This window comes from Crocuta crocuta, unplaced genomic scaffold, assembly GCF_008692635.1.
Source record: "Crocuta crocuta isolate KB4526 unplaced genomic scaffold, BGI_CrCroc_1.0 scaffold1, whole genome shotgun sequence".
Classification (NCBI taxonomy): Eukaryota; Metazoa; Chordata; class Mammalia; order Carnivora; family Hyaenidae; genus Crocuta; species Crocuta crocuta.
The window spans coordinates 5280124-5347776 of record NW_027527930.1 but is presented as its reverse complement, the minus strand read 5'-3'; the positions used below and the strand labels follow the sequence as shown (position 1 = coordinate 5347776).

General features: G+C 36.5%; 1 protein-coding gene, 1 non-coding gene and 1 pseudogene across 2 annotated transcripts; 1 reads left to right on the top strand and 2 right to left on the bottom strand.

Annotated features, from left to right (window-relative positions):
• Positions 1-6952: 6952 nt before the first annotated feature.
• ALB (albumin) lies at positions 6953-24828 on the bottom strand. Its single transcript, XM_077750281.1, has 15 exons — positions 24709-24828; positions 23906-23963; positions 22922-23054; positions 20960-21171; positions 20260-20392; positions 19113-19210; positions 17382-17511; positions 16108-16322; positions 14596-14728; positions 13197-13294; positions 12010-12148; positions 10843-11066; positions 9244-9376; positions 8558-8624; positions 6953-7107 (listed from the first exon to the last, which is right to left on the bottom strand). Exons 1-14 carry the CDS (start codon positions 24785-24787, stop codon positions 8583-8585), a joined length of 1827 nt encoding a protein of 608 aa, XP_077606407.1. The 5' UTR covers positions 24788-24828; the 3' UTR covers positions 6953-7107; positions 8558-8582.
• LOC144221020 (U6 spliceosomal RNA) lies at positions 16709-16815 on the top strand. The gene has a single exon (XR_013331926.1). It is a non-coding gene; the product is annotated as a U6 spliceosomal RNA (small nuclear RNA).
• On the bottom strand, positions 16748-16900 carry LOC144221071 (U2 spliceosomal RNA; annotated as a pseudogene).
• Positions 24829-67653: the final 42825 nt, after the last annotated feature.

Genomic DNA, 67653 nt, shown 5'->3' with positions numbered 1-67653 from the left:
TTCCAGCCTCCAGAACAATGGGAAGATAAATTTCTATTTAAGCCACCAAAGTTAAGTTTTGTATGGTATTTTGAATGTCAGCCAGGGTAGACTAAGACAGACAGACAGACAGACAGACAGACACACACACACACACACACACACACACANTTCCAGCCTCCAGAACAATGGGAAGATAAATTTCTATTTAAGCCACCAAAGTTAAGTTTTGTATGGTATTTTGAATGTCAGCCAGGGTAGACTAAGACAGACAGACAGACAGACAGACAGACACACACACACACACACACACACACACACACACACACCTGTAAATATACATTCTTCTCATGGAAAATACATGGAATAAAAAAAACTAGAATTATTATCTATTGTTCTTAAGCAAATCACACTGCTTTTCAGAACATAGACTTTATATTTCTAAGCAAGTCCTCTTTATTAAGGAAAATGCTTCTTGCTTTAGATGTTCCTAAAAAAGAATAAGAACACACGTGATTCTAGTATTGTGTGGGAGATAAGAAGTTTAGAAGTGGATTGAACTGTGGTCCCCACAATTTCTATTGTGAGAAAAGTAATAAAATGGGCCAGAGCATAACTCCATTTCTATCCTAAATACCTCACAATCATTCTTGCATTGAATCAATTTTGTCTCAAACAATGAATCTGTGGTCCACACCACCAAATTAGAAAGGCTAGCTCTCTTATGTAGGATTGTTCTGAATATAGAAGAGCCAATTTTTCAGCACTGAAAAAAATCAGTGGATCAAATATCTGGATTTTTTTGTGGTGGTCTACATTTTTTTCCTTATTGCAATTCAAAACAAGAAATGAAGGGATCCTCTTTCCAATAATGCAGTCTTCTTAATTTTGCCACATACTCTGCTTGATAGCCACGGGAACTTACTCTGAACTCTGCTCTCTCAGAGTCTCTGCTCTTGTGCCCAAGGGCTAAGCCCCAAGTCATGGCCTAGCCGTGTCTGAAACTTTAGAGTGTTCCTTGTTGATGTCTCCTTCCATCACTGGAAGTGTTTGTGACTCCTGATACTCAGCTGTGTGGCCCCCTCACATCACCAGTCAGTTACTTTATCTGAAATGAGTGAGAGACTTCACCTATTCAGACAGGATGGACTTCCTCTTTCTGTTACTTACTACACCCCCCAGTGATACTGGCTCTTAGTTTCCAGTGACACTGTCTTTAATTCATTTCTTCGCTGGAGATTCTTAAGACCAGCTGTGTAAGGAACCAGCCCTTAGGGTGCAGGTATCAATGGATAAGCAAATAAATGAAGAAATATGCAACAGACTGAGCTGAGTAAGACCTAAGTGGAAACGAAAAGTAAATATGGAAAAATGACCTGTTCATTTGCATACAGTATTTTTCAGCTGTTGTCCTGGTAACTGCGTATAGTCTAGTGCTAAAGACTCTACACAAGTTTCACATGAATTAAGTGGACAAAATGCTGTTCACCTATATGTCAACCGTCATATGTAACATTTTTTAAACAAAAATTTTTCATTAGAAAAAGAGCCTACTTTTCCTAAAAGATATATCACAAAATGCTAACACAGTTTCTTTGGTGTCATACAAGTATTCATGTACTTATTTGTCAATTATGCACAATGAAAAATAATTTGGGTAATTTTAGATCAATTGAGCAATTTTAGATCAGCAACTGAGCTGATGCAAAAGTGACACCATAAATGGAATGATAGCTGAAGAGCTTTAAACATTCAGTTCTTGAGGTATTTTAATTTGGAGTAATTTCCATTATTTGACATTTTAAAATATAATATATCATTATTATTATCTTAAAGCACAAATTTGTATCATTCAAATTTGCATAAAATTCACTTTACTATATTTACTATTTCTGAAGTTCAAGAAATTGTTGTAAGCCAGGATTCTGTGATTTATAGTTTAGAATATTTATAGCCCATAGCATAAATCAGTTTATTCCTCTAATTTTTATTGAATATGCATTATGTACTAGGTTATATTAAATGCCAAGAGAGATACATAGACTTCTAATTCATGCCTTGTCTGGGGAGAAACACTATCTAGTTGAGGAGAGAGATATATAAATGAACTGATAACCATTAAATGGGCCTGCTCTCATGAGTCAGAACTCTCATGAGTGTATTCAAATTGCAGGCCTAAGACTCAGATTTTACATGTTTTAAATGGATATAAAATCTCCCATAATTAGGGATGCCTGGGTCATGATCTTGCGGTCCATGGGTTGGAGCCCCGCATTGAGCTCTGTGCTGACAGCTCAGAGCCTGGAGCCTACTTTTGAGTCAGTGTCTCCCTCTCTCTCTGCCCTTACCCTGCTCATGCTCTGTCTCTCCCTGTCTCTCAAAAATAAATAAACGTTTAAAAAAATTCTAAATAAATAAATAAGTAAATAAAATCTACCACAATTATAACAAAATGTGAATGCTATAATAATTTAAGTTCAAAGAGTAAAGGGGCATCAGGGAAGGAAGTGACTAACTTAATGCAAGGAAGTTTCCACAAAGAAGGTGATCCTGGAGTTGAATTAAACAGATAAAGAAGAGAGAGAAAGACATCCCCAGTAGAAGGAAAAAGCATGCATAAAAAAGTATGGTGTGTTAAGGAATTATGAATTTCAAACAGATTAGAATCTTGAAGGGAGGGGAGAGTTGGTAGCTCAGTTGGTTAAGCATCTGACTTTTGATCTTGGCTCAGGTCGTGATCTCATGGTTCATGGGATTGAGCTCTGCAACGGGCTCAGCGCTGATAGTATGGAACCTGCTTAAGATTCTCTCTCTCCGTCTCTCTCTGCCCCTCCCTGCTATCTCTAAATAAATAATTAAACTTTAAAAAAAATAAAAAGAACCTTGAAGGGAACATGAAAAAGAGTTGGGAAAGCAAAAAAAGATGTAGGTGAGAAGGATGGGTAGAAATTGTGTGATTCCAGGTGTAATGTCCATATATACCATACAACCGGTATAACACAATGGTCATTACACTGTCAGCCACCCCTTCGGAAACCAAATTCCTAAAATGTTAACAATAGTGATAAATAAAATAAAATAAAAATAACTAGGCCCATGCTGTTCAACTCCAGGTGAATCCCTTCATATTATATTCCATATTAATGATGTCCTCTGGGTTTACGCAACACCAGCACTGGCCCATGTGAAGTTTGCTAATTTATCACTTAAGATTTAGAGTAATGAATAGAGAAGTGATACTTACATATATGTTTACTGTCCAGTCGGTGCACATGAAATTTCTTCCTAATGTCCAGACAGCCTATCTTCCTGTTCAGATCCAGATACCATCTCTTTATTGGCACTATCTTCTTTAAAGTCAAATACATCTCATTCCTCACTAATTTTATATCTGCCACCTCAAGAAAAAAGTAGCAATGTTGTTATTTTTCATAATGTGATGGCTCCTTGGAGCCCATTTGTATTGAAACCAATAAATCTTCTTGCCTCTATAGTTCTCAATTGCCATTTATTTAATGTGATGTTGGTTACATCGTTATTCATGGTGATGCATCATTCATCATGTCACCGTCAATTCTGGTTTCCAATGATTCTCTTAAATGTTATTATTGTACTTCATTGATGATAACCACAAATGCAAGTGTCTGGTCATCATAAATTGGTCATTATGACTTTCTTAACATAAACATAGATCAGCACATCTTCCACCCATTTTTTCTATGGAACTCTTACTGGGTCATAATCACTGCATATCAGGAATGCGATCTCTTTCTATGTTAACCACACTCCTGGTGTCCACACACGCCCACCAACAGGAACAATAGGCGAGGGCCCTGTGGCGAAGCAAAGAGAGTGATTCCATTTCTGCAAGGGACATTTGGCAGGATGTGAAACCAACCCCAGGGAGCATGATATAACCAGATTGACAGAGACAAGAGAGGACTTCAGCTGGAAGGGCCCAGTGACATTGCAGAGCAATTGTCTCCAAAATCCTTGGAATAGATAGACCAGTCCACCTCTGAAGACAACATGACTTGATGTGGAATGTTTGAAGGGATTAGAGTGACCACCCTGGGTGCCAGTGGAAGGGAATACATAAAGGACAGCTGTCCCCACCCACCACCTTTGTGTACTGCAGACAGAAGCTGTCCTGTTGGAACACAGACAGGAAAAAGCTACTGGATGGGCCCACACATGCAGTTCAGGCCAAAAGTCAGTCAACCTCACAACCCTAAATTCATCTTGTGTCCAATCTGAGTGAGTCACCCAAAACTCATCAGTCTCAATCTCACTGAAGAGGGTAGGAGAAAAATGGAGCTGACTAAATAACTTTGAAAACTGAAGTTTTTGGGGCACCTGGCTAGCTCGGTTGGTTAAGTGTTTGACTTCAGCTCCGGTCACGATCTCACAGTTCATGGGTTCCAGCCCTGCACTGGGCTCTGTGCTAACAGATTGGAGCCTGGAACCTGCTTCAGACTCTGTGTCTCCCTCTCTCTCTCTGCCCCTCCCCAACTCATGCTCTGACTCTCTGTCTCTCAAAAATAAATAAATGTTTTTAAAAATTTAAAAAAATACTCAAGTTTTGACTGTAGATTACAAGTTTTATATACACTGTACTCTAGTTGGTAAATTTATTTCATTCAGAGATACGGGTCAATAAATTTGAAACTGCTTGATACCTATCCTGGAGTTGAACATTTACTTATTTGTTCAGTGGGAACCAAGTTTCTCCCTATCGAAGAGGGAAGTAATAAATATGAGGAAGAGAAAGACATGAATGAATTTTGAAGTTCTGGAGTAGTCAGGGACATCAGTATGAACTCATATGTACATAGATAGGTGACAGATGATTGATAGATACAGATAGATAGATAGATAGACAGATAGATAGAAAGATGACAGATGATACAGAAATAATTACAGGTATGTGTGTATACATAGGTTAGTATACACACCCACATTTCTTAGCTCTGTTTCCTGAGTCTAGAAGCAGTGATACCTCCTTAACAACAATTGCGACCAGTACTCAGATCATTGTTTAAATACGATTATCTGTCAAATAGAACCAGGGCTCCTTGAAGAAATGGCTGTTTTCCAGATCTGAGGAAGGGAAAATAATAAGATGAGCCTGGAGTGTCTCAAAGTGCCAGAAAGTAAAGAAGTGTTCAAAAAGCAAAGTATGAGGGCATGTCAAAGGGATCCGGAAGCCAGAAAGAACTCACAAAAGGCAAAGCTGAAATAATTTGAGCAACAATATAAATAATGTAGCATTGAATTACAACCCAAAGTACAAAGTAAATATACATGAATTCATACTAATATAAAGTGAATAAATAAATTAATAGAGTGAAGTGACAAATCTTTCTTACAGAAGAATTCTAAATAATACATGTCAATACTCCCACTTCCAGGAGCTTCATCCTCTGCCTCCCTCATTTTAAGTGTAAGCTGGATTTAGTGGCTGGCTTCCAAAAAGAGAGTATGGAAAGGGAAAATAACTTTACAGTGGAGAAACTTGGCAAACACTACCTTAACCAAGTGCTTGATCTTAACATCTCTGACAATAAAGCATATGGATATCATGTGTTCCCTGATATGATATGAAGAGTACTTCACACACACACACGCACACACACACACACACACACACGCACGCACAAATATACATCACTGCGTCTGCACCATTAGTGAACCAATCTTCTGCACCGTGCAGCAAAGAGCCCACTGCAGCAACTATCCAACCTGAATGATGTGCTTGACAGGCTACCCTCTCAGAAGCAGAGCTGGCCTTGGGCTCCTGGACCACTCAGACTCCTTGGAAAACAGGGAAGCCAAACTCTGTGAGTTCCACGTTTCGTAGCATCTTTCCCTAAAAGTCTTAAGTCCCCCTTCAGTGTCCAGGTGGCATTGCCATCCAGACAGGCACCCAGCCCTCATCCTGTGTGGGTCCCATTCTGTGGAAACATCTTATTCAAAATTTTCTAGATCTATCTCCTGCGCCTTTGACAGGCCAGTGTCTACCAACTCCATGTCTCCCTCTGGGCTTTCTCCCACCTTTGTGATGATTACATCCAGTGTGGAAAAGTATTGGATACAGTCAGTGGTGAGGCCAAAGTAAGTGGTGGGTGAGAATGGGTAGGGATAGGGAGGTGGACTGTGGAATGCAACATTCCAGAAATGGAAGGACCCTTTTTTTTAACTTGGTACCAAAATCTTTTGTAAACATCACACTTATAATGAAGCTATAAAGTACCATTATTAGGGACACAATAAGCAAGTTGTGGATGGCATGCACATATGAAACCAATTCTATAAAAATTTCTAAAGTACAATAAAACTAATAGGGTTATAAATGACTTCAGGGATGTAAATTCATTTCTAAAAAGCATATAAATTCACAGACAGTTTCTGACGGACAAGAGGCTCAGGATTGAGTATAACATCTCGATCTTTACAAGAACATTTTACCTTCCAACACCTGCACTTCCTTAGTCCTATTTATCTGGCTCACTCTCTATTGCACTTTATCCAGATTTCCTGTCCCCTCCCCCAACAGTGCTTCTCCAAACTGGTTAAACTTCTTATACTGTTCATGTACTGCCATCCTAAACTGCCTTACATTTCTTTCTAGCCTGTTTTTTTTCTAATTCAATTAGCCATCTTTACAATTACCTCTAAACTCCTTGTCCTTCACATTTCTTAGTCCTAGGAGTACAGAAAAGCCGTTTTCTATGCTTTGCATATACAAGTTTTCATTTTTTTATTCAGAATTGTCATAATGTTAAAATATTGCTTTGAATGTTAATAATCCATAACTCAGAAGAATATTCATGTTTCTTTTCATCAATTAGTCCCTAAAGAACAAGAGTGGAGTGAGAAAAGAGAGGCCAGTGGCACTTTTACAGAACTTACAAAAATTTTCAAGATGGCAATTCATCTATGAAAAATAACAGTCCTGGACAATTATGTTAGATTCTTTTCATTTTTTATTAATTACAACACAGAGAGAAGAGGAAAAATGTTTAAACAAATTTATGTTTTATGGACAGAGTGTTGGTTTTACACCAACAGAAAAGAAAAACAGATGAATAAGCTCTAGGTCTTCATTTCTCTTATTCTCAGGGCAGGCTGAAAAAACAAAAAGACAAATACAAATGCGGTTAGTAAAATGGCATGTGTTTTGCAAATCTATTCGAGTGAATGCTAAATTGCTTAGATTGTCTTCCTGCAATTTCTACCAATGAAAGTCCTTCAGCCTGTCCTGGACTCTGATTCTTCTGTTGGGCTGGTGGAGAGGACACACGAATAAGTGTTGTAAAGTCCTCACTTCATCACTGTTGTCGTCAACTCTTCAGGCTTCAAAGTCCCAGGTTTCATCATCCCTCCTCAGGGTCACTTACTTAACCCCTACTTCTTACCTACGTTAATGACTAACAAAACAAGTGCTTTCTCGAAATAAGACCTTTCAGAAGAAAGTCTCGCCATTTAGCAATAAAACAAATCACATTCTGAAAAGATCAAATTTACAGAGATACAAAGTTGCTTCCTCACCTGAATGCACAATATGTAGGTATTATCAGGTGGGCAAAGAGTAAGTTAAAACCAAGTAGTAGGGATAGACCTTATAGTCAGTTTGGAAAATATGAAAATAATTCATGTTAGAAAATAGTTGGACCATTTGTTTAAAAAAAGAGAGAGAGAGAGAGAGAGTTGAGGGGTGCTGGAGTGGCTCAGTTGGTTGAGCATCCAACTCTTGATTTTGGCTCAGGTCATGATCCCAGAGTGGTGGGATCAAGCCCTGCATAAGACTCCATGATGAGTTTGGAGCCTGCTTAAATTACCTCTCTCTCTCTCTCATCTCTCTCTCTCCTTCTCTCAGACCCTCCCCTGCTTACTCTCCCTCTCTAAAATAAAACTAAATAAATGAATAAATAATTTAAAAATTAAAAAATAGAGTTGATTCTATTGTTTAATTTCCTCCAAAATATTACAACCAAAATCAGTGAAACATGTTTAGGTTTAAATATTTACATTTTGAAGTGGGCCTTAGTAGCAAATTCATCACTATAAAGAGCAAGTTCACATATGGTAAATCTATCATACTCTCCAATGAAATTAATTTGTTATTGGGTTATTGGATTGCACCATGTGAAATCATTGCTATTCAACAGTTTTTTACCTAAAAAAATGCATTTGCATATGGTCCAGCCTAATACCTAAATACCCCACTGCTGAGCCATCATCTAGTTGAATGATTCTACTGTGTCATAATAGGTCAGAACAAGACACTGGTTAATTCTCAAGCTTTGGTTTGAATTTTGAATTGTGGACCCATCTCTCACTAGCTGGGTGGTCCTTGGGTAAATTATGGAAACTATGCCTTGATCTGTGACTTCATTTTCTCATCTGTGAAATGGGAAAAATAATGGCATTCAATTCTGATGACTATTTTGAGAATTNTCTCTCTGACACTCCCCTGCTCACGCTGTCTCTCTCTCTTTCAGAAATAAATTAAAAACATTAAAAAACTTTTTTAAATAATTACTTTTTTAAAAATAATAATGCAAAGTATAGTTACCTGAGATGTTTGTGATTGTGTTGTTTTAGGCTAAGGCCGCTTGAGTTTTAGCAACAAGTTTTGGACCCTAAATATAGAAAAAATGACAGATTTGGAGAAAATATTAGCATCATTATTGGGATAAAAAATTAACATTTATACAGTCATTTGTGATTAGAAACTAATTTTCCATGCATCACATTCTGTAATTCCAGCTTAGTACTAGAATCTCTACACGGAAGCTTAGTAACACTCACTGTTCCCAGTGGAATAAAAAGATTACTGTCAAGTCATAGAGGGAAACAGTAAATATAAACTTTCCCCATTAACCTATAAAATCAAACTCAGATTCAACCAAATCACAAACCAGCATTTTTCAAGAACATGTTTAAATAAATTAGTGTTCTGGCTTCATGCTATCTCTACAAAAGACTTGAGTCTCACAAATATTTCTATCTATATTCATAAATACCACAGCTTTGGAAACAGAACAAATACTGCAAACATTTCCCAATATGCTCCACTGAGGCAGGAGGTAAAACAAAAACAAGAGCTATTTAAGTAATTCCATCAGGTAATTGTATGTGGAATAAGATTCCGATCCTGAATGTACAGTGTCCCTAAGAGAGATGAAGCCCTGAGCCCTAGCCTGACCAAATGCAACAACAAAGGAAATCAGCCATATGAAGATGAAGCAAATCCAGCACCTCCTCAGCAAAGCAGGCCTCCTTGACTTCAGCCGCGCAGCACTTCTCTACAAAGCTTCCAAAATCCCCCATGACAGTTTTCAGTTGTTCATCTGTTGCCTTGGGCTTGTGTTTCAATAGCTCAACAAGTGCACTGCATTTGAATGAAAACAAAACAACGACGATAAAAATCAGAAAAAAAGCTTACTCCCATAAAGAAAAATGGAGATGGAAGGAGAGTGGGAAATGCAGGCTTCCACTTATGGGATGGATATGTCACAGGAATAAAAGGCACAGCTTAGGGAATACAGTCATTGGTGGTGTAACAGCGCTGTGTGGTGACAGAGGGCAGCTACACCTGTGGTGAGCACAACAGAATGTATAGACCTGCCAAATCACTATGTTGTACACCTGAAACTAATGGAACATTGCATGTCAACCACACTTCGGTTAGAAAATAAAAAGGAAAAAAGAAAAATGGAGATGGTAAAGATGGTTGTATTATTGTTTATAAGTCTTGGAAAGAGGCAAGTCTGAGCTTGAAGCCCAGGCTTACCACAATTAGCTTTAATATTCTCATTTGCATAATGAGAATAAAATCCTCCTTCATAGGGTTGGTGGAAGGATCAAATGAGATAATCAGTGTAAATTGCTCAGCATCTGTAGGGTCAATAAATCTCAATAAATCAATAGATCTCTTTTTAGTAAATCTCTGGAAACGATAGGCCATTGCACTTTTACATTATTAACATTTTAGAAGTTATACCATATTGAATTAAATTTTATAGTGATTTAAGAGCTAAAACTAGTCCTTAAAAGTTTAATTATCTTGTTGGACTTCATGTAAAAGGTTTCCAAGAATCTTTATATTTGGTCTGTGAAATTTATTCCATTCAGTTAATATTGGGGAGACCATTGGCAATAAAACTATCCAAACTTCTGGGAGCTGATAGTTCTCTTTGATTGACATCTGCAGAGATAATAGTGCTAGAGAGAGAGTCACATGGGTATGATAAGTTTTGCACTATTACTCGTAAGTCTATGACTATGGTTAAAACCCTGAGAGATGATAGCAACTTTTATGGTGTTAAATGCCATTCACTTCTAACTCCTGTGACAGCAATGGGGTGTCAAGCCTCAGAACTCATTTTTCTAGATGCTTTCCACCCAAGTTCCATTCTCAAAAGTTCTATCTTGGGAATTTGCCTTGCCTGTGGGCTGCCATAGAACAAACTTAAAGTAACCATTCATGCCTAGAAATAAATTCACCAATGCTTTCTACTAACTAATTTGCTCTTTACACAAATGTATAAATGTATCAGTTAACTGTTCATCTTTTTCTACTGGACTCATCTTAAGTCATTATTCCACTGCAGCTTTTATCCTCAAGATTATTCTGAATGATTTGTAGGCAAGATTGTAATATAGAGGTTTTTTGCTAGGAAAACAAAAAGCTATCCATTTTATTCTTGACATTTTAATCAGCTTACTAAGGCCAAGGCTTAATTAAATACTCTTTTCTAAAGAATATGATCACTGCTTCAGAAAAAGTTACTCATTTCAACTTACAATTCTCAGTCTCAAAACGATAAATGCTTACAGTAATGAAACACTACTCACGATTGTTTCTTGATTTGTTTCTCAGCCTCAGGAAGTGTGCATAAATCTGCATGGAAGGTGAATGTTTCAGCACTAAATTCTTTGGGAACATATGTTTCATCGACTTCCAGAGCAGAAAAGCATGGTCGTCTGTTCACCAAGGACTCCGTGCAGCATTTGGTAACTCTCTCGCTCACTGGGGTCTTCTCATGCAGCACGCACAACCGGTTCAGGACCACGGACAGCTAAGGAATAAGTGGGAGAGCAGAAATTGAAAAGACGTATAATAAAAGTTTTCCATCAACCCCTACTTTCCAATGGACAAAAAGACATGTTATATTTTAACTAGCAACATTGAATCCAAGGTTGATTTGAGGTAGTGATTTGCTTATCTTTAGAACTACAAGTAATACGGGACCTTTTAAAGTATTTTCTCCTTTAAGTAGGTCTACATTTTAAGAATAATTCACTAGAGAAAATAATTGATTAAAATAATTTTCTGGGGGCGCCTGGTGGCTTAGTCGGTTAAGCGTCCGACTTTCGCTTAGGTCATGATCTCGCGGTTCGTGGGTTCGAGCCCTGCGTCCGGCTCTGTGCTGGCTGCCAGCTCAGAGCCTGGAGCCCGTTTCAGAGTCTGTGACTCCCTCTCTCTCTGACCCTCCTCTGCTCACTCCTTCTCTCTCTCTCTCTCTCTCTCTCTCCTAGAAATAAATAAAACATTAAAAAAAAAAGATTCTCTCTCTCTTTCCCCCTCTGCTCCTCTTCCCCACTTGCATGCTCACCCTCTCCTGAAAATTAAAAACAAAAAATTTTAAAAAAATAAAATAAAATAAAATAATTTTCTGTAAGTCTTGAGGTATGTGTTGGAGTGGGAGGTAAACAGTCTTATACATTTTTTTTAAAAAAAGACCCCAAAGAATATGAAAGATTTTTAAATGCCAGGAGGAAACAGTGAAAACTCATGGAATTTTTTGTTTCAAAACAATTTATCATTTTGGAGATCCTATACAAATTCTCATTGTGATGGTCTGGGTAATATAAGTGGCCAAGTCCCGGCTGCCACTACCACATACGTACACACATGTGCATGCACACACATGTAGTCTGCCCTGCTTTTGAAAGTTAGTTTTGTCAATATCTAAAGGCAAAAATTCATCATTCTTAACCTATTGTTCTTAAAAGACTCACATAGTCTTCAGCACAGGACAGTCTTTCTGATTCAGGATGCGTACAACACTTGGTGCCCACTTTTCCTAGGTTTCTTGAGACCTCCACGAGAGTGGGAGTTGACACTTGAGGTACTTTCTTGGTATAACGAACTAAGAGCCTGTAACAAAATAATTTATGTGTTTTCAACCAGGCAAGAAACTGTCTTTCTTGAACACAGTAGGTCAAACAGAGAGCACTTAGCCAAAAATCAACAAAATGACTTTTTGTTCATAAAGTTATCTCTGTCCCCAGATCAGTGGAATAGTATGGGGGAATATCTTGTCCTGAGTAACTAGGTTAGCCTATCTTTGATTCCACCTGTGCTGTATAATCTTAGGAAAGTGACTTACCTTATTACAATTCGGTGACACTAGTATATTTATTAATTGTTTCTTTCTTTCAATAAAACCTACTGATGGCTTAATATATATCAGCACTGTGCTAAATTTGAAAGATATGTATAAATTTTCTCATCTATAAAATGGGAGAAACTATATCTGACCAATAGGGATGGTACAAGTATTAAATTAAAATAAAGCATTCAATCAACTTGGTGTGGTATCTAGTATGTAGTAATTATTTACTAAAAATTCCAATCACCACTGAAAGTCATATATGACTATAATCTACTCAAAGGAAGAGACTATACCTGGTTCATTGTTGTTATCCCTAATATCCATAGTTAGAAGAGAGCTAACATATGTAAACTGAGCGATAAATATACTGAATGATGTATCATTTCTTATCTTTACCTCCATAGATAAGGCTCTAATAGATCAGGACATGAGTCCATCAGCCTATATAGTACTTCTTGAGCTACTATTATTCAAAGCCTACCATTTCCTCCTTTATAAAGCATCACTGTATTTTGTTTGCCAATAAGCTAGTCCTTAACCTTCAAGGGCCATCCTCTGTTCCTATATTCCAAGATGTGGTATTTTCCTTTCCAATCTTGAGAGACAAATTTTTTAAACCACACTCAAACATAGGCTTCTCCATCCCATTAACCATTTTATGTCTTCTCCAGTTTTTCTTGATGAAGAGAGATGAGAAATATATACTGTATTTTCATGATTAAAATCTCTATGATAAATGGTATCTATATTAAGTTTTAATTAATTACAAATTGATCAAGGAAAAATCAGTCAATAAACCAAAATACATACGCATTTTGGAAGCCATATTCTCCAAGTTTTTCGAAAAGTTCGCAGTTTGTTTTGACTAAATTCTGGGGCTCCTCCACAAGAGGTTTAAATTCATCAAACTGAAAGATAGAAGAATTGTGTTGACAGAATTCTACCTGAGGAACGCATGAAGGTTACTTTTCACCTTTCTAGGCAGAATGAGATACTTCCTTCCTTTGCCCAAAGTCATTAATTAGATCTTTGATGCCAAATCTATTACAATGTATTCAAACTATTTATTTTATTTGGTGAGACTGTATAGTAAAAGGGATTAAGAAGTAAAAGGCTCTAGTGTGTAACTGCTGGTTTTTGAGCCAGGCCACTCAACCCATTTTCTAACTATGTAACTTTACTTCCCATATCCAAGCTTCAGAACCCTCACCTCTACAATAGGGATGAAAATTAAAAAAAGAAAAGAAAAGAAAGAAAAATAAGAGAAAGAAAGAAAAACAAATAAGGAAAATGAGGATAAAGATGGTATTAACCTCAGAGAATTATTCTATAAAACACCTGAGTTAATACAATTAAAACTGTACCTGGAAGATAATAAAAGCTCAATAAATGATGGCTCTGACTTATTGGCTATCATTATTATTAAGCCATCTCTCCAGTTGGATTCTGAGCTCCCTGAAATAAGAGATTTTACCTTGGTCATTGGTTCCAGTATAGTATGTGGCATAGAGTAGGTTCTTGGTGGAAGAAAGAATGACATTCCTTTGATTCTGAAGTTTGGAAACCACTATATATGCCATGAGTGCTAAGTATCTTAAACATGTTACAATCTCTTTGGCATGGCTAAATATGGCAAAAATCCTCCAGAACAGTTATTTTCTCATTACTTCTTGTTAAACAATTCTTAAGCTTTTTCCAAAAATTTTGAAAATATTTTAAATGAATACATCTCACAATCTTCCTTAAGATGCCAATTCTTTTTTAAAGAATATAAAACGATTTATTTACCACTGTTTACCAGCATTTTACAGTAAAGTAAACAATATACACTTAGATAACAATCTGAGACTCTACTTCTTGGTACTTGATCAGTCTTGGAATCTGGTTAACTACATATCTAAGTCTCTTAATTGACATTAATATTTATCTTATTTTGTTCTCAGGAGTGCAAAAAAGGAAAAAAAAAAAAAGCATGGTCTAGATTTTGTGAAATTAGAGGTTGTTCCCTTTAGATCTTTCCCTTCTAGGCTATTCTAGGTCTTATTAGCCATCTATTTTTCCCATAATGTTTAAGAGCACAGAATTAAAGGCATGTCAAGAAAAGATCTAAATTGCACTATTTAATAATTTACATTCTTGCATTATTTTTCTTTCTCATTATTAAGGATCATCACCCAGGCAGCTCCATTTTTCCCCTTGAGAAACCTACCACATGGGCATAGCAAGTAGGAGGATCATCGGTGGCACAGCACTTCTCTAGGGTGGCTTCATATTCCTTGGCAAGTCTCAAAAGCAATGAGACAGAGTAATCAGGGTGCCTTCTGGAGTATTCATACAAAAACCTAATTCAGATGAAAATAAAATAGATTTAATTAGACAAACAAGCAAGACAAATCCCAAAACTAACCTCAAAAGTAACTCATATCCCAAAGATCTGAATTTGACTAGACCCCATGCAGGGAAGGTTAATGACCAAGAGTCTGGGGTTCAGAACTAAAGCTATCTGCATTCAAATCCTGACAACTTCCTAAAACTATCACAGACTTAGTTGCCTTCTCTGTAGAATGCGGATAATAAGAGTTCCTATCTCATAAGGTGGGTTGCAAGAAATGCATGACATAATCAATGCAAAGCACACGCTGTCTGGCACATATTAAATGTTTGATGAGTGACCCCTGTTTTTATTATGGATTTTTTTTTATAATTTGGACTATATCTCAAAAAAGTTCTGGTAGATAAATAGAGTTATATTCTAAATTTTTTCCCCTCTGCATGAATGAAATCTTTATGTAAAATACATAGTGCACATTACACTGTTATAATCCAACAATAAAAATGCAAAGTTTTGGGGCACCTCGTGGCTCAGTCAGTTGAGCATCTGACTTCAGCTCAGGTCATGATCACATGGTTCATGGGTTAGAGCCCTGCGTCAGGATCTGTGCTGACAGCTAGCTCAGGCCTGGAGCCTGCTTTGGATTCTGTGTCTCCCTCTCTCTCTGACCCGCCCCTGCTCATGCTGTCTCTCTCTCTCTCTCTCTCAGAAATAAAAACATTAAAAAAAATTTTTTTAAATGCAAAGTTTAACACCCCACTTACTGACTATATATAATCACTTATTTTGTCACGTAATTTCTTGCTGACTTGCCATGCTACTGTTATTTCTGGTCTGTTCAACCAAATATAAAGCAGACTTCATAAATAACCAAATGTATAGCACACTCCAAACTTCTCTTTATATTTTTATATAGATAGATAAATGGTAGATAGATAGATTGATAGATAGAGAGATACAGATATACAGAGATATAAAGATGCATTATGTATAGTCACACATATATATTGTAGTAAGTTCGAGAAATATTCTTTGAATGAATAATATGTATATAATTTATGTATATACAAAATGTTCCTAGAGATATTTCCAGAAATATCCTTGAGGACAAAAGGAATGGGGTGGGGGTAAGATAGAAACTTACTACTTTTCTCCTCTTTCTTATCCTCTTCTCTATTGATTGAGTTTACCATAAGTATGTATTAGCTTATAATAACTTTTTTAAACTAATTATTTTTTTTCCAAAGAAATACTTAAAAACTCAGAGAGGGAAGGATTAAGAAGTAGACAACACAGAAATTGTAACAATGCCAAAGGAAAGCCTAGTATATCTTTCTGAATCTTGAGACCATAGAAAAGCTGTGGAAGTATTATTCTTTATCCACTTACGTGCCCAGGAACACATCTTTTGCCTCCTGATAGTTCTTGCAAACTTCCTTATCTTCAACAAAATCAGCAGCTAATGCGGGCAGGTCAGCAGGCAACTCATCTTTTTCTACCTCGCTGATGCAATGGGATTTTTCCAACACAGGCTTATCACAGCATTCCTTCAGCTTAGTGGAGATTGAATCTTGATTCTCACATATGTACTTGGCAAGATCCGCCTATAAGCAAGTTGATAAAAATTTTTCAATGTAAATTGACATCACTCTCCTTCTCCCCAGACCTTTATTATGTTGGCAAAACATGTTTCTTGTATTCTAAGACCATACACATACCAACATGCCTTCCATGAACACTTTCAGTCTGTGCTCCTAAGGCTAGAGACTCAGACAGAACTACTAAAATATTTCCACTTGACTACAAAGACTGGTCAGTAACAGGGGCCCATATCAGTTATCATTAATTGTATATTTCTACTATTAAGGCATTTAAGTTTTTAAATTAAAAGTCAGTACTATTTTTCCAGATCTTCCCCTCAAATTAAGTACAGGCATTTTGAAACCAGATAACTAAATAAAATGTGAGATGTTTTTGAAAAATTAGTCAAGTGTTCGCTTCAGCAGCACATACACTAAAATTGGAACGATACAGGGAAGATTAGCATGTCCCCTGCACAAGGATGACATGCAAATTCATGAAAAACTAGTCTAGACTATAGTCACAGTTTCTACTTACACAAAGTAAAATATTTGCCTTAAATGTTCCACACTTGATCTTAGCCAAAAGGCCAAGAAGCGATTGCCTTAAATTTTCCAGAAAGTATCCCGAGTTTTTAAGTTTGGAGAAAAGAGATCCCATGCTAAATATTTGTGTAGTTAACAAAGATGGTTAACTAAGACAGAATATGGGGGGGAGGGGGAACCATATAATTTCCAAAGATCTCGTTAGCAACTAACCCTTCTCCAACTCCACCCACCTTCCAAAAAAGTTTTCATAGAAATCTACCTTTCTACCAGCTGTCCGACTTCAGCGCAAGCATTTGTTCTCAGAATATGACTGAAAGGATTACAACTTAGTGGATGTGTTTATCAGATCATTTCATGAGTGAAATGGCCAGGTTTAAATAAACAACAACAAGAAAAAAAGACCATAAGGCAGGGAAATAATTGAGCAGATTGTGCATAGAAAAGAATCTCAATCTACTCTCAGCCTCACGAATAATACTAAGCAAATTCATACTACCGACTGAAGCATGTACATTACCAAAGAGCATACTTTACCCTGTCATCTGCACATTCAAGCAGGTCACCATGGCAGCATTCCTTGTGGACTTTGGCAAGATCTGTCACTAACTTAGAAATCTCTGCAAAGTCAGCCTTGGGAAATTTCTGGCTCAGACGAGCTACTGACCTAAGAAGAAAACCCCCCCATCAAAACATTAATAACATGCAATATTTTGTGTAAAAGCATTAGGAAAATACTACTTATAACAAGAAAATTCAGGACAAAACAGCATATCACAATAATTTGTAAAATATGTTGGTTCTTATTTTAATGCTAATTCTGAGCCACATGGTTATCTTAGGGCAAAATGTTTCCTTAGGGCAGAATTAGCCATTGTAAGAGTGTGTGTGGTGGATAAAGTCCAGCTATTCATAAAAACAAAAATCAAGAAGAGATTCTAAAAGAGGCAACATGAGGGGCGCCTGGCTGGCTCAGTCAGAAGACCTTGTGACTCTTGATCTCAGGGTTGTAAATTCAAGTCCCACATCGGATGCAGAGAATTCTTAAAAATAAAATCTTTAAAATAAAAAGTGAAATAAAATAGGCAATATGTGGAAAAGCATCAGGTTTGGAGCCCAGACATGGCTTCTTGACCTAGCTTTATCACTTACTAGCAGTGGGACCCTAGGCAAGTTACTCAGCCTCTATCCAGTCACAACAGCATGCTAAATTGCAAGACTGATGTGAAGATTAAATTAACTCATGCAAACACATTTTATAAACTGGAACATGCCATGCAAATTCCCGTTATCTTTTTTAAATCAAGATTCCTGGCTTCTAAAGGTCTCTGAGGGAAAAAAAAAAAAAATTCGTAACTTCCACAAAATGAGGGATCATTGATTAAGCATACTTTTACCAAGAAATTGATCCAGGACAGTGTTTAAACTCTAGGACAACACGTAAAAGCTTATATCCATATGCTTCCCCAAATCGAGTCAGAGTCTTCTAAATCTGTTCAAAGCTTCTTCTTCCACCAGATTAAGAATAGCCTATTTAACTGTGTATCATTTCATGTTGGAGTTGTTTTATTTACTGAGTTAGTTGATATGGGTGGTGTGGATGGTAGACATGGCAGGCAAAGACTGCTCAAATGATGGTATTTAGAGAGCTTGTAGAATGTCTATTATTTTCATTTCTCTCCTGTTGTTGATTCATTGTTGACTACCATGGGAGGGATAGTGGGGAGGGGATTTCTCTCGGCTTAGAAACTGAAGAATGTTCTGGAACCAGCTAAGTAATACAAAAACAGAGGCCCGGACAAAAACAAGGGATTTATAACAGAGCTGGAGCCATAAGAAAATGACAACTAACCTCGAAGGCTAAATTTAACTATCAGAACGTAAAAGGACAAGTGTTTCCACAGAATTGATGGGGAGGGGTGGGTTCAATTAAGTAGAAGACCCTGACTACTGCTCTGTAAAAATAGTGGATCGTTAGAATGAGATTTATAGTTTTTATAAATAAGTGGAAGTTTAAATACCTGTCCTAGAAGGACAAAAAAAAAGATAGCCTCTAAATTCTTTGACTACTTAGAAAAAAATATGAAAAAAATAATGAGGAATTGTCACTGATGTTCTGATTTTCACCACTGTTAAATTTCTACCTTTTAAACAACCAGAATGAGGCATGTGAAAGCACCGCATAAGACGTCATATAAACGGACATTTTTGTCAGCTGAACTATAATCATTTACATCATTATAAAGATTCAAACTAAGTTGAAAATACCATGCTTTGAAAGCTCTTTCTCCGAATTTTTGAAGGCTGGCACACTTGAGTCTCTCTTTGGCAGATGAAGCCAATACTTTTTCCCTCAAAGCATCAATCTGCAAAAAAAGAAATGATTTGGGAAAAGTTAGAAAAGGAAAATTCTATGCAAAACACCCCTTCATAAGTCCAGGTGAGGATGTGCCACGTGAAATTTTGAAGCGATCATTTACACCTAAATTCCCAAGTGCTCACTATTGGCAAATAATTGTTTTGCTATGGAAGAGGAGGACAATCCTTCTGGTCATAGTGTAAGCCTCTATGTGGTTAAGAACCAGCATGGAGGAAAAGAGACCTGAAAGGAAATGCGGAGACACAGGGTACACTAACATCCCAGGGAATACAATTCTGTGGACTACTTCTTTTTTTTTTTTTAATTTTTTTAACGTTTATTTATTTTTGAGACAGAGAGAGACAGAGCACGAGCTGGGGAGAGGCAGAGAGAGAGAGGGAGACACAGAATCTGCAACAGGCTCCAGGCTCTGAGCTGTCAGCACAGAGCCTGTTGCAGGGCTCGAACCCACTGACCGCAGACGCTTAACTGACGGAGCCACCCAGGCGCCCCTCTGCTGACTTCTTAATTTCACTTACAACAGACCTCAACCCCTCCTCCACCAACTCTCACAACATCAATAAGCCCCTTAGAGAAAGCAATACATAATAAATATTTATGGAATGGGTGAATAAACCCAGCCTTCTAGAGGCAGTTGAATTCTCCACTTTGAATTCCCTCCCCAGTAAAAAAAAAAAAAAAAAAGCTCATGAAAAGATTAACAAAACTGTGGCCTCTTGCTGTGCAGTTTTACAGATGAGTTTCTGTATGTCACTGTAGTGACCCAACCCTACCTATAAAGGATGCAGTATAGTTAGACACATACACAGTGATTTCCACATCAGATCCACTGTGGCAAATCTGAGAAGGAGGAATGAGGAGGTCAGAGGCCTTCAAAGAGGGTGAAAGATCTTTGGGGGAGTTAAGAGAGAGGGAGGCTTTTCTGTCCATGTCAAGAAGTTTGTATTAGAGATGGGAGTTCCCTGAATCTAGCCATAAGAAGTGCAAAGTCTGAGGTCTGATTATGAGCTGCCCTCCTGTGCTTCTGGTGAATACCTTTGGTGTCAGGCAGGCAGCTTTATCGGCAGCTTGGCAGCATTCTGTAAATACTCCTTTATATTCCTCAGCATAGTAAAGGAGTTCTGGGGCATAAAAGTAAGGATGTCTTCTGGCAATTTCATATAAGTATCTACATTTTTAAAAAGAAAAACAGGCAGTCATTCTTCTGTAGCAAACAATATCACAGGAACAATTGTAATCAACAATCTCATCTAATTTACCAGTTAATCTCAATTTGCACATGATGACCTTGACTTTGTCATTCTTTAAGTTAGTGAAAAAGCTAAACTTATCTGTATAAATTATATATATTTATATATGTATTAAGTTTTATATATATGTACACACATATACACACACATATGTATCAAATGGTTACATTTTGGTGACACAATGTTTTTGACTAAAATGAAATCAACTCTGAGAATACATATCTTCATAACATTTTAACAGACATCAATCTCAGTTATTTTATACAGAACATGTCCTGTTTCAATGAACTCCAAAAGATCTTTGATCACATTTTTTATCATGGAGAATTTTGTAGTATCAAATATTACTTCTTTGAAAATTGCCACTAGAAATGAAGCTTCTAAGCCTTAATGCTGAAACTGTCTTTTATGGTAGTAATTGTTATCATAAGCCTTGATCTATTTCCTAATGTTTCATTTTGCAGCATACAAATCTTATTACTTACTTTCCCAGGAACCTCTGCTCGTTTTCGTGAAAGGCAGTGCACATGGCATCAGCCTCTGGGGGCACCAGTGGAGGGAAGCCGGGATTGTCATCTTTGTGTTGCAGGAAGCATTCGTTTCTCTCGGGTTCCTGTTTCTCACAGCAATCGGCCATCTCACCATACTTTTCGCGAAGAGAGGCAACTGTACACAGTTTATCTCCAAAGAGAACGTGCTAAATGGAAGAGAACAGGCTTCAAATCACGGGGAGGTATTTTATTTTCTTTACACCCAAAGAGCAGTCTAAAAAATTTCATGTATCAGTAAAGCTTGGTTAGGAAACCATGTAAACACACTTTTTTCCTCTGGTATAGAGAGATTCCCAAGATTTGACCATCTATGTAACTCTTGCAAGAATAAACTATCACGTGATTACTGACGTGGATAAAACGGAAAGACAAGAAGACAATCAATAGCATTATGGGATGAATATTGCTCCTTTTTCTACCAAAGGCTACAGGCTGGAAGAGCTAATAAACAATCAAGGGAAAATAATCTTCTAAGTAGTAGGTGAATTCACATGAGGAAAGTACTCAGAGAGTTTCTCATTTGATCTGCTCCTTTGTCAGGGTCTAGCTTTTATATAGATGCCATTCAAGAACTGAAAAGAAACATGATTTACTGTATATTAATTACTATATTAAAATATAGACCTTTTTATTCAAGAAACATTTGCCTCAAAACACATTCCGTTAAATGTATTCTTTCTGTCCCTCTTAATTTTATTATGAAAGTAATTGGAGCTCCAGGGAAAATAAACTGCTGAAGACAGAATTAATTTTCAAATATATTTTTAGAAGTCAGATTTAGAGTCTTAAGATCATGTTAAAAATATTGAGTTAAAGTACTGATTCTACCTGGAGGGGGAAATACATGGAAAGAAAGAAGTAAGAGAAGGGAAGGCTTCACTGATAAGTAAAAACTGACCTTGCTCCCAGCAAGACAAATACAGATTGAATGGGAAAGAAACATAAGCTTCTCTCTGCACTGAAGACCCACCTAGATATACCACAAGTTCCAAGTTCCTCAAAACAAATAAATGCCCTGATTGCTTATTGTATGTAAAAATATGACTATGCCTAAAATGAGGGCTATATACATGTACTATTATTTTACCTAAGTAACAAAATTGACACAGAAATCAGATGAGTGCCTTCTGAAAATAAAAACCATGGTCTCTTTATTAGCCTCTGTGATAGAAAGCACACTTCAGATTTTAAGAAGAGACTTTTACAAATAACAAATGTCCATTTAAATACACTATCACTGAAGAAAATGTGGTACATATATTCAGTGGAATGCTACTCTGCGATGAAAAAGAATGAAATCCTGCCATCTGCAATAATGTGGATGGAACTGGAGGGTATTATGCTAAGCAAAATAAGTCAGTCAGAGAAAGACAGATATCATATGATTTCACTCATATGTGGAATTTGAGAAACTCAACAGATAGGGGAAGGGAAGGTAAAAGAAGATAAAAACAGAGAAGGGGGCAAACCATAAGAGACTCTTAAATACAGAGAACAAAGTGAGGGTTGACGGAGGGGAGGGAAGTGGGGGCATGGGTTAAATAGGTGACAGGCATTAAGGAGTCCACTTTTTGGGATGAACATTGGGTGTCATATGTAACAGAAATCACTGGGTTCTACTCCTGAGGCCAAGATTACACTATATGTTAATTAACTTAAATATAAATAATAAATAAATAAATAAACAAACTACTGTGTGGTCTTAATAAAGAAATGTTTTTAAAACTGTGGCTGTAGCCAGACATCTCTATCGTAGAAGAAACAAAAGCTAGCCTTGCCTTTGAGACCTGCTCACAAAGGAATAATTGAGGAAACTAAACCTGAATGTTTTCCTTTGAAATTATCAGGTTTACCTAAAAGAAGAAGAAATGATAGCCAAAATCAGAATGTACTTACAAGCGACTTGTCACAGTCGGCCGCTGACTGGTCAGCCACACATCCTTTTGCGAACTCAGTTACTTCATTCACTAATTTTACATGATCTTCAAATGGACATTGCTGGAGATACTGAGAAAAGGCAACCAGCACCCTGAAACAAAGGACATAGAAACACGAAACATGATGAAATTGTAATATAAAGTAGTTTGCTGTGCTAGACAACAAATTGTGTATCTGTATATGTTCTATATTTTATACAACTTATTATTAGTCAGAAAGTCTATCCATATCAGCTATTATCTGAAGCCTAAACAGGCATATTTAACTGCCTAAGCAAAGAAGACATGTATTTATGCCATGTTTAAATAGATGTGCAGGCATGTCAGTAGATGCACAGAGCAGGAAAGCAAACTGTATTCTAAATAAGTCTAATTATGAAGGCTAGGGACACAACATGGGCCCTTTGTCTATTTAAAAAAGAAAACCATACAAACGTCTCTCATTTAATCAGGCTGTAGCATGAAATTGAGCTTTAAAAAATAAACTATTTTCTCACTATTTGATTAAATAATATTAAAATGCTCTCAAGAGCCACAGACCTATTTGCTAGGTAAAGGAATTTAAGTGAGCAGCAAGAGAAACCATATAGTAAAGTCTTTCCCACCATGCAGGTTGTAGAAGAGTTCCAGAGGTACACTGTCCCGTATAGTGGCCAGTAGCCACATGTGACTATATAGATTTAAATAAATTAAAAATTAAATGCAACTTCAATTTTTGATCCTCAGTTGTACTTGCCACATTTAATGTGTTCAATAGCCCCATGTGGCAGGGGCTACCATACTTAACAACGTGGATATAGAATATTTCAATCAATACACAAAATTCTATTGGGTAGTATTATTCTAGGGCCTGGACTCTGATGACAGGGGAATATAAGATCTTCAGAACAATAACCAACTCTATTAGAAACTTTAAATTTGACTTTTCAATATCTTAACTTACAGGCCTTTGAAATGTTCTTCTCCCAAATCATTGTACCGATGAGCAATCTCACTCGGATCTGAAAAGGAGAGAAGAAAAAAAAAAAAGATTTGTTTACATTCTGAAGAAAACATCTTAGTTAAGATGTTACTTTTTGTGTTTCTCTCTCAATGTGAGTTAGATATTCATTGGCTCCAAAATAGTGGCCTCTCATCCCTACAGAAAATCTGATGGTGGTGAATTATTTGCTCTGAACTAAAATGGAAAAGTTAGTCTATCACCCATGATACTATTTGAAAAATCATTAAAATTCTTAAATATGTATAGTTTTATATTCAAACTTGGATAAGATCTAATGCTTCTGCAGTGTCCATTACCAGCTGCTGAGAGGACAGTCTGAAAGGAAAAATATAAGTTCTATTTATAAAGTTAACAACACCAGTTTTGGGTTTTGTTTCTGGTTTGTTTGTTTGTTTGTTTTTTCCCCATATATATAAATCAACATGCAATAGCTAGGCCTTTGGGAACGTGGAGTTATGAATTCTAACATTAAACTCTATTCAGTGAAGCTGAAGTCACTCCCAGTTCCTTCATGTGCAGAAGGAAATTCCAGCTACTAAACAATTCTCACCATTTTTTTCACCTCAGATGTTAGAAATATATTAATAAGGTAACTTCTGAAGGGATCGCAAATATAAACTACCATCACAGTCTGGAAATAAATGCTAAAGGAAAACATTTTTAAAGATGCAGGGCTTTCTAAAAACATTCTTTTACTAGGAAAATAATATAAAGGTTGAATAATAGGAAAATAGAATCCTTACGTGCTTCCCGACGAATCACGCCCCTGGAATAAGCAGAACTAAAGAGAAAGAGGAGGGAAACAAAGGTTACCCACTTCATTGTGCCAAAGGCTCGTGGGGTTGATAGAAGAGAAAAGGTAGGACGAACAGAGGGAAATTAGCACTAATATACTTCTTTAACCAATAATTGTAGATTATTAACCAGCCTCATCTTGGTATTTCATTGGCCCCCTACTGATTACAAAATTCATATTATTCTTGCCCAAAAAAATTTTGTTTGACTAAATCCATTGCGTATGTTTGCCATCTGGAACTGTTTTTTCCACAAGACCTTGTCAATTCATTAGTTATGTAAAACATCAGATTTTACATAAGAGTTTAAGCCATTTGTCCCTATTATTCATTACCATGTATTTTGTGATTTGCCATTTGAATATTTTAGTTTTTAATATGTGCAAAATCCTAACCAGACCAATGACTTAGCTTGGAAATAAGACTTCCTAAAAGAGCAAAGCTTTGAACTATATCTATTACTAACTCCAAGTATGCTTTTATCATTAAGTAATGAAAAATTTACACACACACACACACACACACTCACATACATGCACAGGTGCGTGCACACACACACACGGGCTTCCATGTCTCTCATTCTCCTAAAATGTTCTGTCTAAAAAAACAGCTGATGTTACTTCAGATGCAAACTAAGAAAAAGCCACAGCCACAAAAACAAGTAAAATGGATGTACAGAAGATCTACATTCCCAACCCATCGCTGGTCCTATGGCAGGATACTTAGATGTGTTGTGGGCATATCTCATAGAACTTTCAGTTAAAGAGACATGGGGAAGAAAATAGACACAGTGACAGTAATGACAATCTTTGCCATAAAAATATACATAGCACAGGTTGAGCCTTGATTACACTTCTAAAGGCTGTAAGAATTCTAAATTTTTACCAGGTCTCATATTCCTTCCATCCCTGCTTCACACTTTTTTCCTTTTTCCTACTGATAAAAAAAGTCATATATTCTTCTTTAATATTATTTTTATTTCAAAACAAATTTAACATTATGTGTGAAAACAAAGCAAAGATGATTTTCAAAACTATTTTTTCAAACCACTTCCTCTACTCTCCCCACCCAAGATTCTGATCTCTACCTGTGAAGGGCTATTCTATTTCTGCTCTTTTGCTTTAAAGATAAAGAACCACAAATGTCAACCAGTAGGAAAATTGACTTTGTCTAATACTAAAAAACAATAATTAGTTTCAAGCCAGTTATTTCACTTAATTAACTAACCGAGTCAGTCAAGACTGTCAGTCAAGTGTCATATGGCACATAAAGGCACAGAGACTAACAGATACCGAAGAGAAGCATTGCTTTTTTTATTCAGTCACATGATGAAAGGAGTACACTTTCTATGATCATATTTTATTTTATTTCATTTTCTTTTTTTTTAAATGTTTTTTATTTATTTCTAGGAGAGAGAGAGAGAGAGACAGCATGAACAGGGGAGGGTCAGAGAGAGAGGGAGTCACAGACTGAAACAGGCTCCAGGCTCTGAGCTGGCAGTCAGCACAGAGCCCGACGCGGGGCCCGAACCTACTAACTGTGAGATCATGACCTAAGCGAAAGTCGGACGCTTAACCGACTAGGCCACCCAGGCGCCCCATTTTATTTCATTTTCAAGTATGGGTGCTTGTTAGATAATCAAGCACAAAAGAGGAGATCATAGATATGGAACAGGAGGTAATAACTGATAGGTAATAGATAGATGATAGATAGATAGATAGATAGATAGATAGATAGATAGATAGATAGATAGAAAAATAAATAGATAGACAAACAGAGATGGAGTTTTCTTAAGTAGCACACCAGGGAGTGCTGAATAATGGAGCTACACTTATCTTTCACGCCACAGACAAAAAGAAATAAAAAATTGTCTTCCTGCAGAGTTATTCCCATTTGAATAGAAATGGAATAGAATAGAAAAACATTTTGAAGTCCAAAGCTTATATTAAAATTTTTTTTTAAAAAGAATACTATTCTGTCACTTTCTACCTTTGTAAATAGAAAAAATAATTTGTTTTTGGTAAATTATAGTTAATTATTTTTGCCCTCCAAGAGAGTAAGCATCTTTTACTTAAAGTCAGGGTCCAACCCTAGCTTTTCCTTTCTATCAGTCCTTGAGGAAGGCTTGATCAAACAGGCAGTCCTCATCATTGGATATAATTGTATTGCTACATCACAAAATCGGGCCTTTGTCATGCACATATACACTTTGTGCATATTCTTTCATTTAACGAATGAAAATAGTATTAGTCTCTCCATCTACTTTGCACTACAATACTATATTGTATACGATAGTAAATATAGATCACGAAAGAAAAATCAAATTCATCATGGTTTTAGAAACTTATTATTGATTTTCCCATATTTATGGAGATCTCATAGCTTTCAAATATAAAACTGAAAACACCTGAAAGAATTTTTCCTTACAGTACCAATACAGTGTTTCCATGGACATATCCTTATTAGAAATTAGTAGATGGCTGAGAAATTAAAATATTTAATTCTTAACAGTATCTGCATGCTTAAAATCCATCTTAATTAATAAGAAATACTTGAACATTTATATTTTGTGGATTTCCAAAGTAAGAATTCCTACATTTATCTTCTATTAGTTCTGCATGTACATTCTATACTGAAAGGAATAAAACCACATAATTGTTAGTTTTTCTAAATATTCTGTTCTTCAAGCTTTTAAACTCTTATGTTTAGTTAGTCATCAAAGGACTCTGGCATGGGAGTAAATGTAAATGTTTAAACCAAGAGTTATAAATATGGCCTACAGAATCTAGTTTCTAAGTAAAGAGGAAACTAGCTCTTTTTTAGATGTTTTCCCATTTTTGTGGGAGGAGTTTAAAAAGAGAGAGTAGTTAAGAAAATTACTTCATATGGAAAGAATAATAATATACTGAACATTTAGAAGAGAAATTAAAGCTTAGTTGAAATATAAATATATCCGGAAATTAAATCTAAGTCTTTATCACTTTTGTTCTTTGTTTTGCTTTTTTTTTTTTTTTTTCCTTTTTGACGGGATAGAAATGGCACTTTTGAAGCACATGAAACATCTCTTTAGGTCACTTCCTCACTTCCTTGTCACCTTAATCATAACCTTAAACCTATACCTTTCTACTAGCCTCTGGATTCCTGAAGCTTCTCACCAAGTCATTCAAACCAGGTTTCCCTCCATCTGGCCATCTTCCTAGTTCAGTCCTTATGCTGTTTCTTTCTGGAATAGATGACTAGTTCTGGATTATCTTCTCTTAGAAATAAAGTGAAGCATGCATAACAATGTGGAAAACATCTCCAATAATAGCCTCAGCATTTTAACAGAAGCTTTCAGAGGACTACCACTTAACCCAAAGTCATTCAAAAATATGAGAAATTTGGATCCATTTGGAGAAAAATTAGAGACAGGGAAATCTTTTCATAGCCTTCTTCCTACTATCCAATGGACATACACAAGTTCTAGCTGCCATGAAGGGCCTGGACTGCTACATAAGAAGTACAGAAGAGTAGACATGTGAAAGACCATGAAAATCAAACTAACCAGTTGAAACAATTAAGCCATTTAATTTCTTATTCACTTGTGAAGAATATATTTCCCATTAAAAATTAAGAAAATTAATTTCCAAAATATAAACTTACACAGACATTTCTAAGGCAAATTTAAAAAAATTATAATGTAATCCAAATATCAATTGTCCCCTTATCTTCCTCCATAAGCCAATCTCCCCCAAATACCCATTTGCATTAATGAGAAATACAGAATTTGCTGGAGATTTCGTAGAAGACAAGGAGAAGAACATTTATAAAAACCACACTACATAACTATCTTTGACTTGTTCCATCTCTTAAGTCCCTCCCTCTCCAAAGCTCCCATGATAGAAGGGTCCCTTTTTATGCCTTTCTTCATGGTACACTGATCCTGTTGAATTTATTGCAAATTTCACAATTCTTTAATATGCAGTTTAATTCAGTTCAATATCAATTTATAATTCCAAACTCAGACACACATATCTGTATATATCTCCATGTCATATGGGTCAAGTTGGATTAAATTATCTTTAAGAACCCTTCACTTTGAACATTCTGTGATTCATATTCCAAGATAGTAGTCTTATAGAATGAGAAAAGGGCCTGACTGGTAGAAGGTAGGATGAATATATGAAATGAAGGCTTTGGGATCTAAAGTTGAGAATTTGTTCATTGCTGAACTGCCCACTGGCGCCTCAGGCATTACTCTCTATCTAGGTTATGCTGACATTTTTTAAAAATAAAAAGATCCTTTAAACTTGCCTAGACTATAAAAGTAAAATGACACTTTCCCATATATTTTAATCATTTTTCCATTTCAAGAAAAATGTAACTAATGCCTGAAAGCCATGGTTATTCATTCTTCATATAAGTTAACAACCAATACAATCTATAAACATGTATTTTGAAACTGATGCCAGTAACTCTTCTATTATAATAATAGCTACAAATGGAAATCAAACAAATGAATATGCTGCTGAGAGTTTAATAGTGCTAAAATAAAACTTTAGTGGATCATACACCTGAAACTAATGAAACATATGCCAGCTATACTCAAATTTTAAAAATTAACACAACAGATGAATTGATAAAGAAGATCTCTCTCTCTCTCTCTCTCACACACACACAGACACACACACACACAAAACATATATTGGAATATTACTCAGACATAAAAAATGAAAGCTTGCCATTTACAATGACATGGACAGAACTAGAGAGTATTATGCTAAGCAAAATAAGTCAGTCAGAGAAAGACAGATACCATATGATTTCACTCATATGTGGAATTTAAGAAACAAAACAAATGAGCAAAGGGGAAAAAGAAAGAGAGAGACAAACCAAGAACAGACTCTAGAGAACAAACTGACGATTACCAAAAGTAGGAGGGAATGGGTGAAATAGGTGATGGGGATTAAGTTTGATGCTTCATGGTCTTTCACATGTCTACTCTTCTGTACTTCTTATATAGCATTCCAGGCCCGTCATGGCAGCTAGAACTTGAGTATGTCCATTGGATAGTAGGAAGAAGGCTATGAAAAGATTTACCTGTCTCTAATTTTTCTCCAAATGGGTCCAATGAGCACTGACTAATGAATAGAATTGTCGAAGCACTGTGTTACACACCTGGACCTACTAGAACACTGTATGTTAACTATGCTAGAATTAAAATAAGAAACTTAATTTTAAAAACTAATAAAAACTAACAAGAACAACAAAAACAACTTCAGTGGATCAAGTTTAGGAAGTTTTCATTAAAAGATGATGTTTTTTTGTTGATGTCTTCTAAAACCTAGAATTCATTAGATGCTCTGTAATCTCCCAGTGCCAGACTCTAACTAAAATTCTGGCCCACCACCCAGCTGAGCCTTGGAAGTTAAGTCCTGAAATTCTCATCAACTTTTCAAGCATCTATATATGGGCTAACATTAAGAAGTGAATTAATCATTCAAAGAAAAACCTTATAACTCTTAAGAAGTATATCAAATACATAATTGGCCTAGTTCATTTTTTAAAGAGAAATTTATTTGTAGCTTAATTATAATAAACTATACAATGTAAATGTTTTCAAAATGATTTTTAATATAATTATTGCACATATAAACATTGAATTTTTCAAAATTAGTTGGTCATTATATAGACACTGATAAAAACTCTTATTAGAATAAAGTTTTTATATATAAAATAGTTCATTTAATAATAATTTGTTGTAACAAAAATTTTCATTCAAGTAGCATAAAGAAATAATTTCAGTAACATATGATGCTGATAATGGCTCTCTCTTTCCAAAATGCTTCTGATTCAATTATGAGACATCCAGTATATTTAACACCAATGGCTTAAGTTATTAGATAAAATCCATACAATTACTATTACAATTTAATTTTAATTTTATCTTCCACAAAATATTTATTCACTTATTAAAATTATATTAATCTCACAGCATTTAATGTCTTGAAGGCAAATGACAGTTATTTTTTTTTTTAATGTTTTATTTATTTTTAGGAGAGAGAGAGAGACAGCGTGAGCAGGGGAGGGTCAGAGAGAGAGGGAGTCACAGGCTGAAACAGGCTCCAGGCTCTGAGCTGGCAGTCAGCACAGAGCCCGACGCGGGGCTCGAACCCACGAACTGCGAGATCATGACCTAAGCGAAAGTCGGACGCTTAACCGACTAAGCCACCCAGGCGCCCCAACAAATGACAGTTATTGATGTGTCCAAATTTCTTTGTTGTTACATGGAAAATTGGCAAAAAAAATGCATATCAAGAAAGATGGTATCTACAGCAAACATTGTGCTGGCATCAACAACCCATTATTTATTTAAGAACACCAGCATTCTTGCTGACAGGGCACAATTCAGAAAATCATTTTTTATATTTATTTTAAGTAGCACAATCTAATCTCTCATTCATGCTAAAAATGTATTGACCCCTGAATGTCAAGTATTTGCTGGGTTATGATGATACAAAAGATTAACAAGACAATTGCTGACTTCAAGGAGCCCACAGTCTAATGAGAGAGACAGACACATAGAAAGATAATTATAATGCAACATTGTAAATTACTATGCATGTAGGATACAAGATACTTTATCCTGGGATGATAAAGAAGTAGCAGAGAAGCCCTAAATACAAGGGCAATCTCATGTATAAATAAGATGTGTGGGGCCTTAACTAACTGTATAATTCAACAGACTATAAAGCTTCAGATTTGCATTCTCTCATTTCTTTTTGCTTGTGAAGTAACTCTGCCTGAAGAAATGAAATGAGGGAAATAAGGATGGTATGAACATGCGTGATTTCTAAATATTTGATAAAAGACCAAAATACATAAAGCAAAGAGTTGATTTAGAAGATTATGGAAATTCATGCAGGAGTGAGAAAGAAAGGAAAGGCAGACTGGCTGATGGAAAAGAAAAGCAGAATTTGCAATTACTCAGATATCCAGGTAAAGCTAAGGATGAGATTGGCCATTTTAAGATTACAAGCACAAAAACAATTATTCTTATAGAAAGTTACAAAATTTCCATGAAAAAATGGTTTATCTAAGATGATTGACAAAGCCATGGACCCCCCAAGTATTTAGTGATGAAAAACTGTTCCTGATTCAAGATCTATTTATTTAACCATGTGCCTAGAAGTCTGAGAAGGCTTTTCTAGGGATCTGACGTTTATGATGCTGATAAATTTTTAAATGGACATGAAGAATGAGGGAAGAAAATAGCTTTCTAGGCATAGGGGACAGCATGTGCAAATACTTGAGGCAGGAGAGGGCACGAAAGGAACAGAAACTAGGCAGAATTGGAGAGAAGCACTGTGTAAGATATGAGAGTAGATCCCTTTTATGTCATCCTACTTACAGTAATTTTGTTTTATTCTGAAAGCAATGAGAAGTTAAATGATTTTATTAGCTCAATGATATTATTTTATTGGTGTTACAGAAAGATTACATTGAAGACAGTGTAGGGAAGAGACTAGAGAGGGGAAGTGTATACATAGGAAGATCAATCAGGGGACTAATGCAGTAGTCCTCACAACAGATGGCAAGATATTGAGTTACATCAGTGATGTAGAAACAGAGACAGGTGGACAAATTGAAGAGATATTTAAGGGCAGTACTATCCAAGCAAGAAATCCTCTTCTTTAAAATCCATGCTTTAGATGGCTTCCACTGGCCTCTTTTGGCTATGCACTGCCTCAGAGGGCATAGGGTCCACAGAACCAAGAGAATGAATCCATAAAAACCTGTCTTTCTCCTTTCCTGAACCATGATTCAGGCACCTAGACCCCAGAACTCTGTCTAAATAGCCCTAAAACTTTTCAAGAGCCTGAGAGGATATATTTTCCCAAGGGCAGACCATGTCACTGATATTTCCACTTCAAGGCCTAAGAAGTGGCCAAGAGAAAACTGTTTGGAGGAGATGTGGATAGAGCTGGAACATATGAGGAAGCATTTCTACATGTACCTGAGGCCCCTTCATAATACAAAATGAAGCCAAGGGTAGGCAGAAAGGAGAGATAGGCCAGAGGTTAGGGTTGGTTCTTCCCAGCACAAAACTTCAAGGAAATAAAATCAGCAGGACTTGTTGGATTGAAAATGAGTGGTGAGAAAAATAGAGGTGTCATAATGACTTCTAGCTTTCTGCCTTGAATAATTCAATGATTATGGTATGACTCACTGGTCTATAGTACATTAGACAAAGACTAGAGTGGTGTAGAAAAACCATTCTTTACTTTGATTTAGATATGTTTGATTTCATGCATCCTTGAGACATCAAGAAGAGATGTCAAGTAGATGGTTATAGAGTCCAGAAGTCAGAGGTAAGGCTTAAGCTTGGAATATTATTTGTGAGTCATCAAGAAGTGCAGGATTGAGATTTCCTGGGGAGAGAGTAGCATGAGACAAAGAGAGGCCCATTATGAAGTATTGAGAGAGATCAAACATCAAAGAACAGGTGGCAAAAGAAGAGAGGGGAAAATCAAGGCAATGTTATACCAGGGCACATAAGTGGAAAAGGTAAAGAGTTACAACTATTACTGACATGAACAGCAGGCAAGACTTGAAGAAACAGGGCCTCCTTGGTGACTTAGTCAGCTAAGCATCTGACTTCAGCTCAGGTCACGATGCCATGGTTTGTGGGTTCAAGCCCTGTATCAGGTTATGTGCTGACAGCTCAGAGCCTAGAGCCTGCTTCAGATTCTGTGTCTCTTTTTCTGTCCTTCCCTTGCCTACACTCTCTATCTCTCTCTCAAAATAAATAAATAATCTTAAAAAAAAGAATTGAAAAAAACATGTTGCCAAGGAGTTACTAATGTCCTAAATAGAACTGTATTTTATTAGAATGATGAGATCGAAAACCAGATTGAAGTGGCTAGAGAAGTAAACAGGAGGTAAAAAATAAAGTCCGCAGTACAGCTAACTCTTCCAACAAGTTTGGATGTGAAGGAGGACAAAGGAAGAAGGTTGAGAGTCAATGACTGCTATTACTTGTGATCATTTAGAAGCCAGTGAGAGGGGTTTCACTGATTGTGACTTCATTCTCTCTGCAAAACAGTGATTGTTAAGAATGAAAGTCTTGGGTGTCAACTATACTCAAAAAACAAAAAATTAAAAAAAAATAAAGGACTTGGAGTTGAGTATTTGAGGGAAACAGAGAAAGCTAAAGTGGTCATTAAAAATAAGGACATGCACTGAGCAGAGAGACTTATCACCTTTGGCCAAATTGAAAAGTAAGAAAAGTTAGTCCATAGCACTCATCTCCTTCTCTAAACCCTCGGTGGGGCTCATGATAATCCCTCTCTCTCATTCCACTCCTGTCTGCAAACCTCAAACACATGGTTTGGATTCACCCCAGCACTATTCTTCTTTTAAGTGCTCAAAGCCTCCACTGGTACCCTGACTCCAAGTTCTACGTGCCTCCTCTATAACGGACACCCCACACCAAAACTGTCATTTCTGAACATATGGGCAAATTCAGGTATGTGTTGAAGATCAGCAATCACATAAAACACTAAAGCCACAAAATCTAAGACCCTCTCCTTATTTCAGGCCTCTGCTCACAATCTTCTCAGTGCTGGGTTTCCTCCACAAAACCACACCTAACCTTCCTAGAAATAGAACCATCTTAGAAGGGACTGCTCTGCAGTCAGTGACTTCCTAATGGATGGAATCTCAGAGAGCTAACAAATTAAGGAGAAAACCTGAGGTATTGGTTCCATAGTTCTTCAAATCTCACTGGGTAGGTCCTAACTCACTAGGACAGAAGGTTCACTAACCCTTATAAATAACCACTAGGGACTGAACTTGGTGCTTATACTTTGGAATCTATTTGGTTGTTCAGAAACTTTCCTTCCTTCTTCCTTCCTTCCTTCCTTCCTTCCTTCCTTCCTTCCTTCCTTCCTTCCTTTTCTTCCTTTCTTTCCTTCCTTTTCTTCCTTTCCTTCCTTCCTTCCTTCCTTTTCTTCCTTTCTTTCATTCCTTTTCTTCCTTCCTTCCTTCCTTCCTTCCTTCCTTCCTTCCTTCTCCTCTCTCTCCCTATTTCTCTCACCATTGAAGTTTCAATGTTTCCTTACAATTGAAATGCTGCAATTTATGTTCTACATTTTCAACATAAGGCCCTTGAAGGCATAAACCATGTCTTATACTCACTATATCTAACACCAGATCCATGAATACTTGGTTATAGGAACAATTCAAAACTTTCACTGAAGGTCAGTTTAATTTGACTAATCAAGAAGCAACCGCACCCATATGGTAAGAGGCCTTGAGTAATCTGATATACCTACTGTATGCCCTTCCACACTTTTCATTCTCATTGAATTTCAGTCTGGGAATTCATTTAGTTAGAGAGAAAATCAACGTAAACAAGTTAGGAGAAGTTGACTTACTTTGATCATGACCACCTTAAGAAACTAAAAACATTTCAGCCAGTATACTTAACCAGGGTCTATTTAAATAACACAGTGATATATACTGTTGGCTCAGGATCTACATTCGTTTCTGAGAAAGTTGCTCAATTCTTAGTGTATGCCATACAGCTTACATTTCCCTGTCCTCTCCATCCATATCCAACCAACTCCAAAGCCAATACTAATTCACATTTATATTCTTTTGTATTCAGTGTAGGTGAGTAAGCAAAGGGGGCACTGGAGTCAAATGTGAAAATCTTTCTAAGGACTCAACCACCTGTGAAGCAAGTGTAGAGACACTTTGTCAAGGGCACTTACCACATGAGTGCTATTCCTTCTTCATCAGCCAAATTAAACTGACAGCTAGTTAACCTAAATCAGTCCATTTAGGAGTTATTCTGTGCTTTATTCTAACTATACCTTAAAAATGTGAGCACGTTCCTGGGAAATATAAAATATGAAATGTGTCTACCAGGATGGTTAGGGGAGGGAATTTTACTCAGTAGGAAAAATCTGGTGCAATCAGATATTAACATAGACACCCTTCTTTTTAAACTCGAACATGTTTTTATAGGGAAACATTATATATTGCATACTATTTCTCATATTATTTGTTATCCATACTCTGTGGTATATCTGACTAACTTATTCATATGTTAGAATCTCTCTATTTGTAGCCATGATGATCTAGGAAGAATTTCTATACCCTGTGAACTTTAACTTATTCCCTAATGCCATACAAAGCAATCCAAAATCTGTATTAGCTTGCTCCTTATTGCCAAAAATCTCTACAGTCCACTAACTACAATAAGATGGTGATTTTCAACTACCTTTAGAACAGCTTGTCAAACAGTCATGAAATAAATTTAGAGTATCATGGCCAATATTTCTTAGTAAAATAAAATGAAGAGGATTGGTCAGAGTGCATTACGTATAGTAGGATAAGTATTATTCTGTGGAATATTTGCTATATGCATCTAATATTAGGTCATCATATGAAATGTATTTCTTACTATGGTCACTGTCAAAACACTTAAAGATCCGTTCCTCCCCTAAGAATCTATTTGAAATAAGCTCAGTATGTCAGTATGTTCAAAATCAATTTGGCGTTGTCCCACCATGACCCTCAATCCAATTTTTTTTTTCCAAATTTACCGATGTGGCCTATTATACTGTAATTCTCCCATGTCACTCATTTGATAACCTTATAGTAATTTTAATACTATAAAATTTTTGATCCATCCCTCAAAATCTCACATGCATCCTTATCCCAGAACACTTTCACAACTCTGGTTCAGGCTGTCACCAAATCATGCCCGAGTTATTAGAACAAACTCTTAACTAATAGTCTCGCCTTGAGTCCCTATATACTGTGATTAATCCTAAAATGTTCCTTTCCTTAAAATCCTTTAATGTTTATTTTAAATAAATTCCAGGCTCCTTTCCCTGGTATTCAAAATATCCAGGAATCAAATTCCACTAGTTTATAATATACATAAAGGCAGGACCTCTATCCCCATCATTGCAATATTCCCAATGGGTAACACTTGACTGGCACATAACACATGTTCAGTATTTGTGGAATGAGGGCTCTGTTGGTTAAGCACCCGACTTTGGCTCAGGTCATGATCTCACCGATCATAAGTTCGAGCTCTGCATCTGGCTCTGTGCTGACAGCTCTGAGCCTGGAGCCTGCTTCAGATTCTGTGTCTTCCTTTCTCTCTGCCCATCCCCCCGCCCCCCCCCGCTCTCTTTCTCAAAAATAAACATTTTAAAAAATTTTAATATTTGTTGAATGAATGAGCAAATAAATGAACAAATAAATGAAGACATGGTCTCTGTAACATGTCTTTTATTTCTCTTTCACCTGTCAAGATCCCGCATTAAGTGAGTAATATTCATTGTAACATTTTTCGCAAGCCAACAAAGTGTCAAAGTATACAGCACTGCACAGGTAAGAAGACTGTGTAAGTTCATTTCCAGACCAAAGTGTCTGTTAGGCTGTCTCCCACCATGATGACTGACCCCTGCTTTCTATTTATATAAATCCCCCTCCTCTCCAGAGCATACCTCAGAACCTCTCTCCTTAGCCTCACATCTTTTCACTTTCATCTGCTAATCTCTACTATTTGTTTTAATTCTTTGTCATACCTTTTGATTTTTTATGGTTTTATTAAATTTTAATTATTTTATAAGAATGAGGCTTTTTTCCAATTCATTATATTCTCCATAAAAATCTTAGTCTAGTATTAGACACTCAGTAGATACTTGTTAAACCCATGAATTAAATTAAATGAGTTAAAGCTCGCAAAGTTATTATATTGTGAAAAAACTAAGGAAAGTTATTGACTATATCTATCTCTAGCAAACATAAAAGACTCATATAAGTAATCACATACACTTCTGACACATAGTCGTTTCTCCACAAATATTTTTTGCATGAACAAACAAACAACTTCCAGTCTAGTGTCCGTCAGCTCCTTGACATACATGAAAGCATAATAAAACTTCATGAGCTTATTGTCAATACTGCAAATAATAGTAATGGAAAGTTTTTGTTTATTCCTGGTAAGGATGCAAACACAAACAACTCAAGTGACTGTACATTAGGTTAAAACTGTATCAGCTCTGCTAACATACTGCTATGTCAGAAGGAAAATGACAGTCATTGACTTAACATTTATAATGTGCCAGCAATGCTCATGAGCTCATGAGCTCATTTGCTCTTCAGAACAAACTTACGAGGGCAGCACTGTTAACTGTCTCTATATTACAACAGAGGAAACTGAAGGTAAGGCAAACTAACTGAGCTTAAGGAGTTTGCCCAAGGTCAAAAGTTACTAAGCAACAAAGCAACGATTATGAACTCACACAGTCTTGTGACAGGAGGGTATAGATCTAATCTATGTATTGATTTAATCTGGGTGTAGATCTAATCTATGATGTCTTTTCAAAAAATTTGGGCAGTTATTTTCTAATGATAGCCCCAGAAAGTTTCATTATATTCACAAAGTTACATCCATTGGCACTGGCGATTGAAGTACTTCTCCTTGGACTTGAGTAGCAGAAGCTGGCATGAGGATATTCCCCTTTTGTTTTCTGCTTTATTCTTTGTTCCCCTAAAATAAGGTCTCCAAGTGTCACACAGTCCTTGTTTTATAATCACAGTGGCTATAGCAGCAAGACAGGTAGCTAGCAGAGGTGATGGTACAAGACAGAAAGGAAGACAGACACTGGTTAGTTACCATGTTGGGAATTCAGCATTCAAGTATCCATAAGTATTTTGAATTTTGGTAATCTGACGATGTATTAAAGCTAGAATCCACTATTCCATACTATTTGATTCTACTATTTTTAAAACAGTCAATATTTAACCAAAATATTGGTTAAAACATTTTAACCAATATTCTTTTCGATTATTGTTTCGCCGCTTCTAGAAGACACGTAAAAGGAACATTCTTTCATAACTGTGAAGGCAAAGTCCTTCAACCCACACAAAGACCTGCTCTTTTAGGAAGATTAGGTTTGAGCTTGTTTACAGTTTAGCCATACTGATGATTGCCTTTCAAGTTGAGTAGGTTAGATGAGACATCTGTGGAATTTGTTTGAAGACTGATGGGTGCTCAGATACAAAACTGCTGGATTAAGCAGAGTCAGAGTGGACTGGAATGATAAATACAAATGCAAGCCATGTAGAGGCAGCAACCAGAAAAAAACAAGGTAGTCATGCTAATGAGTATCCTTTTCATAATAATTATCTAAGAGTGTTCTGGGTGACATATACAGGCACTCCGTAGAACTATTACTGTACATTTTTCTTTTTCTTTCTCATTTCCATTCAGTCATTCAAATTAATATCTGAAGTCTATTAGATTTCCCATATATTTCCAATGTCTATACTAGATACCATGTGAAGCATTCTCATGCATTGGTTAAGAGCACAGTTACTTCAACTTTTTGTGCCTTGACTTTCTCTCTTCCATATTGGGAATAATGTTAATTCATGGGGTTACTATGAGAATTAAATTAGTTAATGCACATCAAGTGTACCCAGGGCCTGGCACATATTAGCATTCAATGAATTTTAGCCAGCATTCTGATTATTCCCATGAGGAAAAACAGGCTGGGACCAGCAAAGTCTCTTACCTAAAGAGTGTTCAAATCAAACTGCACCTATAGACATACATACAAGAGTACTTTAACTAAGAAGAAAAAAACAGCATGTGACTAACCACAGACTGGCCTTTAGAGACTCGACAGTTGTCCATAGAGCAAGAGCTGGAGAGAGCTTTGGAAGTGGTATACTCAGAGATGTGACTTCATCCAGGTCTAAGAATATGAGTTCAACCTGGACATTTTACTATCTTCATTATTCAGATCAATATGATTTTAAGAGACTAGAGCAAAGTCTTAGGACTGGCTTGGGGAAGGGTGGGGAGAGGAAGGTGGAAGAACATAAGACAAGTTTAAAGAAGGTAATTGATAGCTCTGTTTGGCCTGTTAAGTTTGAAATATCTGTTAGACATCCTGATAGAAGTATCATATTGTTCAATATGCGAATCTAGAATTCAGGGGAGAAGTCCTGGCTAGAGATAAAAAATTGAAAAACTTGTACAGAGATGTGTTCAAAGACCTGGATTTAAGTGAGATGACCTAATCACCCAGGAGGAGAGTGTAGACAGAGAAGAGATGGGTGATGAGGACAGAATCCTCATTACTACAAAACGGAGGGGTCTGAGGGTGGAAAAGAAACCCTCATTAGAGAGAGCTCAAGAGAAGGAATGGCTATGAAGAGGAAAATGCAAGACTGTCTATGGTGTAAAAGTCTAGAAAAGAAGACCCAGATCTTATGCCAAGTAATATTGTTGGTTACTGGCAGTTAGGATACTTACTGCTACTTTATAGGTACCTTGAAGACAGTAGAAGCCTTAAGTTTCTACCTCTCTTATTTCTGCATCACCAACAGCACTGAATACTTAACTGGGTGGCTCAGTCAATTGAGTGTCCATCTTTGGCTCAGGTCACGATCTCACAGTTCATGAGTTTGAGCCCCACATGGGGCTTGCTGCTGTCAGCACACAGCCTGCTTTGGATCCTGTGTCCCCTTCTCTCTCTGCCCATCCCCCATTCTCACACACACACACACACACACACACACACTCTCTCTCTCTCTCTCTCTCTCACTCTCTCTCTCTGTTTCTTTCTCTCTCAAAAATAAATAAGCATTTTTAAAAAGCAGAGCTAGGGGCACCTGCATAGCTCAGTCAGTTAAGCCTCAGACTTTAGCTCAGGTCATGATCTCACAGTTTGTGAGTTTGAGCCCCATGATGGGCTCTGCACTGACAGTTCAGAGCCTGGAGCCTGCTTTGGATTCTGTGTCTTCCCCTCTCTATGACCCTCCCCTGCTCATACTCTGTCTGTCTCTCTCTCAAAAATAAATAAATGTTAAAAAAAATTTTTTTAAAGCACAGCTAAATATATGGTGAAACATTCCATGAGAACTCACTAATTCATTGTGGACTGATTATACATACAGGTAACACAATCAAAACCAGATCTACCTTGATAGCAGAGATAATAAATTTCTGTTTTTACTGATTTGTAGTTCTACTGAATTGTAGATCTACAGGTCTACAGAGATCTGTATCTCTGTGTAATCTCATTTGGCTATCTTAATGAACAATTACTAATGATTGACTAGTCATATCACACTCTGATTTAGTGATGCAATATCTATCTGTCCATTCCCCAGATATCTTGACCCTAAGATTTAAATAATCTTATGCAAAAAAATGAGATAGACTTATTGTTGCATTTGATTTGGACAAATAGTTGATTTGAAATCTTTCTTGAGAGTATACATTATATTAAAATCAATTTGAGGCCTTTATGAAATGCACAAAAATATGAATATGCACAGCAATTTCTCTCCACAATTTTACAAATGGAAAAGCAAAGATGGGCCAAACAAAATCTATAATACAAAACAGTAGGCCATGAGTGCTAGAAAGAGTTATAAGAAATGTGCACTTCTATTCATTCATAGTACTTTAAAATTTTAATATACAGAAATATTCAACCCCTTAAAACTTTAGAATCACCTCAACTTTTTCCTAATTCCTTTTGCACACAACAAAGTATCCTGCAGAAATCCTTCAATATACTAAAGAATGAATTCACTTAAAGATGTTAAAACTATAATATCAGACCATCCATTGTATTGAAGGTCAATGACCTGATGTTTACACTTTAATCCTTTACCACAGATAATTTGCAAAACCCAGGCGGACAGCAAATACTTTACAACTCTAATCAACAAAGAGTGAACTATGTTCATTGAAAAGTATACTCTGGGCAAATGAATTACAGAAAGTCCACACACAAAAAGTGACCCTCAGGGAGTAGCCTAGCTTTTGAAAGAAGGAGAAATGCTGAGTCTAGCATTTGTGCTTTCAGTCAGGGAGATCTCAGGAGCAGAGACTCAATAGATGAGTCCCAACATTCTACAATGTGAGTAGCAGCTAATAGCTCTGAAAAGCACCAGTGATAAATACAATAAAACAGTCACTAACTTAAATATGACAGTGATCTAATTTGGGAAAATACTAAGAAATATTCATTATGTCTCACATGTTCTGCTAAGCCCATTTTAATGAGCCAGTAGAGAGACATTTATAAGGGACAAGGTGTTGAAGTAGAACTAGGAGTTATAATATTAGTTTTCTATACCTGGGACGATCACTTTACCTTTTCCAATGTGAATATTTTTTTAATATTGCCATGGGGTGGCCCTGGTATACCCAAAGTAGAAAAATGTCAGAGACATTAAACTTAGTTTGTAGAAGTTCTTTCTCCATCTAATCTGTTGTCAAAAACCCATGATGTACAAAAAGAACATGTAACTCTTACGTCGCCATTTCTACATTTGGAGAGAGAAGTGACCAAGCACACGGACTGTCTGGGTATGACCCTGCCTCTGCCACTTAGTAGCTTTTGCCATTGGACAAGTTACGTAACTTCTTTATGCCTCAGTTTCCTCAGCTGCAAATTGGGGATATGAATTATGTTCAAAAGGATTAAGTGATTTAATATATGTAAAGTGCCTAGAAAGTACCAGGCACATAGCAAGTAACTCAATATATACTGTCTATTATTACTACATCTTTATGTTTGTTATACATTGTAAGCACACAAGTACATGTGTATGTGGATATTATGGTGTCTAAAAACAAAAACCAAGCAAATGGAAATGAAGTGTCCAAAATGTTTAGCAAACAGAATATACTTTAAATGGCAAGAGAGAGAAAGAGGAGAAAATACACAGGCCTACTCACATATATCCTGTTCTTCATTATGGTATGTGCACGGTAACTCTAAGAAATATTTGCAAGGCTAACCTACACACTCTTTATAAGAACCTTTATATTTTCCCTGTTTCAAAGTTTTAGGTTGATACTGTTAAAAGCAGCCAGATAAACAAAAAACCAGACTCTTAAACATAGAGAATGAACTGGGGCTTGCCAAACGGGAAGTTGGTGGAGGGATGAGAAAAATAGATAAAGAAGATTAACTGGTACAAAGTTCCAGATATAGATAAATAAGTCACAGAGATGAAAAGCACAGCATAGCAAATATAGTCAACAATATTGTAACATCATTGCATGACTACTATACTTATCATGGTGAGCATTGGGTAAGGTATAGAATTGTTGAATTAGTACGTTGCACATCTGAAACTTATATAACATTGTGTGTCAACTAAACTTCAAAGGAGCCAAGAGGCACCTGGGTGGTTCAGTTGGTGAGCAGCCCACTTCAGTTCAAGTCATGATCTCCTGGGTTTGAGCCCCAAATTGGGCTCTGTGCTGACGGCTCAGAGCCTGGAGCCTGCTTCAGATTTTCTGTCTCCCTCTCTCCCTCTCTGCCCCTCCCGTGCTTGTGCTCTATCTCTCTCTGCCTCTGTCTCTCTCTCGAAAAATAAATAAACATTAAAAAAATAAGGCAGCCAACAGAAAACAAGACCTTTCAGCCTTAGCAATGTTAAAGATTTAAGAGTCAGGGTGCCTGGGTGGCTCAGTCAGTTGAACGCCCAACCTCGGCTCAGGTCATGATCTCATGGTCTGTGAGTTCGAGCCCCACATCAGGCACAGAGCCTGGAGCCTGCTTCGGATTCTGTGTCTCCCTCTTTCTCTTCCCCTCCCTTCCTTGTGCTCTGTCTCTCACTTCTTCTCAAAAATAAACATTAAAATTTTTTTTTTTAATTTGAGTCAAAATTGTTCAGGGAGGGGAACGATGTGGGAAACAAAGGCAGAAGGAAATGTAGATAAATTAAATTTCCTTATAAACTGCATCTCATTGATATATACTTGAAGCAGGCAGAGTATAACAATTCCCCAGGAACTCCCTACTGTCTTAATGTTAATACTTTGCTAGAGGGAAAGACAACCTTAGCCTGACAATGGTTAGACCTCTAGGATCCTTGAGCCTTCTTTAGCATATGAAAATCTTTTGAAAATTTCCTTGTCTTTACCTCCCCCAGTTCTCAACTAAGTAATCTGTCACTCTTCACAACCCTGGGGCAGTTCTTCCTGCCCTTGGGTCCTAGCCCCATTCTTTACTAAAAATCACCTTTTGCACTGAGAAAAGTAAATAAGATAAGAGAAGCAGCCAAAGTAATCTGGAATCCCTAAGAGGGAAGAATTTTAAAAATCTAGAAAACATTTTTATTTTATTTTTTATTTTATTTTATATATACATGCTAAGTGCCTAGGAAAGTGCCTGACACCTACCAGGATCCTGATATAAGATGAGTGTTAAAACAGTTCTGTCTGCCAGTAACAGGCTGTGCTTGAAGTGAATTACTTCTCTGACTCAGCCCTACAGCAACAAAGGCAAGAGATAATAGTTACTCTGCATTATTTATGAGTTTCCTTAGGTGTTCAGCACCATTTACTTTTTTTTAAAATAAATTAAGGCTTACTGTTAAACAGTCCTACTTTGTCATTCTTCCAATCCTCACAGGAGAGCTCATTTCTCTAGATTCTTACTTTCTATCCTAATGTGACAATTAAGAATACCTCAGGATCACCTTGTTTTATATGATGACTCCCAAAATCTTTGGGGTTGCTACAATCACTGGATATTTACCAAATATTCAGAAACTGAAGATGACCTGTGCCCACAAAATGAAATATCAGTACCTACACAATGGGATAAAACTGATCTGCAAATTTTCTTCCTTTGTCCAAAAAGTACTGATTTTTAAATTCATAAGTAGTTAGGCTACTCTGTTCTGAAGGAGGGATGTTAAAAGATGAAAAGCAGAGACAGAGTTCCTTTTGATGTTGGCTTCTAAAACTTAAGCTCTTAGAGGACCTGAAAGTATCCCTGAGGTAGACAAAATGTTTGGGACAAATACTTGAGGAAGAACAAACGACATGGGAAGACACAGGAAATAACCCATCAGGCTGGGGAAAAGAGACATGGAGGGATGTAAAGAAAATGATCCCTGGAGGCTCAAAAGAAAGGCTTGCCTGAGAGAGTTTTTTTCTTGAAAAGCAGAGGAAAGGCAAAGGAAAAATTAGTATCTTGGTGGGGAGGGGGGCTGTGTTCTCTTTCAGGGAGGGCTTTGGGAGAGCCCAAGACCCCAGAAAAAAAATGACTGTGTGATGGGTCTTAAGCAATTCTAAACTGATGAAGCTAATACTTTTTCCACTGTAGTAGGTTCAAATTTGAAATGAATTTGACTTACAAAAAATTAAGGAAAGTTACATTCTTAAACAGCTAATTACTTAACAAAACACACACATAGACACATATGTGCACATAAACACACATTTACATGTATTTGAGTAAATTAAAACTAGTTTTGCAGGGCACCTGGGTGGCTCAGTCAGTTAAGCCTCTTTCTTACTCTTGATTTCAGCTCAGTTTATGATCTCTCAATTGGTGAGATTGAACCCTGAGTCAGGCTCTGTGCTGGCAGTGCAGAGCCTGCTTGGGATTCTCTCTCCCTCTCTCTCTGTGCCCCTCCCCCACATGCAAGGGGCATACGCATTAGCTCACTGTCTCTTTAAAAAAAAAAAAAACTTAAAAATATCTAATTTTGCTTGGAAAGTGATCTATGTCCCTTCCCAATTTTTAGCAAACTCCAAGGTTTTCACAAATGCATGGTATGTGTAAGAACCCAAGAACCACATATAATGAAAAAAATCATTTAAATAATTATTCAGGTTCATTTTTTCTATTGTTTATAAATCATGTAATTTTATGAAAATAAATAATATTCAAACATTTTCAGAAGAAACCAGATATAAGTACCATTTTCAAAAGCCCCTTCATTTTGATTACATTGTCAATATCTTGAAATCAACATTTTCTAATACATAGTCACAAAATTACATTTATTTACACATATTCAATGACATCACTTAAAATGTTTTAATAGTTCCTACTAGTTATTATCTTTAAACAATGAGAGTCAATTACTGATTCAATCTGGGAATCTTAATTTGCTACATTTTTCTGTTTTTATTTTACTAAGTATATTTATAGAATTTAATCATATACCCTAGTTAAGACTTGTAGAGAAATCTTTAGCTCATTTTGAAATATATTAAGGATTCAATGTTTTAGTCAATTATTCCCAAATATATACCAAGTGCCTGCAGAATGCCAGGAATTATGCTAAAGATATAAGCAAGGGGCACCCGGGTGGGTCAGTCAGTTAATCATCAGGCTCTTGATTTCACCTCAGATCATGATCTCACAGTTCCTGAGATGGAGCCCCGAGTCAGGCTCTATGCCCGACAGTGTGAAGCCTGCTTAGGATTTGCTCTCGCTCTCGCTCTTGCTCTCGCTCTCTCCCTGTCCCTCCCCCACTGCTTGCACATACCACACTCTCTCTCTCTCAAAATAAAGAAACTTTAAAAAAAAAAAAGAAGCAAAATGCTTTACTCCCAACACACGTTGTTGAAAAAGAGTAAATATTTTCAACATGAAGTTTTTAACATGTTTTCATAAAATCCAGTGTGTAAGTAAAGATTATTGTGACATGAGATTACTCTAGTAGACTTCTGTAATTTGCTAAAATTGTGGGAAATTGGAAATGCTAATGAAATACCACTAATCTGAAAAATCCAGAGGAATAACTGTTCAACTTGTCTTTTTAAATTATGTATCTTTAATGAAGTTAAAATGAAATGTATGCTGATCATCTCCTATTTCATTTCTTTCATGTTAATATGCCATCAGTTTATAGATATAACGTAATAATCTAATAAAAATTTAGTTTAACAATAACTTTTGGGAGAGGAGGAAAGAAGAAAAAAGAAAGCATTAAAACCAAATCAAAATAAATAAAATAAAATAAAAACACAAATCAATTGCAAGAGACTTCCTAATTTTAGATATGTTACAACAATAAAACAAATGCACCTCTTAGCTTAGGAAACTATGGTATTTTAAAAGCCATCTTTTCAAGTTAATATTCTATTTCATTCCAACAGAATTACCTGTACTTCAATTGAATGTAGAGAATATAAATCTAAATGACCCTGTTCTTTGAAAATCAATAGACTTAACTTTCCTCAGGGAAAAATTTAGAAAAACAGGAAGCTTCACTGCTTCAAATAACAAATCAATTTGAACCTATTGATTGCCATCAGAATTTTTCAGCTGACTTTAATACCTAAGAGACCACATACACCCTTTTGTATACTCTATCAATTTTCAATATACATCAAATTCATAGATCACTGTAGTATCCGATATTCTTGTCTCAATGTAAAATAAAAATTTAGAATAAATTGTAGCAAACTTACCCCATATAAGCTTGCTATGCCAACAGAGAAATTATTGAGCTAATAAATTTAAGACATTTTAACAGAATTTAATTCAGCTTGATTCAAATTAACACAAAAATGGTATTCTGGGTGCTGGGAAAAATAAACCAAAAGGTATATGATGCTATTCAAATAATTAAAGAACCAAGTAATAGAAATTGTATAGGGGTGCTTGGGTCACTCAGTCAGTTAAGCATCCAACTCGGGATTTTGGCTCAGGTCATGATCTCTCAGTTTGTGATATCTGCACTGACAGCGTGGGACCTGCTTGGAATTCTCTCTCTGTCCCTCCCCCTCTTGAAAATAAAACAATTAATTAAAAATAAAAAAAGAATTGTGTATCAGACCTAACTCATCAAAGTTCGTCACAATGGCCCTTCCATGTTAAATACCCTTTTAAAAATTGAAATATATGACAGAATGTACAGTAGAGCTTAAAATTACCTCCCTATTTTTGAATTTGCTAATGCCACAGTAATGAGTTACTAGACAGAGCCATGAAAAATAGAAACCCACAAAGCAATATTGAAATACATGTGGGGCTGGCTAGACCTCTTAGGTAACTGATTGGCGCGTAGTTAATACACAACAAAGACTTGTTCAGCAAATAAGAAAGTCAGTGAGTGACTCACTCCACATACCAACATCCTCAATTAAAATGTATGCCTCAGGGCAATTATAAACTTGTATGCACAAAGGACCTTTGGAGTTGCTTGAATAGTTAAAACTGTGAATGTTAAATCTGCAATTTCTAGAAATCTACAATCACAGATATGTATTGATTTAAGAGAATGACATAAAGGTAAGCTCGACTGACTCCAACAAAGAATTAACAGATAACAAAGCTTTAGGGAAAAAACAGTTTTCTGGAAATCCTCCTAATACGTAATGGCTGTCCTTTAAAACAACGCACCTGTTACTGCCTATCTCTTCATGTGTGCTTTAGCCAGAATGGCATAGAAGAGCTCATACGGTAAATTGAATCAAATTGAATTTAGTTAATTCACACTTAAGAGTTTTCATGCAGAAGCAAGCATTGCAACAAAATTACTTTTTTCTAATGTCTTGTCTAGTACAGTGAGAATACTTTTTTATTATAGATTCTTTTCTTGATCTTACTATAGATATACATCGATAAAGTGAATTCCTTATATAAAATGTCTTAGACTGCTACTGCTCTATGCTCAATGTTCTGTGGTTTCCAAAATCCACCAATCCCTCTTGTGTGTTTTTTTAATTTCATTTATTTGATCTTTCTTCAGCATCTGTGGCTTTATGCTGCTCTCTCTAAACAGAGGTTCTCATCTGTGGGCTCACACAACCCAGCAGAAGTACCAGAAAACAAGTCAGAGTTGACCTGGGAGAAGCATCACAAAGCAGGAGGTTTGAAAATCTGAAATTTTGAAATAGCATGTTAACAAAGTTCTCTGTACACAAAAAATTTAAATGTGCAAAAATAGAGCATGTTGAATCTGAGAAAAAAATAAATGTATATCAGGAAACTTAAGCTTTGCTTAGGTTTTCTTATCTTCTTTTTAGCCTTGGGTGAATTGAAGCGCTTAGATCTCAGTTCAGCTTGACAGGTTTTTGTAATCAAATGGGGCTTGAGGGGCTCCTGGGTGGCTCAGTCGGTTAAGCGTCTAACTTTGGCTTAGGTCATGATCGCACGGTTTGTGGTTTGTTGGTTCGAGCCCCGCGTTGGGCTCTGTGCTGACAGCTAGCTCAGAGCCTGGAGCCTGTTTCATATTCTGTATCTCCCTCTCTCTGACCCTCCCCTGCTCACGCTGTCTCTCTTTCTCAGAAATTAAAAAAAAAAAAAAAACATTTAAAGGGGGCTTGAGTAATTTGGATATTTCATAACCTCAGCTAGATTAGGGTGACCATCAGTAACAAAGCTATTTTGGGTTTACCTGCCTAACAGGAGTTTACTTAAAGTGATGTTGGACAAGTAATTCACTTGTTTGAGTTACAATTTCCTCATCTATGAAATAAAGAGGGGGAGCTCAATGATTCAGAAGGTTCTTTCTACAAGTTTGATTTCCCTGAAACTTCCAAAAAAAGATTTTTCTCTCTGTCTAAAAACTAGGAAGTCCCTAAGAGTCTAGCCTGGGAAGCATCAGGCAAGGGAAATGATCTTTCACTCCTAAAAACAAAAAAACAAAAAACAAAAACAAACAAACAAAAACTACTTAAAGAGTACTTATGATGAGGGGCACGTGGGTGTCTCAGTTTAGCATCCAACTTCAATTCAGGTCATGATTTCATGGCTCACATGTTCAAGCCCTACATGGGGCTCTGTGCTGACAGCTTAGAGACTATTTCAGATCTTCTATCTCTCTTTCTCTCTCTGACTCTCCCTTGCTCACACACACTGTCTCTCTCAAAAATAAACATTTTAAAAAAGTACTTATGATGAAACAAGACAAATGAACATGGTGGGTGGGGAAAGAGACACAAACCAAGAAACAGACTCTCAACTATACAGAAAAACTAATGGTTGCTGGAGGGGAGGTGGGTGGTGGGATGGGTTAAACAGTGATGGATATTAAGGAGAGCATTTGTGATGAGCACGAGGTGTTGTTAAGTGATGAATCACTAAATTCTACACCTGAAACTAGCATTACTAGTGTATGGTAACTAGCTAGAATTTAAATAAACTTGGGGGGAAAAAGTACTATGATGGACCAGCCCCTGTTCTAGGCATTGTACACATATGCACGAACTTAATCCTCACAACTGAGGCAGGTACTATTATTATGTCCATTTACCAGATGAGGAACTGGAAGTATCAGGTTAAGTAGTCTAGCTTGTTCAAGGATGTATGCTAGTAAGTTGTGGGGTCAGGATGCAAACCCAGACAGTTGGCTTCAGGAATCAGTTCTCTTAACCACTCCACTCTGCTGCATGTCTAAGATTTACAGAGCCCACACATGTGATCTATATGGTTAATGCCTAGATGCATAGATTTCTTCCAGATTTCCTACATATTAACCAAGGTCATAGGGCAGGACTGATTATATGTGTGTTGTCAGAGCTCTAGAAAGAAATGTGTCAAAACTCCTGATGTTTTAACTATGGTTAACCATAACCTATCCTTGTAAAAATATTAGAACCCTGAAATTCCATTCAACATTATAATGATATTTCCATTTATATTTTGAAAATGGAAGCCCCATGAAGAATTCAGCAATCTTGGCCATCCTTCTTATTATAGTCTGAATTTCATCAGAATCTCCACCCTGACTTTTAAAGGCCTTCAGTGGATCTGTCTTCACTCTTTATTATAAAACGACTCTTACTCGTTTTCATTTATTTATTTTTATTTGTTTTTAATGTTTATTTGAGAGAGAGAGAGACAGAGTGTGAGCAGGGGAGGGGCAGAAAGAGAGGGAGTCACAGAATCTGAAGCAGGCTCCAGGCTCTGAGCTATCAGCACAGAGCCCAACACTGGGCTTGAGTTCATGAACCATGAGATCATGACCTGAGCTGAAGTCTATGTTTAACCAACTGAGCCACCCAGGCATCCCTTGACTGCAGGCTCCTTGAGAATTGAAATGTTATCTGTCTCAATTGTCACTCTATCCCCAGTGTGCAGGATACTGGACATTTAAGAAGTATTTATTAAATGAGTGTGTAGATCTTTAACAAGTTTTTGTTGAATTAATAATATAAAACATAAAATTGTTTTCAATTTTCATAATATATTTTATTCAATGTATATATCTAAAGTTTTAGCATGTTAGGAGTTACCTCTTAATCTCCTTCATCTATTTCTTCCCCTCCCTCAACCCCCTCCCCTTTGGGGACAACCAGTTTGTTCTCTGTATTTATTTTTTTATTTAATGTCATTTATTTTTAAGAGAGAAAGACAGAGACAGAGCGAGTGGGGGAGGGTCAGAGAGAGAGGGAGATACAGAATCTTAAGCAGGCTCCAGGCTCTGAGCTGTCATCACAGAGCCCAAGGCGGGGCTCAAACTCATGAACCAGGAGATCATGACTTGAATCAAAGTCAGACACTTAACTGACTGAGCCACCATACATATCTTTATGTTTTACATTACTTAATACCAGTTGCCAAAGGACAATGTCCCAAAGAAGGGTTTGTTTCTCCCACCAGTCTGGACATTGATATACTCTCAGGGTTGTGAGTGCAGATCCTTATATAATTCTTTCAAAAAATTGCACAATTTTGGATAGGAACAAGACAATATGGTAGTACTTCAATAAGAGCATACACCCAACCACTTATTTCTCATCCTTATGGTATTAACAGCTAGTTGTGATGTTTTTGGAATTAGATCATGGCTAATGTGATTATCTAAATTGATCTCCATGCTCCTTTTATAGATTAAAATTATTTTTTAAACAAAAGTAGCCAATGTCTTCTTCTCCCTCTCCTTATGATAAAATAAATACATTTAATGGAGACCATTATTACTTCTGATATTATACTGATCAGTTTACTGTTTTCACAACCAAATTATATGACCCATAAGTATGGCAAATTGTTACTTGAATTTTCTGAGACAAATTAATTTTTTATTTAATTTTATTCTGTTCAATATTGTCTTCACTTGAAAGCACAACTGAATATGGTTTAATTTAATACATTTTAAAGCTTGTTATTTAAACTCACAAATAAAAACGATGGGGCACCAGTCAGTTAGGCATCTGACTTCAGCTCAAGTCATGCTCTCATGGTTCATGGATTGGGCTTTGTGCTGACAGTTCAGAGACTAGAGCCTGCTTTGGATTCTGTGTCTCCCTCTCTCTCCGCTCCTCTTCCACTCACACTCTTCTCTCTCTCTAAAAAAAAAAAAAATTAAAAAATTTTTAACTTAAAAAATTAAAAAAATAAATTCACAAATAAAAGTGAAATTATTTGTTAGACCCTGAGTATATATTTTTAGTTCAAAANGATCCACATAATTTAATTAAATATTTTTTAATTAAATAGTCTTTTATTTCAGCACCTTATAATCATAATAATGCTGCACACCAATGCAACATAATTTCTTGTATAATTTTAAATATAATTCTTCCAAAAACACTGGGAGACAATGAGAATAGTCCAGAGAGAAGAACAAACTTGTCTAAAATTAAAATGCAAATAAATGGTAGAGCCAGGACAAAACACTAGGTTCTTCTAGTTGGGGTCTAGTAGTTTTCTATTATCCTAGTTTTCATTTAAATACTTAAAATAGATAATCTATGAAACAATAGTGTTGGGGAGGAAATTTTTTTCTCTACTTTTCAAAGATTGTTCTGGTTCATCTAATAATTAAACTGACACGAGACCAACTAACAAGAGAAAATAAAATTTAATTTCATATGTATTGGACCCAACATACATGAAAGACTCAACAACACAAAAGTAAAATGAGGTATATATGTATCCTGAACTAAAGAATGGAATACTGTCCTGGGCCTTCAAAGGGGATGAAGGCAATTCACAGGGTAATAAGTAGAGAGATGTTTGGTAATTATACATTTGCCCTGCCATACAGATGGGTCACTCATATAAAATTTATTTTCAGTAATAACTCTTGTTCTTGGAAAGGTCTCCAATTTAGATTCTTCTAGGTAGTTAATAAATGGGCAAAAGTTTCTCTTGAGCCCACAGGGTCTTAACTGCATACAGCTCAAAATAGTTCACATGCTAGCATCATACATTTTGGGGATTCTTGTTCTGAGCCCCTTCAGTAGAAAGATTTACCAATTACTACCCGAATATCCAAGAAGTATATATGCTAAATATATGTCTAATAAAACATTTTAAGAGCAGCATTTGTCAAAAAAATTTATTTTTGTGTCATGTGACAGAATAAAATCTGGTTTTGTTATGCATTGTAGAGTAGAAAGGAAACTTTGTTCTTTTAGAAACTGAAAGCCTATCACATTAAAACTGGGAAAGAGGAAACCTGAATGAGCTTTAGGACATGCTCACTGAGTAAATAAATGTGCTTACACGCTAAGCATTTATTAAATGAGTTTTGGTGAAATTCAACCCAAACCAATTATTGTTGGTATGTTTTCATTGAAAGATCAGTCTTAGTTAACCAATGCACAAAAGGGCTCTTCAGTTAAAAGTGAGATACCTGGTTTATAGACTAAAATCAAGTTCTGTTTCTCTTTCAGCAACTAAGAAACTAAACCTGAGAAAACCTAAACTTGAGTTCAGCAATTAAATTGCAAGCCTAATCCTATTGTTTGCACACAAGCTGTTAAAGACCCCTATTACTTGTTATAGGCCACCTGACACGGAATTGAATAAATTGAATGAAAATTAAACTCTAAAAAGAATAATTTCAAATGGCGGGGCAAGGGAAAAAGCAAACACAAAATATAGTCACCCAGCTGAAAGAACCAAATAATCTATAGTGGAATAGGATTACCTGAATCTTGAGGTAAACATTAATGATTACATTGTGGATGATGGGCCTCAGATTAATAAATGTGTACTTTCACTGAAAGAGAGTCAAGGTTATCACTGCTTCTCTGAACAAATTCTAAAGCCCACGCATGGTAACCTTTGAAATTTTAACAGAACATCACCAGTCTTGCACTGATTGCTTCAGTTTACATGCCACTGGTCATAGAACTTTGAACTGGCCATCTTTGTTTGGAAAACTTGTAGATACTGTATCTCTTTAAGTTAAACAAACCCTTGGACATACACACATGCTGTTTAATGAGCGTTGTCCCCTACAAATGGAAAATTTCACTGGTAAAGGTTTGGCTATTAGTACAAACCAAACCTTATACCCCCAAACTGAAAAAGTATTCAAACCTCCTGTCTTTCTCTCACCTGCACTTGATATGAAAAGACATCTCTACCTTTCTGTTTTATTTTTCAAGGGAAGGATTTGTATTATCTGGAGTTACACCTATTTAAAATTAATATTAAAATATCTTACTGTGATATCATAAATACCATAAAACTTGCTTCTTTCTGCTTTAAAATATCTTCTATTCAATACAGAGGAGTTTCCAAGCAACTTTCTGGTAGCGTAATTCTATTTTTCTATTGAATTTCATGAAAAATCATTGACAAATGTTTACAGGGGAAAAAAGAACCCCTTGATAAACTAAAGCTACATTTAATTCTATAGTAAATAAAGTCTGGATTATTTAATTAAATGAAAGAAATTAATTTCCCATAAACATTGCCAATAATGTTCAGAATATTAATAATATTATTAGCCTGTAATTACATTTCAGAATAAAAATACCAGAGAGAAAATATACAGCCATGTTAAACTTTAACAGTATTCATTTGGGGCACCCGGGTGGCTCAGTCGGTTGAGTGTCCAACTTCGGCTCAGGTCATGATCTCGCGGTGCGTGGGTTCCAGCCCCACGTTGGGTTCTGTGCTGGCAGCTCAGAGCCTGGAGCCTGTTTTGGATTCTGTGTCTCCCTCTCTCTCTACCCCTCCTCCATTCATGTTCTGTCTCAAAAATAAAAAAATAAATAAATAAATGAAAACTATAAAAATTTTAAAAACACAGTATTCATTTATATTTTGTTCTTTTACTGAGGTTTTAAAGACATTTGCTTTTTGCTTTTTGTGTAGGCTTTGTACTACTTCAGACTAAGCTAGAAGATGGAGGTTAGAATAAATTCAAGTATTTACAATGCAAATTTTAACCTTTTCCAAACCCTAGCATAATATAGTGTCTAGTCTTGGTGCAAATTCAATGAACTACTTTTATTGCCTTTTCATTTCCTAAACTTTTATCTCAATCATGAACAAAGAGATGATATAAAAGCTGAGATCCAACCTATGCATCCATTTGCTATGGAGCAAGTTATATGACTAGCCCATAACGTGACAGTACCATAAATTCAGTGAGAAGTCCTTCCTTCTATACCTCAATCCAATATAGGCATTTTTAAAATGTGTGCAGGAGCACCTGGTTGGCTCAGTTGGTTGAGCATCTGATTTCAGCTCATCTCAGTGTTCATGGATTTGAGCCCTGCATTGCTTGCTGTTATCAGCACAGGGCCAGCTTCAAACTGTCTGTCCCACTCTCTCTCTCTCTGCCCCTCCCCTGCTTGTGCGTGTGCTCTCTCTCTCTCTCAAAAATAAATAAACATTTTTTTAAAAAACTCACATGTGTTCAAATGCATATATTTTCATGTTGTCTATAGGAAAGAGTATTTTTTAAGCATTTTAATTTGCACACCATTGGGTGAGGCTCCCCTTATCCAGTTTACTACAGGATAGTCAGTCCCAATAATCATACATTTAGCCTAATTCATACATTTGTGTCACATCTGCCCAGTCTTGGTAGACAGTTGATATTCAAACTCTTGTGTTAAACCTACTGGTTTTCCATCAGAGCAAAGAAAACTTCAGGAAGATTCTCTTTTATCTTGACAGCTAAGAAGAAATTGATTGTTTAAAAATCTGGAAACATTTATAATATTTTAAGCCTCCCAATTAAAAAAACAAAGCAGGGTTCCTGGGTCGCTCAGTCGGTTAAGTGTCCAACTCTTGGTTTCAGCTCAGGCCATGATCCCACAGTTCATGAGTTCGAGCCCAACATCAGGCTCTGCACTGACAGCTTGGAGTCTGCTTGAGATCTCTCTCTCTCTCTCTCTCTCTCTCTCTCTCTGTCTCTATCTCTCTCTCTCTCTCACTCTCTCGCTCTCTCACTCTCTTGCTCGCTCTCTTTCTCTCTCTCCCTCTCTTTGCTCCTCCCCTTTGCTGTCTCTGCCTTTCTCAAAAATAAATAAACTTAAAAGAAAACATTAAGGAAAAAAAGCTATAGCCACAGCCAACAAGGGGACTGTCAGGGAGCCTGGAGCTCTGCAAGCCTCACTCCTGCTCTGGACCGGATCCTGGTAGTGCCAGATTCCTGTACAGCAGCAGAAGCAGGCTTCCCTAAAGGTAACAGATTAGCAAAATGGGAAGTCCTGTCAGGCACATAAATCAACACATAGTGTTCAGTTTTTAACAGGAATTTTCAGCTCAAGATGTGTTAAGGTCCTACCAAAAGAAAAGTGTATCATAGCCATGGTCCCTGCAGGCACAACTACTTGCTAATGACAGCTGTATGACAACTACTCATTCCCTCTGCAACTCCCTTCAAGTGATTTCTATCTCCACCACTACTCTAAGACTGCATCTCACTGCAAGTGTTCAACTCCAGTAGGAAATATTTGCTACCTATTTCATGCATATGAAAGGACTCAGTGGTATTTGATTTGCCTCTTTTGTATTGAGCCCCATGAAATAACATTTTTCTAGTTCCTCATTTTCTTCTTGAACCAATTGTTCTCCTCCTTAAACACTTACAGCTCTCCCTTTTATTTTCCAACCAAGGGCTTCCTTGTCTTCTATTGAATCAGTCAGAAATCGTTTAGTTCTTTCTTCTCTTGGTCTCTTGTTCACTCATTTCTTTTTGGCTGTAGTAATGTATTACTGGGTACACATACTTCAAACCACAAGCAATCCTGCACATCCTCCTCCCCTCAAATATCTTCCCAGAATGTCATGTGTTATCGTTACTCTCCTTCTGCTCAAAAATTGTATGGACTCTCCTTTGCCTATAAAATAAAATTCAAATTAATCATGTGCTGACCCCTGTGCTTCATACACAAAGAAAAGCAGCATTTCTTCAGCCTAGAAATGAGAGTCTTTCAGAATCTGTTTGACTCAACCAACTTGGGATAAAAAATGCAGTGTCTTTTAAGACAGTGAAAAGCCAACGGATTGGTGAAATACAACAGGACAAAAGGAGAAGATTGTACACAACGAACTGGAGGGTCAGGTTTCAATTAGGGGAACAAAGTATTAAAAAAGAGATAAGAAATGGGCTTGGGATAAAAATGTTGGGAATCCAAACGTGCTTAATACATAAAAAGGGGTAGATAAGAGGAAACACTGAACGGCATGAGATGAAAAAAGAAAAAGGAAAAGAAATGGCATACACTAGATAAAGGTAAAAGAAGTAATATGCGTAAAGGTCTCTGTGTCAACGGTGATCCACAAGCAATTCACAGCGACACGGAGAGGAAGACCTTGAAATGAAAGCATGCAATTATTTCAGAAGCAAATGTTAAGGAACAAAGCCAATTTACTGAAGGCAAGAAGACAGAAACAAGATAAATAGACATCAACATGAAATACATATACCTATTTAGAAAGGATGATATTTTTTGAAATATTTTCTTTTTAGTTTCCCTGTTCTTGGGGAGAATTAAAATGGTTATAGCAGGAATGCAAAAAGAAAGCAGTGTTAATATTCATGTATCATTATTAGATTTTATTTTTTTTTATTTTTATTTATTTCTAGGAGAGAGAGAGAGAGACAGCGTGAGCAGGGGAGGGTCAGAGAGAGAGGGAGATACAGACTCTGAAACAGGCTCCAGGCTCTGAGCTGGCAGTCAGCACAGAGCCCGACGCGGGGCTCGAACCCACGAACCACGAGATCATGACCTAAACGAAAGTCGGACGCTTAACCGACTAAGCCACCCAGGCGCCCCTATCATTATTAGATTTTAAAGTGACACAATAATCTGGAGAGATTTTTGAGAAAATCTCGGAGAAAAGATTTACTTTAATTGTGTTCACATCATATCAAAAGCAAAACTTGAATACTCTCTGCCTACATTGTCTTTCCTTTCTTTTCTTTTACAGGCTTTAGATAGAGAGAACTCTAAATGGGAATAAGGGACTTTCCATTCTTCTGAAGAATAAAATGGAGATACTTTCCAGAGGAAGAATGAGAGGAGCAAAAGAGAAATTCAAAAGGGATGAAATTGAAATGAATACATGGCTAATGTCACTCTGAGACTGTTATCCCCAATAAGGGAAATAATATGAAGATGGAAACTCAGACGAGTTGAGAGGGAAGCCCAAAGCAGTTTCCACTACTTCCCATTTGGAACTCTTAGAAAGAAGACGTCTTTTCAGGGTGTTCACCTGGGCCAATGTGAGGAAGTCCTGGCAGGACAGAAATTAACACAATAGCATAAAGTCAGAGAGTTCTTTTCATGTGATCTACAACCTTGTTTTGTTAATTTATAATTAAATTTTACGTGAATAAATGAGGTATGTGTGGTAATATTATATGCCCAGATCATGGGTAAAACAACCTTATTTGGTGAATTCATCTGTTATTGTATCTGAATGTAGCCAAATACAATCTTCAAAGGCCTTCATCTTAATGTACATAAGTACATTTAGATTTTTTTTGCCATGTGTAGATAGCACTCTGTAGAATCTTTTGGAATAGGACAATAACATTCAGGAATATTAGAGAAAAGACTAAAAAGTAGTCCACAGCAGTAGCTTTTAGAAAACGAAATCCTATTCATTCCTTTAAGTTAGTTCCAAACCAAAAAAGAAATGAAGTACTGAACAGTGACTATCATTCTGATCATCAATACTGACCTTGAACTACCTTGTGAAAAGAACATGCTGTTCTGGGCAGGTGTCAAGAGAGTAGCCCAAACCATTAGGGAGTGACAGTCCCTTTGGCAACAGTTTAATCACTAAGTCCAATGTCACATGGAAAAATAATCTAGAACATTCACAATGTGTCTTATTCCAGAGAACTCACCCACACATGTTTGTCTACTACGTACTCTACCACAAAATTTACTACTCTTACAGATAGCTTATTGACTCTGGTCATGAAATAGTAACCATGGGGTTAGGGGTCACACACTACTTTCAGGTAGAGATCACTCACCTCCACCCTCTACCACCCTTCTCCCAACACCAAAGAGAAAGAAAGAAAGAAAGAAAGAAAGAAAGAAAGAAAGAAAGAAAGAAAGAAAGAAAGAAAGAAAGGGAAGGGAAGGGAAGGGAAGGGAAGGGAAGGGAAGGGAAGGGAAGGGAAGGGAAAGGGAAAGGGAAAGGGAAAGGGAAAGGGAAAGGGAAAGGAAAGGAAAGGAAAGGAAAGGAAAGGAAAGGAAAGGAAAGGAAAGGAAAGGACAAGACAGGAAAAGAAAAGAAACAAACTTGGGACAGGCATCTCTTTTTTCCCCTACTTTTCCCACTCTTATTCTCAATATTTTCTCATCATTCTGACCTAAGCACCATATCTCCTCTCTTTCAAATAGACCTTTGGCATTTACTTCTAGACAAGCTACAAAAATTCCTAACTTTCCTTGTTTTTTTTAATTTGTGTTTCCTATCCTCACTTTCATAGAGAGAATTTCCTCTCTCTGACCCTTTATTTCCTTCTAAGTTTGATATTCAATGGGATTTTAAAATATCTGGCCTTTGAGGAAAATGGATAAATGAGAAATAACCAGTAGCATTTGCCATTCTGAAGCCACTAGATAAATATCACATGTGTGATCCCCACCACCATTTTAAAGAGTTGGTCACAATCTTTCATTTGCCTAAAATCATCAGTGGGATAATAGGACATCTCTTATCAAATTATATTTTTCCAATAATATTCCATGCTAATAATGACTATTCCTGATTTTAAAATGATTGCCCATGTCTAAAGGTAATAGTACATCAATTCAATGGAATATTTGCCCTGTAAAAAGAAGAAAAAACCCTTATAAACACATAATAAATGACATCTAAGGTATATAGTTCAGAAAAAGAATATGTATAATAAAGTAAAATAAGGATAGCTATGTATAGAGCAGTGTATAACATTCTACCATTTAGGTTAAAGGGCGGTGAGTATATTGAGAGGGACATACTTATAAAAACTGACCAGTTCATGATAAAACAATCTGTGGAAGGATTGTAGTAAGAATGGATAAAAGGCTATGCAACAAAATGGTAACCCCGATTCTTTGGAGAGAAACTGGATGACTATGGAAGAGCTATGGAATGGATACTTTTCACTGAATAGTTATTTATGACTTTCTAAAAACTTGACTCATATTAATGCACTCTCCATTCAAAAATAACTGAAATTAAATTGAACAAATATTTAAAACAAGCAAAAATGATTGAAGCTAAAATTAAATAAATATTTAGAACTGATAAATTAATACTAGGAAAGTATAGATGGTGTCTGAAATCACATATTTGAGATACCTTCTCATATAGTTGACCAAAAAAAAAATTCTCATCTCCTACTTCAGAAATAAGTTGCTGGTAAACTTGGTCCACACATTGTCCTTTTTGTTATACTGGTTATAGCAACTGGGGAGAATGAGAAATTTCAGGAGCAGCCTTCAGAAATGACTTCTGGCCTCTGAAGTTTTTAAATTCAACATTAGATCTCCGTCATTGCACGTGATTTTGTTTTTTTACTTTATAAGCACAAAAGGATGGTACAAATGATGTTAAAAAGAGTGAGGAAAAACAAAACAGAAAATTTACCCTTCACTCTAGTTGGAAAGTAGCCATGAAACTATACTGATGGGCACTTTACTGAGCAGCTCTCCTGGATTGTGTGGTTTTCTTAGGAGACACCATCTCTTACTCATCCCTGTATACCCAGTACCTGGAAGAGTAATGTTCAAGTTATGCTCTGGGGTATTCAGATATTTTACAATTACTTGATTTGGCTTATTTCTTTTAAAATATATATAGTTTACCACATACAGAAATATATATATATGGCAGAAAGGAAAATATCCTTAGGTTATAAGTGAAAAAATTTCATGAACCTCAGTTGAGAGATTTGGGTGGAAGGAAGATAGAAATTAATACTTAGAAATGCATGTGCCATGCTCAAGTAAAAGTCAACCAACATTTAGGTATATCTGCCTATTGTATACTTTTCTCAAATCATAATAATCACATGTGCAAAGAAAAGTGAACTTCTAGCAGATAGCACCTTAAGAGTATCATAGTTTTATCACTCACTGTAAATTTGGTTGATCTTTGTCTGACATTCATGATAAATAATGTAAATCATTGTGTTAAATATTGTTGGTGATATAGCTAAGAAGTAAAATTATTGTTATTCCTATTAACCATAGTTATTTTGAAATTGAAAACTATTTTATTTTCCCTTTGATTTACTTTTTTAACCATTACCATTTGCAACTATTTTTCTTTTCCTCCAGCTTTATCAAGGTATAATCAATAAAATGGTAATATATTTTAAGTGGATAATGTGATGAGTATATATATATATGTATATACACACACACACATATACATACACACACATTGTGAAAGATTCCCATAAAAAGTTAATTAGTACATGAATCTTCTCATATAGTTACATTTATTTTTGGTGAGAATGCCTTAGATCTACTCTATTAGTAAATTTAAATTATACAATATAATGTTATCAACTATTATCAGTATTATAGTCTTCATGCCATACAGTAATAGATCCTCAAAACTTATTCATTTTATAACTGAAAGTTTGCACATTTTACCAACCTCTCCTCATTTTCTCATACATACCCCCATGAGCCACTTGCAACCACCATTCTACTCTTTCTGTTTCTTTGAATTCAACTTTTTTTTTTTTAAGGTTCCACTTATAAGTGATATCAGGCAGCATTTGTCTTTCTCTGTCTGGCTTATTTCACGTAACATAATGTCCTCCAGGTTTATCCATTTTACTGTAAATGGTAGGAATTTCTTCTTTTTTTTAAGGCTGAATAATAGTAAATTATATATTTATTATTATTATTCTATATTTATATATATTTTCATTATCCATTCATCCATCAGTGGATACTTATCTGTATCCTGGCTACTGTAAATAATGCGGCAGTGAAGGTAGAAATATAGATATCTCTTCAAGATAATAATTTAATTTTCTTTGGATATATACCCAGAAGTGGGACTGCTGGATCATACGGTAGTTCTATCTTTAATTTCTTGAGAAACATCCACACTTCAGTGATTGCACCACTTTACCTTTCCACCACAGCATACAAGGGTTCCCTTTATGCCACATCCTTGCCGGTATTTATCTCATCTTTTTATAAAAAATTGTTTATTTACTTATTTTAATGTGTGTGTGTGCACACGCGCGAGCAGGGAAGAGCACAGAGGGAGAGGGAGAGAGAGAATCCTAAGCAAGCTCAATGCTTACAGTGCAGAGCCCAACATGGGGTTCAAACTCATGAACTGTGAGATCATGACCTGAGCCGAAATCAATAGTCAGAGACTTACCTGACTTAGCCACCCAGGCCTCTCTATCTCCTCTTTTTTAATAATTGATATTTAACATGTGAGATGATCTATCACTGTGGTTTTTACTTGCTTTCCCCCTGTGATTAGTGGTTTCAAGTGACTTTTCGTGTACCTGTTGATCATTGTTTTCTTGGGAAAATGTGTATCTAGGTCCTTTGTCCATTTTAAACTGAGGTATTTGGGGTGTTTTTTGTTTGCTTTTGATTTGCTTTGGTTTGGTTTTTGTTAATTAGTTGTATGGCTTCTGTATATTTTAGATATTAACCTCTTATAGGGTATGTGCTTTGCAAATATTTCCTCTCATTCTATAGGTTCCCTTTCCTTTTTATTGATAGTTTCCTTTCCTACAAAGAAGCTTTTTAGTTTGATGCAGTCTCATTTGTTTGTTTTTGCTTTTGTTGCCTTTGCTTTTGTTGTCAAATCCAAAACATCATTGTCAAGACAAATGTCAAGAGACTTAACCCCCATGTTTTCTTTTTAGGAGGTTTATTGCTCCAGCCTTTTATTCAAGTCTTTATTCTGACTTGATTTTTGTGTATAGTGTAAGACACGGTTCTAATCTGTTTTTTGTGTATGGCTATCCAACTTTTCCAGCATCACTTATTGAAAAAAAACTGTCCTTTCCCCATTGTATATCCTTAACTCCTTTATTGTAATTGACCATATATATGTGGGTTTATTTCTGGGCTGCCTATTCTGTTATATTGATCTATGTGTTTGTTTTTATACTAATATCATACCGTTTTGATCACAACGTCTTTGTAATACAGTTTAAAATCAGGAAGTGTGATGCCTCCAACTTTGTTCTTCTTATTCAAGATTGCTTTAGCTAGTCTTTTGTGGTTCCATACAAGTTCTAAGATTGCTTTTCTATTTCTGTGAAAAGTGCCATTGAAATCTGGATAGGAACTGCACTGAATCTGCAGATCACTTTAGGTGGCAGCATGGACATTTTAACAATATTAATTCCTCCTGCTTCTGTAGGAGTATGTTTCTGCATACTCCTACAGAAGCATTCTCCCTGTGTGTTCTGCCAACCCCTTCCCTTTTTGTGTGCCTGTCTCTGTGTCCAAATGTCCCCTTTTTATAAGGACACCAATCATGTGGGGTTCGGGCCTATATTAATGACCTCATTCATCTTAATTTGGTTAAATTTGCAAAGACACTATTTCTTACTAAGATCACAGTCTGAGGTGATAGAAGTTGGACTTCAATACATCTTCTTTTGGAGGATACAGTTCAACCTATAACAGCTTTTTGCACCAAATCTCTTAGGTTTTGCTCTCTCCATTTAATGTTAAATCTTTTCTATCCATTTTCCAGATCTCATAATTTTGTTACATATTTCAGTGTTGTTACTCATTTTCCAGTTCTCTTTGTCCTTGTAAGTTTATGTTTTTGCTATATTTTTACTATTTTGATGGGGGAATGGAGATAAGTGTGTGTGCTCAATGTCACATATAACAAGAATATCCAGAATAATCTTTTTGAAACTTGAATCATTATTACATCAGTACTCAGCTCACTCCATCCAAAGACTTCCCTTTAACACTTATCATAAAATCATAAATCCTTGGGGCGCCTGGGTGGCTTAGTTGGTTAAGCGTCCGACTTTCACTTAGGTCATGATCTCGCGGTTCGTGGGTTCGAGCCCTGCATCGGGCTCTGTGCTGACTGCCAACTCAGAGCCTGGAGGCTGTTTCAGAGTCTGTGACTCCCTCTCTCTCTGACCCTCCCCTGCTCATGCTGTCTTTCTCTCTATCCTAGAAATAATTTTTTTTAAAAAAATCCTAAATCCTTATCACAGTCTGCAAAGATCAGCACCAACTTAACCCCCCAAAGGCATCTCCTTCCACTCTCCCTTCACATCCCCCACTCCAGCCAGACAGCTTCCTTGTTATTCTTCAGACTTTCCATGCATGTTTCCACCTCTGGCCCTTTAGATCTGCTCTTTTCTCTTCCTTTAGATACTTTCTGAGTAGTGAGGCTTCTATTCAAAAGTCTCCTCTTCAGAAATAAACTCTCCTGGACTACTGTCTGACTTTGATTTATCCCAAAACAGATTCAGAGTCCAGGAATGGATGCAAAGAATTTACTTGGGAGGTGATCTCTGAAGGCAGAGTGGTGAAATCGGAAAGTAAGACAAGAAAGAGAGGAAAGCTAATGAAGGATGTGGATGGGTAGGTTGCTACCATGGGGACCTGGGACTCAAACTCACTGGAGATTTCTTGTAAGACTGAATGGAGCACACTTCAGAACTGTCACCCTACCCCTCATAGAATGAAGAATGCTTCTGGGGACATTAATAGCTAGACTGCCCTCTTATGCTGTCACAGCAGGTGCTTAAGGATGCAACAAATAATAGGTTCCCCAAAAGCATTGATCATATGAATAAATGGGATGTGTAGAATTTGCTGTAGCCATTGGATAGAATAATAATAGAAAAAAATATATAAAAAGATTATTAAAGTATATTAATGATTTAAAAACTAAAACAAGATATGGAATAGTATAGAGTGTGCTTCTGCTTTTCTTTCCTTTTTTAAGATATATATGTAAAATATATAAAATATTATTTAGAGTACTAATCCATATAACCAAAAGATCTCAAAAGACAGTGGCTTAAAAAAGATACTAATTTTATTTACCTGTAAGTGAAGTCCAGATATAAGCAGTCTGGGTAGGGTAGCCATCCTTGACATGATGCTATCCAGCTTGGAACTCAAGATAATTTCTCCACTCTCTCCATCCTCCAGCTGTGGGAAGAGGGAAAAGAGCTAAAGGGAAGTAGCCTCTTTCTTTTTAAAGCCATACCCAGAAAAGGCATACATCATATTTTATTTACATGCCATTGATTGGAATGTAGTCACTTGGACAAACCCAGTCTCAAGATTGGCTGGAAATGCAGTTGTTATCTAGGGTACCCAGCTATACTTGAGAGTCCATTATAAAGAGAAGGTGGTATCGGTGGACAACTGGCAGTGTCGCTCCCACAGATTATTTATCTTGCATATGAAGTAGAATCCCAGAAGCTAGGTTAGAGACTTGTTTACTTATTTGGAAAACCATTTTGCACAGCTTAGAATAATAGTCATATTTGTATATCACTGTGGTGGTATTAACATTTATTCTCACTACACTCAGATGTGTGATAAAAATATAGCTTTTTTGTTTTCCATAAGTAATCATGAATCCTTTCCCCACTGAGTAGTAGGGAAATGGATAAATTTTTATTTTTGAAGTATAGCATCTGTATTAGTTAAGGTTGCTGTAACAAAATGCCATAGATTGGGTGGCTTTAAGAACATAAATCTATTTTCTCACAATTCTGGAGGCTGAAGATCCTATATCAGGGTTCCAGCATGGTCAGGATCTAGTGAGAATTACCTTTCTGGCTTGCAGATGCCACCTTCTCCCTGTGTTTTCACATAGCAGAAAGAGAAAGAGTGTAAGCTCTGGTCCCACCTTCATGACCTCATCTAAAGCCCATTACCTCTCAAATGTCCCATTTACAAATACAAGCACACTGAATTAGGACCTTGATATATGAATGTCGGCGGGGGACACAATTCAGTCCATCGTAGTATCTTTATCCCTCCTACTTTAAATAGTCTGCTTAATAATGCAGTCTTTTTTGTTTTGTTTTGCTTTGTTTAAATGTCTACTCTTTCAAGTTGTCTCTACCCCTAACATGTTCCCCTCCATGGCATCAAGCTTACGAATACACAGGGCTCAGAGTATTGGGGAAAGTGGAAGGTCTGCATTTGTAATTTAGGTGTGCCCTGCTCCTGAGGTATTGCTGGTAAGAACTCATCTCTGGAACTCATCTCTGGAACTCATCTCTGGACACTTTGCTATCTGTTCCCGAGTCTACACCCTATAGAGAGAGGACACAGAGGGCAGGGTGTGAGGAAGGGTCAGGAGTGTGAAGCATACCCTGTCTATCTATCCTTACTGCTCTGCCTGTGTACTTTGTTAGTGCTGCCCATTGGAGCAGCGCCTTCCTGCAGAGTGGTGGACACTCAACTGACCAGAAGGGTGGATCATAATCCCCTCTGCTGTCAACACCCATGCACCAGAATAAATGTACCCACGCCCTTCCTGAGCTAACACTTCTCCCCTCCAGGATTTCAGCCTGGAAAGAAGAGATCAGGGCATGTGTATCTCATTGCTCTCTTGCCCTCTCTTCTTCTCACAATCTCCTGGGGACAGAATATGCAGATTCAGGCCTTCCTCTTTCCTCAAATCCCTCTTCTGCCCTGGCATAGCAAGCCTCATAGCCTAACCATCATTATTAGAGGCAGTCAAAGTGGGAAGAAACTATGATCTAAGTCCCTCTGATCTGGTTCTTGACATTATTAGGAAATAAGCAATTTGGAAAACTCCTTTTTCTTTCTCCACAAAACTTAGATTTCAAAGCTTTTCAAAGAATTTTTCTTGGCAGGCAAAAGTCGCACTATTATATTTTGTTTTCACTTTTTATTTAAAATTTGCAAAATTACAAAATAGCAGAGAGAATAATAAAATGTATGTGTCACCCAGGTTCAAAAATTATCAACATTTGTGGTGGTGATGTTTCATCTGTAACTGATCTTTTCCCTCTGGATTATTTTATTTTATTTTAATGTTTATTTATTACTGAGACGGAGAGAAACACAGCATGAGTCGGGGAGGGGCAGAGAGAGAGGGAGACACAGAATCTGAAACAGGCTCCAGGCTCTGAGCTGTCAGCACAGAGCCCAACATGGGGCTCGAACCCACGAACTGTGAGATCATGACCTGAGCCGAAGTCAGATGCTCAACTGACTGAGCCACCCAGGCACCCCTCTTCTGGATTATTGTAAAACAAATTCTAGGTATATATTGTTTTTCTTTTCTTTTATATTCCTTCCATGAGTCCAAATTCTACTAAGTACCCAAAAATAACAGTTGGGTGAGTTAGGCTAACTAGGAAGAAAACTTTGAGCATGGAAATGCAAGAGAAAAAAACTTTCCTGGAAAATTACAGAATCACCAAAAGAGTCATGGTTTTCTTTGTTAAATGCTTTACATAAAAAATGCTTCTTATTTCATTTTTACTGGTAAACAAACACTATTTTGTAATTATTGTCTTACTTTGGCCTAACAAGTTTCACTTAAAAGTCTTACATATTTAAAACTTTATCATCCTTTCAGTGACCAATTTGCAATTGAGTCACCATTAAACAAAAAAGCATTTGAAAATTTAACTTTCCCTTTTGAATTTTCTAATTTAAAAGTATAAGGCTCATTAGGTTATGATATTAAGTAAACGAAATCCAGAATGGAAATTATGTGTGTACTCTGGGTATAATTTTATTTTTTAAAAAAACAGATACACATGAGAAGAAAGTGCGTAAATTAGTAAGCAAAATAGACATGTGATTACATATCTTGAATTGAAGCAGAATTTTTCTCCCATTGAAGTTCCAGATATTCTATAATGTAGCTATAGCACTTCTATATAGAAATACTATTTTTAAAATAGAAAAAATATAGATTC

What these genes read in the sequence shown, in the direction of transcription:
- ALB (XM_077750281.1), bottom strand. Translation starts at nt 24,787, where the DNA reads ATGAAGTGGGTAACCTTTGTTTCCCTCCTCTTTCTCTTTAGTTCTGCT. An exon ending in CGTGATTCGTCGGGAAGCAC is followed by an intron (nt 23,964 to 24,708) that starts GTAAGGATTCTA and finishes TCTCCTTTTCAG; the next exon opens with ATCCGAGTGAGATTGCTCAT. An exon ending in GAATATGGCTTCCAAAATGC is followed by an intron (nt 12,149 to 13,196) that starts GTATGTATTTTG and finishes ATTTTGTTACAG; the next exon opens with GCTCTTAGTTCGTTATACCA.